The following is a 72,089-nucleotide window of genomic DNA, read 5'->3' as shown; positions in this document are numbered from 1 at the left end:
GCTATAAGGAAGATCAAGTTTCCTTATGAAATAATTAGGGTTGTGAACATTAGTAACATAAAGTAGACAGAAACCAAGATAGGTCTCTGGTATTTCAGACTGTCTTCATTAAATGGCCAGGCCTATGACAAATGCCATGTAAGGGCATGGATAAAGAGTGAGTGACACCCTTCAGTATGGGACAGAGGCCAGTCTTCAGTATGGGACAGAGGCCAGATGGTGCGTTGTTCACTCAGTAGAACCTGTGAACATGCTTTCTCTTTAGTTCAAAATTCAGTGGAATTTTACTTCCTTCTCTCATCTTTAGGATAGTAAAAGTCTACTGGTAATGAACTACATGAACATTCTAGTATCATATTATGGGGACTTACATATTAGATCTGGGATGATTAGTCTTCATATAAAACCTAGTAGATTAGGATTCAGTGTAGAGAACTATTCTCAAGATCTGAGCACCTGGGTATCTCTAATACTATACCCAAGACCTGAGTACTTGTGTATCTGTCTGTATTCAAGATCTGTGTACCTGTGTCTCTGTTCTCAAGGTCTGTGTACTTGTATATCTGTACTTGTGTGTCTGTAGCACTGTGCAGGAGGCAAGAACACCTATTACTAGTGTCCCAACTTAGGGCAGGAAATCAGGAAGAGTTTCTTGGTGGAAATTTTCTTCTCAAACCAGAAAGAAAGCTCCCAAAAGGACCAGATCTCTCTAACCCAGAGGGAGGCTCTAACCCCCTGAGCAGGAAGAAGACCCATAGGTGCCTATCCTTATCCAGAAGGCTCTCTATCTGACTTGTCCTCCTCAGCCAGAACCAGAACTGCATTCACTGTACAGATTCGCATCTGAGAGCATCAGGACTTTATTTTTGTATTTGGAAAAATAGCTGTCATTCCTGGCCTCCCTGAACTCAATGAGAGGAGCAGAGGAATGTTTGTCTGGAGGTACCCCCCACTTACAATTACTCCCTAGCCTGGAAGGCTGAGAGTGAAACTGAGCCCCATTGAGCATGATGGGACCTCCAATGTCATGATCCACTGGAGACAGTTTTTGACAACCATGCTGACTAAACCAATTGAAAGTTTTAAGTCCTTTTTGTTGTTGGCCGGACCAAAAGCAGACTTGAGCCTCTTAGTGACCTTGTTCAAGGATACAGCATTTGTAAAGGCAAAACTCACAAAGATACACCAGAGACAGATGAGGGTCAGAGTAACCTTCAAATGTTCATTCCTGGCAGCACAGAGTGCTTACATTAGCCATAACTTGTCGATTGTTTTGGTTACTCATGGAAAGGATGGTCAAGACCATGGAAATTTCTTCTGTGTTGCCAAGGCAGAGGTGACTATTGGAGGAAGGGTGTAGAGGGCTGAGAACTATCGAAGCAAACACAAAATGGAATCCGAGCAGGACAGAATTACCTTAGTCATTTCACTCTGGCTGAACTCCCATACCTTGCCTTCATTTCACAGTGTCCAAGGGGGAGTTTCTAATATTTAGACTCAATTACACAGGTGCCCAACAATTACATAGACTGGGATTGTTATAGATATACCACTTGCCCCATTGAAAGCAGTGGTCATTACCAAATGAGACAATTTTGAGCTCCTTAATGGCTTTCAGTGTATCCATGAGTTTATCACAATGCTGAGGAACTCCCCAGCCATGGGAATGTATTAGTTGTCATAGCCTCTCCCCGACAATGAGGGATGGAGTACAACTCCAGGATTAAGTGTTTCACCCTGGCAGTGTGGTGCAGCTGGTCCTATAAGATAGATTTGGAAATTTGGTTCCCATGGGAATTGAACATGGCAAGTCAGGATCAGCATCTCAGAGTAGGTAGGGATGGCAATGAGTTGAGTATGCCCATAGTGACAGTTCTCCAAGTCCAGGGTCATCATGGGAGGTCTAAAGTCGGCTAACATAATTGGGAGGCACTCAGGACTTCAAGTGGGTCAGTCTCACCCATCTCAAATCCTGGAGTCTTAGCTGACTGGTGCATGGGAACTGATGTAGATGGCTCCACTCTGATTCCAGAGGTTACAGTGAGTCACTGACAGGGCTCTCAAGGGTGTCTTTAGATACCTAATGAGTAAGCAAGCATAAAGTTCTTTGAAGAGATGATTTGTGTTAGAGGATGGCTGGAGATGAAGTAGGAGTCAACCCTGTGGCCCAACATCTTTCCAATCATGTGATGAAGGTAAGTGCCCAGAATAACATGTGAGAAAAAGACCGCACACTCAAGTCCCCCATTGTGTACTGAAGCCTGTCACCTTCCCTTTAGTACATGACTGCAGAGCCTTTCTTCATTGTAAAGCAAGAGAACCAATGATGGCAGACCAGGTCAGCAAGAAGGACACAGAAAGGAGGAACCCAGACAAAATTTGACAACATCCCCAAGGGTTCACTGATTCCTGCCACCTCACCACAGACTCCTTTCTGTCCACAGAGCCCTGTCAGTGACTCAGTGAAACCTCTGGAACCAGAGTGGAGCCTTTGACCCTGACCCACAACTCCAATGCCATGTGTTTCCTCACTATTCAGCCCATATTGTGTTGAAAACAGACAACACTGGGAATGGTGGTACACACATGTAATGCCACCACCATGGAGTTGAGACAGGAAGAACAAGGAAAGTCAAAGCCCATACTGGGCTATGCAGGATGACCTCATGTCAAGAAGCAGCCTGAACTTCACTGAGAATTGGAAGCAAGCTGAGCACAGAGCTCTCACTCCTGGGAACTGTAAATACATTCATACTTTCTATCCAACACATTTTCTCTTTCCTTTTTCCATCAATTTCCCTTAGTCTACATACTTGCTGAGAAAGAGCTCTCACTAGCTCTCAGTCCCCAGTTGGCTTCCTACCGTGGCACCCCTTTCTAGACTACCAGCCACATCTTAGCTTTAGATTAGTGGTTATCTGAGTCCTCTCTCCACGCTGAACATACAAACAAAAAAATCCCTTATATTCTCATGTGTCCAGAACTGCTAATTCATCAGTGACCGCAGACAATGGGTGCCTGCCAACGTCTAAAGGAACAAGGCTTTCTCTGCAGAGAAAAGTGACCATCCTTCTGTACCACGGGGCCCATATGACCCTTGAGGAAATAAACAGTATCAAGATGCAGCTTCTGGAATCATATAACATTAAGTAACTTCAAGGTGAACTGAATGATGACCTGTTGCTTCTTTTCTGGGGAGATAAAGATGCCTCCCTTGTGCTGGAGAGAAGGACCACAGGTGTCACATGCAGCTGAGGTAGGGGAGGGGTTAAGCAGGGAGGTAGGATTGTAGGTAGAATGTTCACCCAGGTCCTGCGCACATTCCAGGTGCAACATTTCTAAGACTTTCCTGTAGTTGAGAAGGGACAGAGCCCAGACTTGAAGCTTGATAAAGCACAGCCTCACCAACGCCTCCATGACACCCCCTACTGAGAGACACAGGAGACCAGCCCATCCAGGAGGGTTGTTTCACTCTCATCCCGTACTGGCCCACCACTGCTTGATTCTTCTGTGGTAACTAGCCACCAGCCATAACTCCACAAGTCCTGACCCATAGTTCATGTACCAGCACTTCCACTCTCAACCTCTTGTGGGTAATACAGCCAGTGGTCTGTCATCCAGGTAAGGAGCCAGCATGGAGCCTGTACCTGTATTCCAGCCCAGAAGTCAGTCAGTCACTCTGTATCTCTGTGTAGCTGAACCCAGGTACTCTGCAAGAGCCGTAAGTGCTCCTAACTGCTAAGCTGTCTCTCCAGCCCCTCCTCCCATGATTTCTAAAAATATATTCTACAAAATAGTATGTGCATTACAGGACATTTGGAAAATAAAGTACGAAATAGAAAAACCTAACCTCCTCCCACTACCCCACTGCCAAATGGCTATCTTGAGTCGAATGGTGATTAGAAAAATAAGAAAGTACATATTATGTAAAGTAGTGCACAATATGAAATTCTGATTTTTTAAATTTAATACTATGCAACACCTTGCAAACCATCATCTTACTGGCTTTAAAAGATTCAGATTATAACTGTTTTTAAATTTTTATTTACTTCTATCTTTTCTATGATACAGGCTACTTGAGAGACCAAGGCAGGGGGATTATAAACTCAAGACATATCTGAGCTATAGAGAGAGTTTAGTCTGGGCAATTTAGAGAGACCCTGTATCAAAATGAAAAGTTAGATTAGTGCTTGACTGTAAGTCAAAGGTGGAGTGCTTGCCCTATGTACAGGGCTCCTGGATTTAAGCCACCTGGCCCTGGTTCCTTTGTCAGGAAGTCTTTGGTTACTGATTCACCATTCCTAGTCTGTTCAGAGTGTTTTATATGTCTGGTTCTCTTCCCGTCTTCATGGATGCTAAATTCCCCCTTTGTATCTGTCCATGGGAAACTGAAAGACAAGCAAATGAGCATTCAGGAAAGGAAGGGTGGAAGACACAAGGAAAGAGTGAGAGATGGAGCACGCGTTTTCTAATAATGGCCCCCTCTATCTGCAGAGCAATGTTGTTTTGCAGTGCAGGTGCAGCATAAGTGACTGGGCTGTTGGGAGCCTATGATCAAAAACTTATGTATTTTGAAGTTTTAGTGCTCATTTCCTGCTGGCCTTATTGAATGATGTCTGTGGTGTTTCATACCCAACTTCTCAAGCATATAAGTATTGCAGAGCTGGCAAATGTTGAGTTGCAAGAACTTGTAACTTCATATAAAAGAAGGAATCCCATCAGTGCCCCAGCTCTCATCACCCTGCTTCCAAGTCTGAAATGTTTTGTGCATCCAGCTCAGTGTGGTTTGAGACTCCCGTGGGACTTTAGGACTTCATTATCTCTTGATATGTCCACCTGCAGAATACATTAAAACAAAGATAAACCAGCCCCTTTCCATTGCTTGACATCTACATTTACGGTTAATGAAAACTGTGAGCCTGTTGGAACACTTTCATATTCAGAGCTGCTGCCACTCCTACCAAGCTAGAGACCTTAGCAGTCTCAGTAGAAGACACACTGATCGTCACGGGGATTTCTCACAACTCCCTCCCATAAAACTTCAATGAAGCCAAAATATACGAATGAGCAAAGTGTTTTTTAAGTATGGGTGCTGGGGCGGAGTGAAGTAGACAGCAGGGTTGCCCTGGCCTGCTGAGCAAGCTGCCCGCCTCCTCATTCATTCTTTCCCCTCTCACTGGACACTGGCATTATTCCTTTTCAAGTATGTTTCAGGCATTGTGTCTGAAAGCAAGGAAACAGGACTACTTAGTATTGGGGTCATATCAGAAGCCTGGATAAACATCCAAGAGGTGTCAATGTGGCTCTGTCATTACTCCCTTATTCTTTTAAAGTTGTTGGTTATTTGTTTTGATTTTATCCTTGGAAAACACAGCCATGGTCAAGTAAAATATATACAAGAGTATCTGGGTTCTGAAATACCAAAACCTAATTGATCTTTGGTTGAAGATGAGCTGTCTTCCCATGTGTAGATTTTATTCCAGGGCTTCCAGATGTTTTCCTTGGAATGTGACTCATAATTGTAAAAACTAAGGGTGATAGAGTGCTTGCCTAGCTTGGCTGGTCCTGTGTTTAAGCCCTAGCACCATAAAAACTAAATTTCAGTTCTTTACTATAGCAATAACATATCTATTTTATGGCATAGTATTTACCTTTCCTACATGAGATAGTGTCTGGAATAGAGTCTATTCTAGCCTCTAACTTGAAAGATGAGCATTTTTCAAATAAAAATTCTGCCGCCTTGAAAAGGAACAGAAATTATCATCAGGCCGGTGACAAGTGACAATAAGTACATCAAGGGCCAAGTCTACTCTCCAACCACTATTCCCACTAAATAGAATGAAGACTTTTTTGAAGATATAGTTCATGTCAAGAGCAAAAAGTACAAAAAGTGACCAAAATATTTTGTTCTACAGGAAAGGAAGGAAAGTCTCACACAGTGCCAGAGTCATGTCACTGTGACCTAAGAGCCCACATTAAGATGATCTCACTCATGGAAGACCAGATGGTTTAAGTGGCAATAAAAATAATAAGTGTAACATATTATTTATTATTATAAATACATTTATTATTATAAATACATATTATTATAAATACGTAAGTGTAACAAAATACATGAGTTTCATAAGAGCAAACACATTGATTTCTTCTCTAGACCAGACAGAGTGAGTTTCCATACCCTCTGCCTCCAGAGACTGCTAGATCTATCACCTCCAGTCCTTGAGAATCAGACCCCAGAGCTGAGCTGGTGCTGCTGTGTCCCTGCTAAACACTGTTGAGGCCAGAGACAATTCCTTGGAAAATGCAATCAGACATCTCTCAAGCCTTCCAGGAAGAACTCATGTGCTTCACTGCTTGAGCTACTTCACAGACCCAGTCACCATAAGCTGTGGCCACAGCTTCTGTCACAGCTGTGGCCTGCCTTCACCTTTCCTGGGAAGACATCCAACTTCCTGTCCATTGCCTTATGTGTAGGGAACCATCCCAGCAGAAGGAGTTTAGAACCAACATTGTCCTGAAGAACCTGGTATCCATTGTCAGACAAGCCAGCCTCATGAAGTCCCTGAGCTCTGAGGAGCATAAGTGTGTGACCCACAAGGAGACAAAAGAATCTTCTGTGTGGAGAAACAGGATCTACCTCTGTCAACTCTGCTCTGACTCCTCTGAGCACAGTGCTCACACACACTGTCCCATTGAAGCAGCTGCGGAGGACCAAATGGAGAGACTTCTAAAACAAATAGCATCTTTATGGGAGAAGATCCAAGAAAATCAGGAGAATCTAGAGGCAGAGAATAGTATGATAACTCAGTGGATGGAATATTTGATTCAACCAGAAGAAAAAATCAGGACAGAGTATAGGATAGGACGTGGTTTCTAGTCCCCCGTGAAGAGGAAGAGCAACATATTGAGAGTATGAAAAATGAAGGCCAATGCGTTTTCGAGAAACTTAGAGAAAGGAGAGCCATGATGTCCCTAAAGAGCAAGGAACTAAGAGAAATGTATGAGGAGCCAGTGACAGTGTCCCAGAAACCATACTTGGTACTTCTCCAGGGTTTGGATGACATGTTCAAAAGGAGTGAGTCAATGCAGCTGTGCATGCCCCAGGCTATGAAACCAGAACTCAGTGCCCTACCCATCACTGGACTGACTGAAAGTTCCAGTCCTTCCAAGGACAAGTTTTCTTTCGTGGGGTGGGGGTGGGGGTGGGGAAACCTCCACCCCTTGCAAGACGAACTTATTTAATGTCATGAGAAGAGTCATCTTTAGACCTCACCATCAGGATCCATCTGTGGATCCTCTTGGATGTTTTATGGACTTCTGGGGATCACAGAGGTGGATCTCAGGGAAATATTACTGGAAGGTGGTAGTGAGGGAATCTTTGGACTAGGCTATAGGAGTCTGTATAGATTCCTCACTTAGGAAGAGAATCCCATGTGTTGGATGAACGGTTGCACTTCTCGTGTGTGTGAAGGAGGGTAATCATTGTAATTTCCTCATCACATTTATCCAGATGGCCATTTATCCATCTCTGTATAGAGAAGCTAGTGGGCCATATTGGTGTGCTCCTTGATTGTGATGATGGATGTTTAAGTTTCCTAGATGTTGCCAAGAGTTCCCTCATATACAAGTTTCCTCCTGAAACCATCGGTTCCCCTGTCCAGCCTTTCTTCTGCACTGACAAGCCACTATAATAGGAAAGTGCAGTACAGCATTTTAGTATATTTTTAAGTATTTCCTGCTGTAATGTTACATCCTTTATTGCTATTAAATATTAAAATACCATTAAATAAAGAGGAAAAAAGAGAGCCAACACATCCTAATTCAGTTGTCCATGGAAGATAACTCAGAACCAATTCCCTAGGAATTTGTAAAAATAAAGGAAATAATCAAGTATTTATCTATTCATTCCTGTATGGACCATTTTTCCAGAGCTAATGAGGGAGAAAGTTCTCTTGAGGTACACAAAGATGTCAGAATAAGAATATACTCATTTTTTTCTTAGTGGGTATTAAAATCAATGACCTGAAATAAATGACAAGTGGTAACCATCAATGATGGCAGGTGTCATTAGGTCAAAGGTGATTGCCTAAAGCAGGTGGACAGCAGTATAACCACTAATAATTGACTTCAGGAAAACCAGGCATTGTGACATGGGGTAAAAGTTTACATCTCGAAACGAAGGTCGCTTGCCTCAGATGACTCTGAGCAGCGATGACGCCCTACTAAATACGGATGACACATTGGTGGAGAAAGAAATCAGAGAAGCATCATCCTTTACAATTGCCACAAACAACATAAAATACCTTGGAGTAACACTAACCAAAAAAGTGAAAGACCTGTACCATAAGAATTTTGAGTCTCTAAAGAAAGAAATTAAAGAAGATACCAGAAAATGGAAAGATCTCCCATGCTCTTGGATAGGTAGGATCAACATAGTAAAAATGGCAATCTTGCCAAAAGCAATCTACAGATTCAATGCAATCCCCATCAAAATCCCAACACAATTCTTCACTGAACTTGAAAGAACAATTCTTAACTTTATATGGAGAAACAAAAGACCCAGGATAACCAAAACAACCCTGTACAATAGAGGAACTTCTGGAGGCATCACCATCCCTAACTTTAAGCTCTATTACAGAAATATAGTCCTGAAAACAGCTTGGTATTGGCACAAAAATAGATGGGTAGACCAATGGAATAGAGTTGAAAACCCTGATATTAACCCACACACCTACGAACACCTGATTTTTGACAAACAATCCAAATATACACACTGGAACAAAGAGAACATCTTCAGCAAATGGTGCTGGCATAACTGGATACAAACAAGTAGAAGCCTTTCACCCTGCACAAAACTTAAGTCAAAATGGATCAAAGACCTCAACATAAACCCAGCCACATTGAACCTACTAGAAGATAAAGTAGGAAATACCCTTGAATTATCGGTACAGGAGACCGCCTCCTGAACATAACACCAGTAGCACAGACATTGAGATCAACCATTAATAAATGGGACCTCCTGAAACTGAGAAGCTTCTGTAAGGCAAAGGACACAGTCAACAAGACAAAACGACAGCCCACAGACTGGAAAAAGACATTCACCAACCCCACATCTGACAGAGGGCTAATCTCCAAAATATACAAAGAACTCAAGAAGCTATTCTCCAAAACACCAAACAATCCAATTAAAAAATGGGGTACAGAACTAAATAGACAATTCTCAATAGAGGAATCTAAAATGGCTGAAAGACACATAAGAATGTGTTCAACATCCTTAGCCATCAAGGAAATGCAAATCAAAACAACTCTGAGATACCATCTTACTCCTGTCAGAATGGCTAAAATCAAAAACACCAATGACAGTTTATGCTGGAGAGGATGCGGAGAAAGAGGAACACTCCTCCACTGCTGATGGGAGTGCCAACTTGTACAGCCACTTTGGAAATCAGTATGGCGACTCCTCAAGAAAATGGGAATGAGTCTACCACAAGATCCAGCAATTCCACTCCTAGGCATATACCCAAAAGAAGCACATTCATATAACAAAGACATCTGTTCAACCATGTTCATAGCAGCATTATTTGTAATAGCCAGGAACGGGAAGCAGCCTAGATACCCCTCAACCGAAGAATGGATAGAGAAAATGTGGTACATTTAAACAATGGAGTACTACTCAGCAGAAAAAAACAATGGAATCTTGAAATTTGCAGGAAAATGGATGGAACGCAAAGAAACCATTCTGAGCAAGGTAACCCAATCACAAAAAGACAAACATGATATGTACTCACTCATATGTGGACCTGCTTTATGATACATAGTAGTGACCGTGCTTTATCAGAGCTGTTTTTAATGATGTTGCTCAGAATGGTTTCCTTCCAGAGGATGATTGAGAAGCTAATTTAAAAAAATTGTGCCAGGTACCACAAGAGTATCAGACCTGTCCTGTTTTCTGGGATTTTGTTTTTTATTTTTTTTTAAATGGAGTGTGCTGGATGTCTCTACAATTTTGTTCAAATGACTGCAGAACCTGGAAAAGCTGTTGCTGCTATTGATGCATAAAATACTGCATATATATATATATATATATATATATATATATATATATATATATATTGAATTTTTGGAAACTTTAGTTGTGCTGTCAACTTTGGAAAAAAGAATCCCAGTTTACCATGTTGAGTTGGCATTGTACAAAAATTAACAGCCATATTGGTCTAGAAATGTTGAACTTAATTTTTTTCCATTTGTACAGGGGTAACACACTGTATTAAATATGTAAGGTCTTAAAAAAAAAGAAGGGATTTTGAGAGCCCATCCTATGTGAAGGGATGCTCTCTTGGCCTGGACACATGGGGAAGGGCCTAGACCTGGCCAAGAATGATGTGGTAGACCTTGGGGAGCCCCTTTTGAGGGCCTTACCCTGCCTGGGGAGTGGAGGAGGGATGACTAGGGGCAGGTGGGATGTTGAGGGGGAGGGGACAGAGACGGAGAAGGGATTGACATGTGAAGCAAGCTTGTTCCTAATTTGAACTAATAAAAGAATAAAAAAAAGAATTATGAAAACTACAAAAAATGTTTACATCTCCAGAAAGTATAGATGGAGACATGGAAACGCATTGTGATTACCATATATAATACTGTTATTATTTTATTAGAAATGCAGAAAACAGAAGTACATAATATTGGTAAAAAGTATTAAATATTGGTAAAAGTACCAGTGAAATGGGCAAAACTAACAGTAATCCTAGTCTCAGAGTCTATAGAACAAATAAATCTGTTGCTTTAAGACATAAATCTAAGGAAACATGAAAACAGGGCAGGGTGTCCTTGCACACTAGGGGCCTTTGACCCTGACTAACAAACTCTTGAAAAAAAGAATGATGAGAAAGAGAGGTTTCAATACTACTTGATGGTATTAAGAAGTTATTGTTAGCTTTGTTGAGTGCTTATGTACTTTCTTAGGTCTTTTGAATCAGGTTGGTAAAATTTTAGACACACTGAAGAACTTCATGACGATTGTGTCTGTTTGGGAATTATCGAGCGTCTGCAGCAAACAGCATCAGGGCGCATATGTGCAGAAAGGAGACATGACTGGCCTGGGGTGAAGAGCATCAAGCTGAGTAATTGCTTTATGGGTTACTACAGGCTTGTGGTAGTAATCTCGTGGTCTTTGTATGTTTCAAAGATTCCATTATAGACACAGGAGCAGCTGGTATCATTTGGACAAACATTGATCAATAACCTTGAGAGCTTGGGGGTGCATCTGTACTGGAGAAAACCCTCCCAGAACAGCTGCTGCCCAGGGGAAGCTGGGGAAGGCACAGATGAAGACAAAGACCAGGCTGTTGTTGGAGCCAAATATGGCATGCCTTTTGAACAAATCCAGGCCACTAAGAGATAGCAGTCACATTAGCATGGATCCTGACGTAGTAGGGACAGGGCGACAGAAAGGAGAGATGACCTGCAGCTGATGACAAGCCGAGGGGAACTGTAAATGGTCAGTTGGAGGTGAAGGTGGGGAGTTCCAAGAGGGAAACCCCCAAAGAGCCCAGAAATTCAGTTCAAGGAAAGAGCGAAGATCTCAGTGCACTGGGCTGCAGGAAACTCGGCTTTAAACTTCTGCCAGGGCAGGAGGTAATCAACACCAGATTATACAGATACCAATCATGCATAGCTCTCCTGTCCCTGACATTTCAATCTCCTCTGCTTCAATCCTAGTGACCCCAGAACATCCTAGTAGGGAGAAGGTGGGCAGACAGTTAGCTCAGTGTCATCAGTCTGATCTAAACAGATAGGTGGGGGCGGGGGAGAGGAATCCTCACCCTAAAGGAAATGCAGCATTCTTATTAAATATTGCCAGACAGTTTAACCACAGTAGTTTAGACCCCCACCTCTCCCTTTGCCTCTTTCCCCTACTCTTTTTATTTCTTGAGGCCAGAAGCTTCAGGCCCATAGTGGGGACAGGATCTGACTACAGTCAGCTGTAGGGCTGCTCTCAACCTTATTCAGAGAAGCTTCTCTTTGCCATGGCCAGCGAGCAGTCAATGAAGAAAAGCACACTTCATCCAAATGCTGAGAGCGAGAGACCAAGTTCTCAGTCCTAAACGAGACATCTGTATTGGTTGTTACCACCATCTAACTCTTAGAACAATGAAGAAGAGGAGCGATCATGGATGCAAGAGCTGGAGGATGCAGAGGAGAGATGCAAAGCGCTGTCTTTGTGACATGGCATGGCTGATGCATTCATGAACTCCCAGCAACCTGCAGAAAATCCAGTCACCAGCCAGCTAAAATTCCAACACAGACAAGGCCAATGGTCTCCCGTCTCCACCACTTGCTGAGCAGGTACTGGTGGTTGTTAGTTACTATGAGAAGGAGGACCATTCTTATTTGCAGATGTGGCCACTGATAGGCCTCTCATGCTCCAGGGGATTACCCCCACAACCATGCATATATGAACCACACTGAATGAGCTTCGTGGGTTATTTAAAAAATAGATACAAAGTTGGGGGGCTGTTGAGAGGGTATAGGAGAATTACAGGAGGGAAATGAGGAGAGGTAAATATGGTCATATTGCATTGTATGCATGTATGAAATTTTCAAGGTAAAGAAAAAGATTCCCCCCAAAAGCAGTACATCACGAGTCCCAAGTAAAGCAGATGCACAAAACAAGTTTGACTAGTGAGTGAGAGGAAGGGAATAACTGAGCTGTTTTCTGCTCTTAAATTCATAATTTCTTGATACCTCTACAGCCAATAATGATAAACAATGTGGTACATTCAAAGACCAAAATTTAACAAAGAGGCAAGGTTTTCTCTTGGTCACCCTCACTGCATCAAGAGAGAGAAACATTATCTGCCACTTTCACTGGAAGGAGAACTTTGCAATAAATTGGGAGAAGGTGCTTTAATAACTCAAAGTGAGGGGTATTAAGACAGCAAAGTTGATGCTCAGCTCCTGGACCAAGAAAGGAGGTGGGGACAAAGATGATAGCAAGGCAGGTGCAGGGGGCAGGAGAGATGTGTATTGTGTTAAATCTCCTCCTACCTGCACTCATAGCTTTAGTTTGCTAAAAACCCATTTTGTCTGGTGTAAGTGGATAATCCTTCAACCTCACAGTGAAGGGCTGAGATTTGACCCTCTGCTAGTCCATTTGACACTTTTGTGCAAATTAGAAAAGACAAACCCTCAGGTGAAACAAATTACAAGTTGGGGTGAACACTCTTGGTTTAGGGGTGACTAAAATCTCCTTCCTTTAGGCTTCCTGAGAAGATAAACCAAGGTGGACTTAATTGCAACTCTTCCCAGAGTCTAATCTGGCCCTGTGGCCAGGGGGACAGCTACTGTGGTCTTTGGACCAGCTTCATGGTAGGAAAGGAAAAAATAAAAAGACAAAGAGTTAAAGGCAAAGAAGGCTAACCTTTCAAATGTAAGACCCCAAGAATTTGCAGGGGAAATGGAGGGTGTTGATTTTCTAGACTGTGACCTGGAATTTGCAGAAATCTTGTACAAATCTTCTAAGTCAATCCAGTTATATGCTTGTCATCTGTGGGCTATTTTCTCTATCATTTCCCCAGAATAGGCAGAGTGTAGGTAACTTAGGGAATTCAAATATCAGGGCTGTCCTCATCTATCCCTGCTCACCCTTCTCAGTAAATGCATAAGAGCAGTTCATCAACTATTGACACCACTAACGAGTTGTGTGGCCAGCCCTGGACATTTCCCGGCATCCCCTTCCTCCCTCTACAGCTAGATCTACGCTCTCTCTGTCAAGCAACATTTAGATCTCCAAGGGCCCATGTGGAGACAGGCACATCCAGCATTCCACACCATGGTTGGTTGAAAGGAGAGCCAGATGGCAGATCTGAGTGAGGGACCCCAGAAAGAAAGTCAGGTTGTGCAGGCAAAGAAAATAAATATGCTGGAGAAAGAGAGCAGAATGGTGTGTTTTAAAAGGCCTATGGGTTGATAATTGCTGCAGAATGAGGTAGGCAATGGAAATGGAGGTTTCTCTCCCAGTGGCCAGTTCCCAAATAAACACTCATAGGATAGGACAGCTATTGGAATAATCTCTGTAATTTGCCAATTACCCATGGCCTGGTCATTTAGTATGTGTTTCTTGCTCGATGTTGTTCTTGTTGGTTGTAGTCTCATTTTTATTTATGTTATTACATCTTTCTTCTGCACAATACTTGATAGTTGTTCTTATTGTAAATAGTTTTATGTTAGGATTAGAACCCTCTTATTTAGAAGAAAAAAAGGGAAATGTTGTGGGATTTCAATCCAATTAGACAATGACTTTTGGGGCAGCAAGCCCTAAGGCATGGTCTTGTCTGGCTACACGACAACTTAAAAGCTTAGGGAGAAGGTCTCCCTCTCTCTCGCTTGCACGCTCTCTAGGGTGGCTTGCTGTTGGTGCTGTTGATCTCTGGACAGAACAACTGGACGAAGGCAGCTGAATCAGCAACAGTGTCTAACCTGTTCTGTATTAGTGAGTGTTTACCCCTATTTTATACCTAAATAGATCCTTGAGAACCTTTACCAGACTCTCATGGATTCAAACTACAAGGCAGCTATTGGATTGCTATCTGAGAGGCAAATGGGAAGATACCCATAAACTCCCTCACAGAGACGCACAGAGATTCATCCTCAAGTTGACTCCACATCCTATCAAGATGAAAAGCAATAAAGACCAGGGGTTCTCAATCTGTGAACTCCATATAGGAGGGGGGATGTTAAAAATCCTTTCACAGGTGTCCCCTAAGACCATCAGAAGACACAGGTATTTACATTACAATTCATAACAGTGGCAAAATTTACAGTTATGAAGTAGCAATGAAGTTAATCTTATGGTTGGGGCTCACCACAACATGAGGAACTGTACCAGAGTGTTGCAGCATTAGGAAGGTTGAGAACCACTGATAATGACCATCATAGCCTCATTATCTAGATACTCAAAACCGAGGCAACACCTCCATCCCCATGTCACCTATGCAAGGTGTATGCCTGTGGTTCCCTGCCAAATGGATAAACCTTAGTTGCTTCAAGGTTAACCATCTATGTGGGGAAAGAGGTCTTTACTCCTAAGAAGAGAAGTAACAGGGGAGAAAAATGCTAAGGACAGAAAGCTAAGCTTATTTGGTAAGCAGCTTGAGTCTTCCAAGTGGAGACTAATGGTGGTAAGTCGGTGTGTTTAAAGAAAATTTGAAAGTGACCTTAAGGATGAACATCACTGAAAAGGTTGCTCTCCTACAGCTGGAGAATCATCTAGACAGAGAGCAAAATGCAGAAATATGTGAAGCAGACTCAGAGTTGGTCACCCTGATTGATTCAGTGGCTTATTAGTCAAGGGACAGTGGAAACCACATGACTCCATTGAGGCTGACGGGCGGGATCTTTTGAGAAGTATTTGATGTGTTATGAATGTCCAGATCCTGAAGAAGCTCCCTTCATGTGTCTGGAACATGTAGAGAAATTCCAGGCTGCCCTTATGCATGCTAGTGAGCATAGGCACAACCTCCTTGGAAGGATGCTAGAGAAGAAGGTTTTTTACACCCTCCCAGGCTGCCCTATTGATTCTTAAGTCACAATGTACAGGCTCAGCCAGGATGCCCAGGAAAGCACCAGCTCTCTGGACTGCCCGTGGGACACTTTGAAAGATGAGGTGGGGAAACTGTGGGCCTCTGGTAATCATCAACACCTGTTCCTTAAACTTACTCCCGCCCCCTGCCAGAGCAGCTCATTGCCCCAGAGCAAAGAGGCAGGGGTGGGGTGGGGGGGCAGAACTGCTTAGGATGGTGGCCTGGTGAATGTCACTTCTAGAGACCCCTCTGTGAGGTCACAGATCTTGTTCTGGGAACAGGACTGGCCCTCAGCAAGGCTGGGAAATGGCTGACCTTTGTCTCTGAGGACCTCCAAGCTCCTTGTGTGCTTTTGTCTAAACCATCGCTCTCTGCTCTCTCACTCACTCAGACTCTAGGAGGCCCCACAGTGTAATTTTGCTGCCAGGACTCCATCCCCGAATCCTAAATGAAACACCTCACGGTGCAAATTGTCTGCACGGTGCCAGCAGCCCCTGTATAGCCCTGCAGCAACCCTATGAGTGAGTCCTCAGACACTGGGGACTCTGAGCTCTCCAAAATATCAGTCTGATCCCATGACCCACTCAGACCCAAATTCACACCCTTGGTATGCTGCAGTGCAGTGGTCCTCCATATATCTCACTAGGAATGCTGGGGTAAATGTAAGTGCTAGGCACTGCCCCAGGTCTATTGACTCAGACAGTGGTCCTTCATATATCTCACTAGGAATGCTGGGGTAAATGTAAGTGCTAGGCACTGCCCCAGGTCTATTGACTCAGACAGTGGTCCTCCATATATCTCACTAGGAATGCTGGGGTAAATGTAAGTGCTAGGCACTGCCCCAGGTCTATTGACTCAGACATTCTTGAGACAGGGGCAACCCGTCTTTTAACAGACCCTCTGGATGAATCTGAAACCAAGTTACGTTTGAGAAACTCTGATATTGGTAATCCCAGCCCATTAGCCAGACTCAGGTGTGATCCTGCCCACCATGTATGCTGAGGTTTAGCCCAAATATGGCAGAGATTTTACCAAACTTGTTCACCCTTTCCAGGATTCCATGGTTCTTTTACAAAAGCATAATGAAACTCAGGTCTTAGTTATGGAGATGACTGACTGGTAGTTTTAAAAGGTGGTGTCATGTTGTGGGTACTTTTCATTCTAATTGCAGCCACGTGTGTCAATCCCGTTTTGGTCCTCAAGGCTTTGTGTTAAACTGACTTGATGCAGATCCTGGTCACTGTAGCAGAAGGATGAATTTCCAAAGATCACAGCCTGAAGAAAGTTTCTTTACCTTTAAGAACCAATCCTTAATAAGAATCCAGGGAGACGAGGCTGTCAGAGAAGGAGTTTGGGGGGGGGCAGTTATGTTCAGTGCACTGTGCCTGCCTTTGTATGCACAGTTGTAATGGATTAGCATGGGCAAAGAGGGAAGAGCTCAGCTTTGGGGCAGAAAGGCTACATCCCATGAGGCAGGGCAGTCCTGTCCACTGTTGCAGGAGAGACAGACACTGTTCTGAAGCTGCTCCTCAGACCCCCAAGACCTAAGAGGGGATTTAAGTATGATGTATATGTTTTCCTCCCAGGGAGGGGGAGGGCAAGGAGGCCAGACGGGGTGGAGCTAAGGGAACCTCAGGAGCCAGCACAGCTGCAAGTGATTAGGTGCTGCCTTCCAGGCAGCTGACAGGTAATAGAGCTTGGTAGAATTACAGTTGGTAGAGCTTCAGAGACCTTTGCCCCGGAGGTGTTTGGCAAGCCCCTTCTGTTGTATTTTGACTCGCTGTCTGACAAGGCTGTGGAGGTTTCCACAGTGCATGCAAAATGCTTACTTATTTAATACGTTCATCATCACACCTCTGCAGGAGGCAACCGTTTCTATGGGCTTCACGTTGCAAACTGAAGAAACATGACTATGCAGTCTGTCCTGTTCTCAGCTCAAGAAAATGCAACAAAGAAGAAAGCTCTGTGCCCTCCTTTGTTACGGCAGAGTGTCCCAGGATTTATGTATCACAATCCCCAAAGAGTCTGGAGGAATGCCAGCAACACAGAGTTTGTGTGTCCTCTTAGTTGTTTCGTGAGTGTGACCCCAGGTAGGAGAATGGTGAAAACGCAGAGGAGTTTCGTAGGAACTCTCCTCCATGCGGAGGCCCTTGGTAGGAACGCTCCTCCGTGCATTGCTTCCTTCAGCCGAGCACACTTTGCAGAAATGCAATCTTCATGCTGTTAGCCCTCATTTTCCACGTCCTTGTATGTTACATTGGGCCAGCCACCCTTGCTGTTAAATGTCAGCTAGAACCTAATGAATTTAACAGCTCTGACAAGTTTAAATTAGCTCCCACAGAGACTATAATTTGCTTCGAGTTCTTACCTGCTACGGATCACTAATTCCCAAATGAGAGTACAATAGGCACATTTTTCAAAAACGAATTTTTATTAACATAAAAAATGTAACCAATTAGCACATGTTCATTGTAGAGAATCAGAAGATAAAGAAAATCAAAAGAAGGAAAATGTAGCATAACTTGTCAACCACATCTGCCTAGTTACACTCCTGTTATGAAACTGCAGAAGAAACTCAGAAAAAAAAAATGGCTCTCTGTGGTGCCTGTTAGCATATCCAAGCACATGTTGGCCTCCAGGCTCACTCAGTATTGGTGGCTTCTCTCAGCTCTTCTCACCCTGCCTCCTACCCAAAATTTCTCCAGCCCATGGGCTCCGCCCCCCCCCCCCCGCCCCCTGCCCATCACCGCTTCTCATTCCTATATAACCTTGCCATTTTGGCCATGCCCCCTCTTGGTCCCTACCCCCTCTCTCTCATCCTCCTCTCCTGGTTCTCTTCTATCACCCTCTCCATGGCCTGGTCCAATCTCCTTGCCATGTCCAGTCTACTACTTTCTTTCCCCACTCTGGACCCTTCCCGATGCCCCTGGCTGAACTTTCCCTCATATCTACAATAAAAACCTTCTCCCCAACCATACCTTGGAGCAGTCATGTTCTCACTTTAAACAGAAATAACTGGAGAAAAGATTCTGATTGCCTATCAGCAATCTCTTCCACAGTGTGTGTTATTTAGAGTCTTGAAAGGCAAGAATAGGTTTGTTCTCAGAGACAACGAGGAAGGGTGGCATGACTTTCACAGCAAAAGCAAAAGTTAGGTAACTCCTTTGATTCCCATGCATTTGAACACTTGACTACCACCTGGTGGAAAGTTGTAGAACCGTTAGGAGTTGGAACTTCATCAGAGGAAGTCGGTCCCTGGAGCTGGGTCTTGAGGCTTCTAACCCAACCCACTTCCTGTCTGCAACCAGCTGCCTCCAACTCCTGCGGCCATGCCTTCTCAGCCATGATAAACTCTATTCCATCTCAAACCACGAGCCAAATAAATCTGTCCTCCCCTCTTCTCATCTGGTGTTCGATTATAGCAATGAGAATTGTAACTAAAACAACAAACTGAGTGAAATTCTTTCTGTAGTCCTGACCTCTGATTTTTCTCTAATAGTTTGCAGATCCTTCCTCAGCTATCTGCCACTGTTACAAAATACCCAAGAAAGCCAGTTAGTAGACCAAAGGTTCTGATCACCATTTCAGAGTTTTCAGTCCACTGTGGGTGGACTCATGGCTTTGGACCAGTGGCAGCACAGTACATAATGGTGGGAGCACATGACAGAGGAGATCTGTTGATGTGTGGCAGCCAGGACACACAGGGGAAACAGGTGCTGGTCTCAATACCCCCTTCAAGAGCACCTCTCAATGTCTTAACTTCCTTACACTGGGCCCCACCTCTCCAGGGCTCCGCAATCTTTTACTAATGCTGTAGGTACAGGACACCAGAGCTAAGTGACTTTAATCCAAACAGTAGCAATGCTCACAGAGTTCATTATTAATATTTTTTTCTGTTTTTGGGGGGAACAGGGTTTCTCTGTGTAGTTTTGTAGACCAGGCTGGCCTGGAACTCACAGAGATCCACCTGCCTCTGCCTCCCAAGTGCTGGGATTAAAGACATGCACCACCACCACCCCGGCCATTATTAATAATTTTATATGATTGTTTTTAGTGATGACTTTCTAGGTAAATAAAAAAATCTAGGCACCTTTTCTGCCTTCAGTTTACGTGGAAGACAAGATGTCATTAATCACTTCCATTTTATGTGTTATCCCGACCATATGAGCAGAGGGAGATTAGGGTTGGTTACTCACAATGCTAAATACAGGTTGGATGTGCACATTCAAGATAGAAATTAGGGGAAAGGATGTTAAGACTGTCAGCCAAATGCATCCATTCTCCTGCACAACTCATTATAATCCTTGGTATATTTAACCCACTTATTGTCATCCTCATAAACAGTAAAAAGTAATGTTACCACTACTATTTTTATTTAATTGTGGTAAAAAAAAAGTTGTAGTGGATTCTCCTTTGCTTAGTTGAGTGAATTAAAAATCGTAGAGAGCTGAAGTGACTTGGCCCAGGTTACATGCACAGTAAGCAGCTAAGCAAGTCTGGTTCAGTTCTTGCCAGCAGTGCCTCCTACCTGGCCCTACCCACTAGGCTCACCTGCAGCCAGCCCTGGTCTTTGCTCCATCCTCCTAGGCATCTTTCTAACCTTCAGCTTTGTTCATGAAGCTTTTTCTTACAGACTCCCCAAGGTTCCCCACTGCCTTCTACTATCCAACTTCCCCAGTTTTGTGTACAATACATCTACAACCAGCCTTTTCCAATCTTCCTATTGCCTTCTCCGAGCTACAAAGAGATACTTATCATTTCTGTTTGCTTGGACACTCTCCTTGCTTGCACAAATTTCCCCTTCTTCCCCAAAGTCTTCCTACTGCCACTTTCAGCAGATCAGTAGCCAAAATACATTCTGTACATATGTGAAGTAATTAAAGAACTAATGCAATAAAGGTTATAAAAATGTTAAGCTAAATTTATGGACTTAAAATGTTATATTAAAGACAATTATAAATATTTGAAATTAATCATCTTTATCAAAAACCTATAGCTTTCCCTTTGTGATGTGAAAGTCATGTGCATTCATGTTTTTTTAAGTTTTTGGAAACTGTAAAAAGACATTGAAGAAGAGTAATGACATCAGCGGTTGGCACAGAAGCAATGACCGTCTTAACATTCCCTCAACAGTCCTTCTAACTGCCATAACATACTGGACACCTTCATCTGCCTCATCAAATCTTTATCTTCTCATTAGCAGTTCAGAGATCACTTATAGTCTCAAGATTCCTTCCAAAAGTAGATCAGTGTTGTTTGTATAACTTACTTTTGAAAGTCTTACTCTATAAAAGCATCACTATATCAGTTGCTAATGTCTCTTCTTAGTGGAATAACTTAATAACTGCACTGGACTCCTTTAAAGTATGGCTGTTAAATACCCTGATGGACAGGGACACCATGATTCTTAAAGCATTCCTTTGTTACTGAAACACTTACATGTACAAGAACTGTCACTGCCACACAGTTTCTGTTTACTTGTGATAGTTTCTGCGGTAGCCATTCCTCGGGGTAGAATTTCTGGGGCCAGGGCTCTTCCTATCTCTCTTGTGGCCATATCTGCACCTATTCTCCAGAAGGACTGTCACATACTCCCCAGCCATGCAGCCGGTGCTTTTGCCCACAGCTAAGCATCTTTGAAGTATTGTAGATGTGACCTCAGTATAAAATGTGATATTAGCAAGATGCCTTTATCACCTTGCATTTTATGCTTCAACTGTGCATAAACTGATTGCCGTAGGTAGATTAGGCAGATGCATTTTTTCTTACAAGGAGACTGCTTGCTGTCCATGTGTCTTCCTGTCACTTAAATAAGAAGTCCCAAGCCCTGATTTATGGATGGTGTGTGTTCTTTTGAAAGTTCACAGACTCCCTTCAGTCTGCCTCCTGCTCACCTTAGGCAATTGCTGGATGCTAGTTCCTCTTACAGGAGTCTGAGCTCCTATAGGACCTCAGTGGACCACTAGAGGAACACAGATAGAACATGGGATACAGATGTAGTCAGTTGAGGCCAGTACTGGACTTGCATTAGTTGTAGTTCTCCAGAAACACTATAAACAGGATATAGACAGACAGACAGATAGGTGGGATTCATTATAGGAATTGATTCATGACTATGGAGACCATAAATCCCACGATCTTCAAACTGGGAAACTGGGACAAATGATGATCCAATTTAGCCTAAGCCTAAGACCGAGAACTTGGAGACCCAGTGGTATATGAAGACCTGACAGCTGGCACTAGTCCAGAGCCTGGAGACTGAAGAACCAGGAGCTTTGATGTCTGAGGGCTTCTATGGGGAGAGAGAATCCTCCCGTTCTCATGGTTATCTCTCTCTGCCATTTCAGCAGATCCTGAATCCAGCCACTAACTCAAACACTAGTCTCTTCTAGAAGCACCCACACTCCTCAAGCAGCTTTCCTCCCATTATCCCTAACCCAACTGCCTTCCTGTCCACCTGTCCTTCCATCTGGTAAGTCCAAAGGTACTTCCTAAATGCACACCCTGTATACTTGACCCACCATTTAAAAGAGGAGAAGGAATGGCTGTACCTTTCTTTGTCCCTCCTACCCAGACTCAGAAGAGGACAGTGACATCAGCTGCCCCTTCTAGTTAGTCGTATCAGCCTTGTTCACATCACTGCAGCTTTCAGAGCCCCACAGACCTGTGAATCCTAGATCCACACTTCGGAGCCTCTTTTCATTCTTCATGTTCCAGGGAAAGTTGCCTCTGGAATAAAATATAGGGTAAACACTTTTTTCTAGGCAAGTGTTGTGGGAACTCTGACTTTTAAAAGTCATCTAAAGGATTCCTGTAAGTATCTGTTTTTTTTTCCGTATACTAGGCAATAGAAAAAGTATCTAATTGAACATGTTTAAAACCAATATTTTATCACTATGTTTTTAGATTCCATTTCTATTTTTAATTTAAATTATATTACTGTGTTATAATGAGTCAAATGTTAATGGCCATAAACCATAGTTTCATATTCATACATACCTGGCACTGGTAGCTATTGAAAAACCTAGCTTTCCAGCTAATATTTTACCCTATGTGCTCTCAAGCTGACCTTCATTATCCTCCTCTGTGGTCTCCATCCCATCTCTTTCATTTTCTTCCTCACTGAATGAATTCTGCTGAGGGACTGTTATGTTCAGAGTTTGGGGAAAATTTATTTTTTTGAAAGACACAGGAAATTGGGGTGGAGGGCAGAGAATGAACCAGGAGAAACTCAAAGCTCAGATCATGAATGGAACCTTAAACCCTAGAAACTGTCTGCAGGGTGCTCTAACTCCATGACTATTGGGTTACCTTGACACAATGTGCTCCACACACACACACAGACCAACTTAAACATGAGAAGAATCCCTGCCCTTGGAGCACAGTGTGGAGCCTTGAGGAAAGCATGGGCCACCTGGCCTGGAGGCCTGGAGGCTAGCCTTTGAAAAGAGTGAGGTCCCTCTTGGAAAGCAAGCTCCTGGCACCTTAAGAACTGGCCAGGCTAGCACAACTTGGTAGTATGTTTTTCCTCCAGAAAGGGAGGGGGCCCTTCTCTTGATATTGTGCAGCTGCATAGCTCATAAAGCCATCACATGACTTCATCTCTGGCTGGAGAACAGAACATGATACAGAACAGGACACACCAACCAGCCAGGGCTAAGTCAGAGAGGGAGGAATGGGATGCCTGGGGAAGCCTGGGGCTGTCTTCAGAACTCCACCCTACTAAGAGTGGAATCATTTCCCACGAGTTAGGAGTGTCTTGAACAAACACTGGAGAAACTGGTGCACAAGCAAGCACCCCATGCTGGTGCCAAAGATGTCAGAAATCCTTCATCTGGATCATAAAAAATTGTGGGGCCTCCAAGGGCAGGGATTCTTCTCATGTTTAAGTTGGTCTGTGTGTGTGTGTGTGTGTGTGTGTGTGTGTGTGTGTGTGTGTGTGTGTGTGTGTTTAATAACACCTTTTTGAGTAGAAAGCTGGAGATGTTCCTTTTCAGAACTTTTGCACAACATACAGGGTGTGAAATAGCCTGGGATAGGGTTTGGTCCTGCAAGCGCTGTAGGTGGAGGGGTTTAGGCACTGAACAGCTTTGTAAGGTCAAGTTTTTTCATGTGATGATATGGGTTGCCAGAGAACATGTGCTTTGCCTACTTACTTGTCTTACCTAGGATGGTTCAATTAGTCAATCATTCACTTTTGGACATTACAATAGGTACATATATATTTGAATTTTAATGTTTTCATATTAAGCTGCATTTTAAAAAACTAGGATAGTGGTTCTCAATCTTCCTAATGCTATGACCCTTTAGTACAGTTCCTCATGTTGTGGCGACCCCCAATTATAAAATTATTTTTGTTGCTACTTCATAACTGTAATTTGCTACAATGTAATTATCTGTGCTTTCTGATAGTCTTGGGAGACCCTGTGAAAGGGTCATTCCATCCCTTCTATAGGTTGAGAACTGCTGCACTAGGACAATCTGTTATTTAAAGGATACTTTGTGATTCCTTCTGCTGGGTGGACTCCCTAGAATAAGCATTTACTTTTCTTGGTGAAAAGAAATAGCCTACTGTAATAACAGACAATATTATTCATAAAATGCAGAAGTCAACAATGTCCTTAATAAATCCCTTTAATTGTTTTCCATATAACAATGGGGGTTTTGTTACAGTTTAATATTTTTCAAAGGACATTTTTAAAGAACAAAGATTTCACAGAGCAGCCTTTAAAGAATCTGTGCAATAATTAGTGGCATATTTTCCATTGTTCCCGAGGCCTGGGCATAGATTCTGGAGACCCAGCATCCATCCTGAGCTCTGCTCCAACTGAAGGGCTGAAAATATAGGTCCCATCCCAGGTCAGCTCTTCCCTTCTCAGACGTATAATCTGCTATCACATGGGTGACCCTCAGTACTCAATTCCTTCTCTGGTGGAGGATTTGGTGGCACGCTGAGATTCCCTCTGAGTTCAGGTCAGGGTCCCTGATGGAGCAGACTGCAAAACTCCGACAGAATGGTGAAGAAGGAGGTCATTCATCTCAGAATGTTCCCATAGAAGGTCTTAACCCATAACAAGGTTAGACTGAATATATAGGAATCTCTGTCACATACAGCATATTTTCAAAGACAAACTGAGGCCCAGAGAAGTGACATGGTTGATACCAATATCCACGGCTGTTTAAACACTTGGAATTCTGCTGTGTAGCATGCACTTGTTCCACAGATACTTGCTGAGGATCTCCCATGAGTCAGGTGCTTGTCTGGTACCGTTGAGAAGGGAGCTGAGGCCTGGCTTTGGGGGCTTTTACATGTGGCATGGTGGCCTCTCTGGAACCACAGGCCAGAGCTCTTGAGTTAGGCTGCTGCTGTTTTCCCTCTTCTCTGGTCCAAATTCAAATTGATACTTGTGTTTGTGTCACAACCACTTCCCATCTTGTTCTGGTTACCGGGGACCATATATCACCCCTGGTCGTGCCACCCTTTATTTCACAGCAGTGTCGGCCCGGGAAGACATGCGCGAGCCTTGTCTTTTCAGGGGTACAGATCAGTTTGCTTGAGGAGGCAGATGTTGATCCCATCCATTGCATAGCTAAGGAGGCTTTTCAAATACAAACTTCTGAGCGGGGACCTGCCTGAGTGTCATATCGATCATGAAAGGGGAAGGACTCAAAATAGCAATGTGGACAGAGAAGAAAGGGGAGAAGGGGGTTGTGCAGTTGTTTACAAGCATTTAGCTCCTTTTGTTTACTCTGGTTGTCTAAACTGGATGAAGCCAAAGCTGTATACGTATTTAGCTGCATTTCTGACTCAGTCTGAGACCATGGTCCTTGCTTTCCTCCTCCTTTCATCTTTGTTACTTCATGTTTTCCTGCTGTGTATTCGAGTCCATCTAAGACTTCTTAAATCCCTCTTGGAACAAGTCAAAATGTAAATTAGTCAACAGATGAGCCTACAGCTGTGGTCATTTCACCATCTTCTCTCTCAGCTGGCTGACTTTTCTGTCCTCCTGTAATGGGTCTGTCATAGGCTTTCATCGGAATGGCTTTTCTAGTCCCTGCTCCTTGCTGGCACGCTGTAGCAGCGACCTCATCTTGAGTGCTCTGTTCCCCCATCACAGACAGTGCCTGTTGTTCTCTTAGCCCTTTAACTATTTTGGGCCTCTTGGCTGTAATAGCATCTCCCTGGCCCAAGCTGCTAATTACAGTATGACTCTGAGATTCCCTCTTGACATTTCCTGTTTTTCTGTTTCAGAGAGGTCTCACTTACTGTCAGAAATGACACATCCCTGAAGGATAAGGATGATCTGTTGTTTAATGTCACAAAGGGCTTTACACATAATTGAAGCTAAGTGACACTGGCTGGGCATGAGAACAGAAGGTATCTGATAGTGATGATTTATATTGTCCTCCTAGAAGGTTTTAAAGAAAACATTTTAAGAAATCAACTGTTTTGGGGTTTTTTTGACATATATATATATATATATATATTATATATATATATATATAATATAGTTTGCCTCCATGTATGTCTATACACCTCATGCATGGCTGTTCTTAGAGGAGGTCAGAAGAAGGGGTCATATCCTCTGGGACTGTAGTTGTAGATGATTATAAGCTGTCATGTGATGCTGGAATCATACCTCTGTCCTCTGGAAGATAAGTCAGTGCTCTTAACTGATGAGCCATCTCTCCAGCCACCAAAACCTACAGGTTTTTGGGAAATATGCAATTATTCTGAGCAATGAAGTCTACATATATATATATATATATATATATATATATATATATTATGAGAAGAGAAATGTATTTTCAATAAAAATGAAAGAATTGAAAAGTGTTTAGGAAAAGCAAGCAAGCAAAAACAAAATCAACTAAACCAACAAACAGAAAACCCCATGGGATAAAGCTGCCATATGGAGTAGAGTAACTATTTCTGATTAACAAACCAAAAATGTTTTACTACATTTCCAAACACATCTATTTCTAAAAACTTCAAGAGAAAAAAACTTCATTATTATGGCAAAATATGCTACATATTTTCTAAGTGTTCCAAACATTTTTATAATATATATTCTCTAGAAATTTAGGAGACATATATTTTTGTCATAATTTTACAGATAAGGTTGATAAACCCATTATGCTGGTGAGATGAGTGACACACAGAGAGGTTAGATGGGATGTTCAAGACCCCAATCCTCACAGCTGTTCAGCAGGAATCTAAACTCAAGCCACCAAAGAAAAATAAAGTAACCTATGTTGCCTGGTTATTATGTATACCTTTTCAAACTATGTTTCTTTATGTATTCCTGCAATAGCAGCCTTAGGTGAGAAGAATTAATTTTAAATTAACTAAGACCATTTTATGTGGTTTTAAGAGCATATAAACATAATTGTGTCCCGATCTCCTCAGGTCACATTGACAAGTGTTATCCAGTCACCCTTTGAGACATTAGTAGGTAGTGAAGCAGGGGCATGCGTGGGTCTTGTGGGTCTTATCACTGTGGAAAATGTAAGTTTACCAATTGCAGGAGGGAGAGGGTATTTGTCATTTTTAAAAAATAATTCTTTAATAGATTTTAAAATTTGAAAAGAGAAAACGCTGCGGATCTAGATAGATCATTCTCCCACTCCAGAATCCTCCATGGTTTTCTATTGCTCACTCCATGAATTCTACCCTGTTCTGTTACCCGCAGGGCTCTGAATGACCTCATCAGTCTTTCTCCTAGCTTAGGGTGCTCAATACATTAGTAACTTCTTGTGCTCTGTCTTCCCCGCGTGGGCTATCTAACTTCACTCTTACAGTGTGGCTTCCTTGGAGGCCTTCCTTGATTCCTCAGCAGTTCAGGAATGCCAACTGTTTACTGTCACTCCTTACTGTTCTTTTCCTTCCTACAATTTATGACAAGTGCAATGAAATAATCACTTGCTATTTATCTGTGCCGTGTCTGTTCTCCCTCATTTTATGGCAAGCACTCTATGACTGGGATTAAAGCCCTACTCAGCATTTCATCCCTATGAACTGGCCTGGGACACAGTAGATGCCCCATATATGATCACTGAATATATGAACCAATGTAAATCATAAGATAATTGGCCCACGCTTGTCCAAATGCAGTTCCTTGTGTTTAGAAAGATGTTTCTCAAGCCAGGAGTTTAAGACACAACTGAGTTGGAAGCAATGTGTTGAGGGAATATGTAAAACATGTCCCCCTTCCCTGAGGAGCTGACTGGAATGTGGCTGAATGAGGATTTGGGTACAAAATCTGGGCCAGGGACGCCTTTTCTTCTGACTGGGGAAAACAACGATTTTATCCTGTAGTTCCCCACCTGCTGAAACTGCAAAACAAATACTGTGGCTGTGTCCCGGTGTGCACATGGTGGGTTAATCTGCCCTGTTCTTCCAGGGAGTCTACCTAGTTGAAGCCAGCATGCTAAATGAGCCACAGATGTTGATCCCTTTTTAAATTATTGCATGTCGAATTTTACTTTGCCTCCTGCTTATCTTTAAAATTCTGGTGTCTTTCTTAGCATTTCAAATTCAATGAGGGGCTTTAGGACATGATGTCCAACATCTACAGCCTGAGACATCTAAAAAATAAACCTCAAGAAACAAATCATTCCTAAAATTCTCATCTTCAACTGGAGTTAGCAGGAATGCATGATGTACTTGAGGACGTTGGTTTTCTTATTTTTTGCCTCTAGGAGCCATGGAGAACAGCCATGAAAGTTTCTAGACCTGAAGATCGTGTCTTTACAAAGCAGCACTCTTAATTTCGAGACAGATTTTGTTGGATCCTTTCTGAAACACAGATGTGTCCAAATATGAGCATGGGTAGTTACCTGCCATGAGCATGGGCTTCCATGCTGTATGAAATGCTCTAAAAGGCCAAAAAAGACTCCAACAGTCTCTGTTCTCAAAGAATGTGCAGTCTGTTGTGGGATGCAGGGGGCGTCAACATTTTCAAAATTCTAACTCAAGGAAGAAAGTAGTAAGCCTTGTTAAAGAGATGGGGTTGCAGTTGTATGCATCCCAGATGTATTTTATGTGTCTCCTACAGCCCTAGATAAGATAATGACCCTTTCAGTTTGGTTTTGTTAGACTATTCCTTTTAGTTATTATAAAGAAATAAATGTAGGTAGACAGTACAGATAAGTGGAAAGGATTCATCAAAGCCCTGAGAGCACCTCATAGAGATAACCACTAGAGACAGCTCTCCTCTGTGTGGCTGTCTTCCAAAATGGCATCAGCCACCGGATCCCTTGTTCTTCTCATCTAACAATTTCCCATGTGCATCTCTCTATGTCCACTTATCAGTCAAGGCTTGTTTGTTGTTCCTAGGTAATGACTGGGAGGAAAAAAGCCCGAATCTAAGCTGTGGAATTTGTGAGAAAAAAAAAGACATGGAGAAAACATAGGCTATGCAGGGGAGCCTCCTCAAAGAGATTCACTCTTACTGTGTGCACAAATCTAGTTTTGTGATTTCTCTACTGGCATCTGATGGTGTGTGCTTTACTTCAAGAACAGAGCAGAACTTGGAGTCTTTCTATGGATGACCTGCCCAATGAAGTCCACCCAAAGACCCCTCAGATACTTGGGGAGTAGAGGTTTATCAAGAAATAGCATGTTTCTGCCTGAGGGAGCATGGCTGTGGTTCTTGTTGGGAGTGGCCCTGCTTTCTGATTTGCTGCCAGCTAGAGGAAACATGGCATGCGGGCTGTACATTTTTATTTGGAACAGCACTGCCAATTAGATGGCAAAAGCCTATAATTTTCTGGATGCTTGTAATTTAAGTGGGTGTGTTGCGAATGGAGACCACTGGGAAGCTGACATTGAGTTTGGACATGAATAGGCCCAGGGCAAGGCCTAGCTGTCTTTCTCTGAAACCAGAAACAAGTTTTCAAGAGCCCAATGCACATATCCTATTTCATGAATATGAAAGACAATTCAAAAAATGTCTGATCTTTAAGACAAAAAGTTTGTGTTTGTGACTGATTCTAAGAATTGTTGGAGGACTCAAGGTCATGGTACAAAGAAATAAATACACTCAGACAATGTAGATGACTGAAAAAGGTCCAAAGAAACCCACTCATATCCCACAGCGGAGGTTATTAGTAACCTAAAAGTACAGGTGTTATGGCCAGATTGGGGAACACTGAGCTCTACACATGGTTCAATTATTCATTATTCACAATACACAAATGCTCGCGGGCGCGCGCACGCACGCACACACACACATTTACACACATAAAGATTTATTAAGGGCATAGAATATGTACATGAGAAAATGCAAAATTCCACAAGACAACTGTCAGACCCATTCCAATCTGCTTTATTCATGGGAAATATGGGAGAATGGGTACCAGATCACACCCAATCCAGGCACAGGAAGAATATGACACAAAGAAAGAGGGAGGATTGACTCCAGCAGAGCAGGCGATACGGCATAGGCAATATAAGCAACACCTTTGGGTCAACCCTCCCACCATTGGGAGAGAGGATGGTTTACCTTATGTGTCTCAAAAGGGGTCCAATGGGTGATAGCTCATACACATGGTGTCCTCTGTTCTATGCTCCTGTCACAATCTGCTTATCAAATTGCCTGCCATGGCTTAGAGCAGTGGTTCTCAACCTTCCTAGTACTGCGACCCTTTTATATGTCCCCCCTGTTGTGATGACACCCCAACCATAAAATTATTTTTGTTGCTACTTCATAACTATAATTTTGCTTCTGTCATAAATCAACACAAATGAATCTGATATGCAGGATATCTGAGATGAGACCTCCCAAAGGGGTCAGGACACACAGGTTGAGAACTGTTGAGGCTTAGAGCCTCTGGACCCACTTAGCAAAGGATAATGTTCTTCTTTCTGACATAGGATGGCAGGGATGAAGACAGACACATTTCCTTTCACTGTCCAGTGTTCCCTCTACACTCCACAAACATAATAAAGCTTTAGGGTCATGTTCCAAGAAAGCAAAAGAAAATTATACTATAACAAAAAGTTGGGCTTTTTGTTTTTGTTTTTGGAGACAGAGTTTCTCTGTATAACAGCTCTGGCTGTTCTGGAACTCACTTTGTAAACCAGGCTGGCTTCCTCCTCCTCCTCTTCCTCTTCTTTTTTTTTCCGAGACAGGATTTCTCTGTATAGCAGCCCTAGCTGCCCTGGAACTCGTTCTGTAGACCAGGCTGGCCTCAGACTCACAGAGATCCGCCTTACTCTGCCTCCCAAGTGCTGGGATTAAAGGTGTGCACCACCACTGCCTAGCTGAAAGTTAGGTTTTATGTAAATATAACTCTCCCTATTCAAGACAGTGACCATGGGATAACTGGGTTCTAAACTTACTCCTTTGTCCTCTGGCCAGTACCTATTACGATTAAAGTCTCTTTATTCAAGAAGACACCAGGGCAAAACACAGGCCAGAGCTAGGTTATAGAACCCAGCAAGCACGGCCAGAACAAAAGGGGCCCGGGTCCCCACGTGCAGCCCATTAAGAAGCTCCCTTACGTCACCCCGGCTTTCCTTCACCACGCCCTTATGGGCGAGTCCCGGGTCCACCTGGTACCTGTCCCAGGACTATTGGGCAGGGCTAGGGTGTCTCCCTACAAGTACCTCTTTCAGAAACCCATGCAGCTTCTCATCTCTGCTAGAAACTGTCCCATCCCATAGTGCTGAGCCCTATTCCATCAGCTATGCAGGCCTGGGCTACTCAGTTCATACATGAACAGTTCAGGGCTCAGTAAGACAGTGAGTGAAGCTTTAGCAAAGGATGGGTAGCAAGAGAATTCACATATTTAATTTTAGTAGATATTGTCACAGAGATTTTCAGTAGGGTTACAGCATTCATGCTCTTTAGTAGTATGTGTACTATATACATTTAAAGACAGCACATTCCTTATCATTATATAAAAGCTATTATCATTAATGTTGGTTATTTTCCATCTTCTACTGATATAACCAATTAATAAACACTTTGAATCTAAAAAACATATTTAGCAAAGGAGAGCCCAAGACACCAGTTACATTTGAAAACCAGACAAACTGCAAATAATATTCAATGTAAGTACAGCCTATACAATGTTTAGGACATAATTATACTTTAAAAGTATTTATAATTGACCCCAAGTTCAAAGGTTTCTGGATGGACTGAATTTTCCCTTGCCAGAAAGTGGATTTTGGCAATCCAGACACCACAGAAGAGCATCGGTTAAATGGAGGATTTGATCTCAGATCCCTTCAGGATCTCTCAACAGGCAGCTAAGATTGTTCCACCAGTCACGAGGGTAATTTCTCTTCCTTTCTCTCCTTTCTACGGTGGTGTGATACAATTTTTCCCACAGAGAATGGAAATTAACTATGAAGCAGCCCCAAATGTGCCCCTTCTGTGTCCTCTGAAGGAGTGACCTGACCATCAAAGTTCTTCAGTTCTCTGAAAACTGGCTACTCTGCCCCTATCACCTGCTTCCCACTTACTGATTTCCAGTTGAGCCCTTCAGTCTACATGGACCTAATATCTATGCCTTTCCTAGCTCTCTGAGATGATATTCTAACCCTCCAGGTGATGGTGTTGGGAGGCCATGTTTAGAAAAGTGATTGGGTTAGGAGGATGGAGTTCTCGTAAACAGGATTATCGCCTTATAGAACTGGCCCCAGATGACTTTCTTTCCTCCACATGAAGGTACAACAAAGAGTCATCAGTTTGTGTCCTCAAAGAAGATGCAAACAGGATCCCAATTGTGTGGAAACCTCACACTTGAACTCTCAGCCTCCAGACCTTTGAGAAATCAAGGCCTGGTGCTTATAATCCAGCTGTCGATGGAACTTCATTACGGCAGACTGAGGAGACTAAGATGAGGCTTGATGAGTGTGTCCTGTTCTCTGACCTCACTTTCCAGTGGGCAAGGGGCAGGTGTGTGATGTGGTTCAAACCATACATGTGTGTGAGTGCATATCACAGTCATCAGAAACATAGATTCTGAAGGAAAATTGTGTAGATCAGTGTGGGTATGAATTGTGGCTTCAATATGAACTAACCACGTGACCTTGAATAAGTTGTTTACATTAGTTTCTCCACCTGAAAAGGGGGGCAGGTGGTAACATCCACCTCCTGAGGTGAATGCAAAGGCACAACACGCAACATTCAGAGCTGTTCATAGCATTTAATGGTAAAATGCTCATAACCTTTTGTAATTTCAAAAATTGTAATTATTACGAAATTGGAGGACACTTAAATAATGAGACTGATTTTTAAAAAAATATATAGGTCACTGAGGTCTTAATTGCCTTCAGAATGTATCCTCCCATAAAGAAATGTCTCCAAGCTCTTTCTCGAGTTCAGTGGTTCTCAACCTTCCTAATGCTGTGACCCTTCAATAGAGTTCCTCATGTTGTGGTGACCTCCAACCATAAAATGATTCTCATTGCTACTTCATAGCTGTAATTTTGCTACTGTTGTGAATAGTAATGTAAATACCTGAGATGCAGGGTACCTAATATTTGACCCCTGTGGAAGGGTCGTTTGACCTCAAAGGGGTCCCCATCCACTCACAGGCTGAAAACTGCTGCTGTGGTTGCTTTCTCCCACCGTTCATCGGTTGACAGTAGAAACCACAGATGAAGTCCCTACACTGGGTCTAAAGGCAGATTAATTCCCTCTTCAGTCTTGCCAAATGCTGAGGCTGCACAGACAAGCAGCCATTGCAGGATGCCTGAGTGGCAATTATGGGGAGGGAGTACGGTGGAAATGAGCCCCACAGAAAGAGTCGGTGAGACCAGGAGCAGGACCCCTGAGCTTCCTGGACCTCTGAAGATCGCATCGCCATCTCCTCAAAGCTTGTCGGAAAAAGCTGGTGTCCAGGAGTTTCCATTGCCCTCTCTCTTTGTTAGAATTTGAGCTGTTATTTAAACACTGGCTGCAACATCTATTCTGGTTTTGCCAAATGACATAAACCATCAAATCTGCCACCTTCATTTTTATGATTGACTCCACTAAATATTTTTCCCCTGCCTCATGTCTGGATACACCTATCTTTCAAGTCAATAATATGATCTCTTTACTATGACTAAGAGGCTCCAACATACTATATTAAAACTCAATCAGAGTATCACATATCATTGCACAGGCCAGAATGGACTCCAGTGGCTTTTCAAGAGGGGACGATTGCATCCCTGAGGACCTTGGGAGAATCTGCATTTGGTATGCAGCTCCAGGCCTAAACAGTTTTTTAATGCTCACCAGATTCTGCAAAAACACTTACTGGTTCATAAAAGTCCTACTGAAGGATTTCAATATGAGCCAGAGTGGAAAACATTGAAAATGATTATTTTGGATTTTTCATATAGTCTGATACAGTAGTTACAAGCGTTGCCTCTGAAAATGACTTCCTGGGTTTAAATCGACTCTGCAACTTGCTGTCTGTGTGATGCAGGACAATTTGCTTTCTGGAGTTCCTTTGTTAAGTAGGCACAATAGTCTTACATTTTAGGGCCAAAAAAAGTATAAAGCAAATTATTGTTACAACGCCTTTAGGTCAACACTTGGCTCACAGTAACTCCTGAGTTGATGTGAGATATGAATATAATTTTAAAAGCCTGGTCAAATACCTATTGGAAGTCACATGCATAATTATATTAAAATGTTCACAAAACTGTATTTTTCAAACATCTTTTTAAATCCAAGATTAGTTTATGATCAGTAAAAATTATAACAGTGCTTCTAATTTTTCACATATGTAGGCATACCATAAAGGTTGGTTTTAAAATATTGACTCCACAAAAGTACATTATTAAGTAAAAAAACAGCATAACATCTTCTCTTCTGTCTTGGTACAAGGAGGGAGGGGAGTTGGATTCTCAGTTCTGCTCAAATCCAGATTTATGAGATTCTCTGGGTGGCCCATGGAGCAGTCCACCAACTCAGTGGCTCATTTGATGCTGTGCAGCTGTGTGCATGCAGGGTTCAGGTCTGCTAGCTTACATTGGGCCTTCGTCTGTGTATATTCTACATTGCTAGGTTTTATCTTGATCCAGATATTTTTACATGGAACTGCATGTCTCTCCTCTTCTTACTCTAGTTTATAGCAAGCATAATTTTAGTTGCCATCTCTGAAACACTTGTGTATTTATAACTCAACCCAGCAATGTTAAGCTTCCAACCATCTTCTACTTATCATGTCTTCTTGGATGTCCCCAAAGAAACTTATCGAACTTGATCTAAAGGGAACTCTCTGTCTTTCTAAAACTGAACTCATGAGCTTGCCTCTCAAGCTGGATGTTCTTCTTCAGTGGCTCTGGTTTTGAGTGGATGGCTGACTGATTGCCCAAGTCATGACATCTAGCTCAACTTTGATACTGGCCTTTGCTTCACCTTGCATCCAACCCTTCACCAAGTCTTACTGGTTTATTCTTTAAGCCACCATGTAGAATCATTCACTTATATGTTTCACTCCAGACCTTGGCATCAGCACTTAACTTCCATTTGCCCACATCTGGACCACTGCCATCTCACCAGATGTTCTGAATCAGTCTGGACCTCCCTCCGATCTATACTCCATATTGAAATCACTGAATCACCCTGGGCCCCCCTCCCGTCTATACTCTGTGTTGAAATCAGAGCAATCTTTTCAGCTTGAATTAAATCACTCTTCCCCATGCTTAAAATATTCAATTGAATTTTTATTGTTCTTAGAACAGGTAACTTCTTAACCGATATCCACCCGCGTGTGTGTGTGTGTGTGTGTGTGTGTGTGTGTGTTGAGAAAAAGTCGTTTCACTATGTAACTCAACAGAATTTCTCTTTATAGCCTGGCTGGCACAGAACTCAACATGTAGAACAAGTCACCTTCTGATTCATGGAGATCTTTCTTCTGAGTGCTGGGATTAAAAGTAAGCACCACCGCATTGTGCTCCTTCTTGCCACTGGGTCTTTGCCTTAAATATTCTTTCCCCCTTCACAATCTAGTCAATACTAGTCAACCTAGTCATTCTTTCACTTAAAGCTTCTGCAGGGAAGACTTTCTTAGCCTTCTAACATGTTTTCTTCCAGGGGACCTGGGTTCAGCTACTAGCACCCACATGATCCCTTACCAATGGCTCCAGTTCCAGAGGATCTGACACCCTCTTCTGGCTTCCAGGGGCACCAAACATGTACATGGTACACCGATGTGCAAGCAAACAAAACACCCAGGCACATTAAAGAATAAAATGATAAATAATAACAAATTAAACCCAAACATTTATTGGGTACCTGCCAATGTCAGATTCTAGTCCAACGTGGTAAGACAGGAAACAAACAATAAAACAAAATATAGGCATGAAGCAACTGCAAGTACTGTAACAAAAACAGAGCACAGAAGCAAGACAGACATGAAGGAAGGACATTGGAGCAGTCTCCATTGTCTGTGGCATTAATTGACTAATATTCATTTACCTGCCAGATCTGGAGCTCCGTGGGCTGGGCTGTCTTCAGAATCTAACTCATCATCTATTTCATAATAGATGTCCAATAAAAAACAATTGCATGCTTCTCACGCCTCTATCAGAAATTTTCACAGAGTAGACTATAAAAACCATGGGGCAACCTCCTGTGAGAAGAGGATAGGACTTGTTTTCAAGCAGCATTCAGAAATAGAAAGTGTGTTTAGTCTTTACACCGAGGTGTACATTTGTGATCTCCGTGTTTACCTGTAAAAAAGTCATCTCAGGTGATTTCAGAGACCAATGTCCTCCGTACCCTTAATTCTTGGAAGAAAAGCCAACCCTGAACACATCTTCCACTTTGTCAGAATGCAAGGCAATGATTGTGCCGAGAGTCCAAGTAAAAGCAATGGAGGAATTCTTCCAGGATGGAGGAGGCTAAAACATGGTCCTGCTTCACTGAGGAGACGGAACCTTTGGTAAAGACATAGCTTCCCCCCTCCCCAAAAAGCCCATGCCTTTCTCTCAAACCATTGGGCTAGTTCCCAGAGGCAAGATCACTGTGGTCCTCAGACATTTCTTCTTCTCTGGATGAGTGTTTCTGGAAAAAACAAAGCCATCTCTTGAATTTCTGCTCCCATATCTCTTTGCCATGAGAGATGAACCCTGAAACGTGGCTGAGACAACTGGATGGTGAGGAAGGAAGGAACCCAAACAGAGGCTTTTAAAGCAATGCTTAATTTTAACAGCATCGACTTTGCCTGCACCAAATATCCCGTGTGATGGTGCCCTGCACAAAGAAAAAAAAAGATTTTTTCCCCTTTTGGCTTTCATGCTTTCAAAACAAACTCTTGGAGAATAAGAATTCTGGAGGAATTGTTCCAGAAAATATGAGTGGGAATTTTCAACATAGTGGCAAGTTGTGCAGACAGGGGATTGTAGCCAGATGGGTGGGGGTGGTGCAGGCCAGAGAGACACGTAAAATCACTACTGGGAAGAGATGCAAAATCAGCAAAATACAAAGTTCATTTGCAGAGTTTTTCCAAGAATAGACCATCCCCAGTGCAGGGCAGATTGAACTGTAGAGCTCTCCTGACATCTAGTGTACACACAAAGAACTTCATTGAAGTGAAATGTCCCAGGTTTATATATCACACTGCAAGGAAGGGAAACCAAAGCATTGAAAGTTCTATGTAATATCTCCTTTCTTTTTGCACAGTAAGCCTAAGAAGAAACAAGAGAAACTCATCCATTGCATTTCATACATGGAAAAATTGAGGCTTAGAGAAAGAGAAGTTTTGTGATTCTCAAAATGATGTATGTAGTACATTAGCTACTTTTCAAATACTGGAAAAGCCACTTGAATGAAGAAGGATTTCTTTTTGCTCACGTGACAGAAAAGTCATGACAGTGTCACAGCATCATCATCATCATCATAACAATAATAATGATGATGATGATGATAGTAATACTTATATCCCACACAGCTATTGTGATTGGATCAGTGTGCACATGTAAAGACCTCAGGATACCTGCTGCCAACAACTGTGTAGTCAGGACTAAAACCATTCTCTTGTGATCTTAAGATGAATAAATATGTAACCATCATGTCTTTCAGTAATGTCACATTTTCTGATGGAAAAACATAGGATTTAAAGTTTGTATAGGTCATATACATTATATACATGGTATATATAATACAGGGTATGCTATGTTTTATACACATACATATATATACATAATATACATATATGTATATATATATATATGTATATATATATATATATATATATTTACCCCCAGAGATTATTCAGATACAGCATTCATCTAAGATGAAAAGAAACCTCAATAACAAACCTAACTTAAATGGTGTGTGTGTGTGTGTGCACATCTGTGTGTGTGTGTGTGTGTGTGTGTGTGTGTGTGTGTGTGTGTGTGTGAGTGTATGCGTGCATGTGTGTAGATGATGAAACTGCTAGAGCATGTGGGACACCCAGACCCCTTAGCCATCCTAAGGAAACACTGCAGTTGATTCAGCTGCAGTCCGTCTGTCAAGTGCACAGGCCACAGTAAGCTTGGCTCTCACGGTCCATTTGTTTGTTCCATGCTGACACGGCCAAAGCTTCCCGTCTCTCCTGCAGAAATGTGCATCTCCTTCCACATTGTCAACAGCACCCTCATCTTGCTAATCCCTCGAGGTCACACACTTAGATTAAAATCATTTATTCCCAACATCGTTTCCCCAAACCAATCTATCACATTTTTGTCTACTGTTTTTTCACAAGCTCTGCCAGATCTTCTCTCTACAGCTGCCACTGTCATCTACCCTCCCCCCCCCAGGTCCTTCCCATTTAGAGACTCCCATTGCCGACTTACTCTGCCAGATCTTCTCTCTACAGCTGCCACTGTCATCTACCCTCCCCCCCCAGGTCCTTCCCATTTAGAGACTCCCATTGCCGACTTACTCTTGGACCGTCTTGCCTTTTCTGTCTTCAGGTCATTTGCTGGTGGAGTATTCTTCAACATATTTCAACGCCTTTCACTCTTTGCTGGCATGTGTTACTTACTTAGTTTACTTAACAAGCAAGTGCACAGTACTGGCCACATGTTAGGTATTGGCCTATGTGCTTTATAGACTTTTATGCTTGTTAACAGCAGGCACATTGATTGGCCCAGTTTTGCAGATGAAGAAACATAGATATATGAACGTGCCTAAGAAATGTCAGAGATGGACACCAAAGTCACAGCATTCTGGCTTCAGAGCCTGTGCACCAATTAACAACTCAGCATCGTGACTATCTCCTGATCCCCATGGCTGTCATTGTCATCCTTCACCTCTCCTCTTTTCTCAAACTCTTGGCTACAAGTGATTCCCATTTCTGAGTTTCTGTGAGCAATATTGAATGTTGAATAGACCAACAAATGTTCTCTGAACAGTAGGAGGAGAGTCTGCCTAGGAAAATGCTGGGATAACATTGGGATTCAGGTAAGCGACCTTGTTATGAATGAAAGGGCTCCAATTATAAATTTGTTGCCTAATCTCCCATAGACCTTCCGATGATGACTGCCTTATGATACAAGAATGACCACATAAGTGGGCATTGGTGGCACACACCTTTAATCCCAGCACTCGGGAGGCAGAGGCAGGTAGTTCTCTGTTAGTTCAAGGCCAGACTGGTCTACACAGCAAGTTCCAGGACAGCCAGAGCTTTTACACAGAGAACCCCTGTCTTGAAAAACAAACAAAAAATGACCACACTAAACCTGAATATACATTTTAATCTTAAATACTTTGAGAATTACAAGTAATTCTTCATATATATATATATATATATATATATATATATATATATATATTAGAGCATGAGTCCAAATTCTTATTGAACTTCAAATAAATTATAATTTTGTCACAGTTGCAGACTTTTATTCATTTCCCATAATTACATCCTAATTAATTAAAAGCATAGATTGAAGAAATCTTAACATATTCCTTAGATATGTATGGATAATGGCTGGAAACTTCAAACAAAACAGAATTGCCAGGAGTGGTTTCAGTAACAGTTACTGGTGAAGTGCCAAAATGAGATAAGAATTTAAGGTACTTGGAAAGTGTTTCACTATAGCTAGTAAACAGTAGAAAATAAATAAAAGACTTTTTAAAAAAGATGCTATTCACTTAGCAACCAGAATGGCTTAATAGAGTAAAATAAAAATATACCATAGAGTGCATTTTATTGAACTCCTCAAAATAATTCAATTATAGACCCATACAATGAGTGCAGACAGTGATTATTCAGTTGGGAGAATAGAGACTTTTAAATTTGTTTTCATTTTGAGTCCACATTTTTCCCCTTGGGAGAATGAAAGCAAAGAATTTAATTTCATTGTAACTGAAACTTAATATCAATATGGTTTCCCAGATTGGATCAATATGACCTACATCAGAGTTATGGACTACAGATGAGCTGGTGACAAGAGACTGAAGCATGACAGGGATAGAACAGCATAGTCAAACTCTCTTCATCAAAAATTGTGCAAGGTTTAAAAACGATGAAGTCTAACAAGACTATCTCAGGTTCTGAGCAAAGTGACAAGGAGTCTGCTATCTGGTTCATAGTTCTGCTCCTGACTAGAATCCTGGCTCTGTCAAATGTGGTCCACCCTAAATACCTCGTTCCTAGGCAGGATTGATAGTAAATAAGTGTGTTGTGTGTTAACTTCTGGATAAGTAATTATTAATTAAGTGTGAATTTATATCAAGTCACACTTCAAACAAGTATAATACAACATCATTAAAATGTAAATACAATGTGGGTCCTAGACATGCAAATACACAAAGCCATATTTGTGTTGTTGAACATAGAAGTGAAAACTTTGGGGGAACAAAGAGGACTGTGGGACAGAAAAGTGGGGAGAAAGGGGAAGGTGGTGTGGTGTGAGGTATGAGGATGGAATGTGTCCAAAGTACACGCATGAAAAAACCTCTATAATTAAGAAGTACAGCCAGGTGTAGTGGCGTACATCTTTGATCCCAGTTCTTGGGAGGCAGAGACAAGCCCATCTCTCTGAGTTCAGTTGAGGTCAGTCTGAAATACAAAGTGAGTTACAAGCTGGCCAAAATTACACAATGAACCCCTGTTTCAAACAAAACAGGGAATATATGTCCAGGGAGGACGTTAATAAGTAAATTAAAGTTAGGGAAATGCTCAAGCCAAGAGGAAAGTTTAATCCAGTTTGTTCAAACAGAGCACAGTTGCTGTGAATAAGAAAATTGTCTCTAAGCTCCCTAGCACCTACAGCAAAGAGAAAAGATCTTGCTATGTGAGACTCAGGTTCCTTACAGTCAGGACAGATCTGTTTTTCAGTAGAAATCTAGTCATTGTAGGTATTGGATCTGACAGGAAAGTTGGTAGCTCCTGGTAAAGGAAATCTACTCAAAATCAATTTTCCCCCTGTCAAAACTGCCTTAACATTGTAATAACACTGCTAGTTCCTTTCTCCAAATGCCTAGTAGCTTCCTTAAGATTTTTATTTAAAAAATATTCATGAGCACCTACACCTACTATGTATTGGAAGCTGTGTGAGCTCCTGGGTAATACAGCAGTAAAAAGAATTTATCTTGCTCTCTAGAGTCTTAGCGCCTGATGAGTCAGAGAAGACTCAGAGAATGGATCGCTTTGAATTCATATGTAGATATAGACATACACACACACACACACACACACACACACACACACACACACACACACACAGAGAGAGAGAGAGAGAGAGAGAGAGAGAGAGACATCAGTGTTGGTATATATGTGTGTACACACACACACATACACACATATTTTACATATATCCATGTAATAAATGAAACAAACGTGCTCATTGCTAAACAGAAAAACTACAAGGCACTATGAAAAATAGCTGCTTATTCTACCCAGAAAAATCAGAGAAGGCCTCCCTGGGGAAATGAAGTTTGCACTTAGAACAGAAGGCAGGCTAAGCACCATGTCATTTTATGCTACATTACATCGTATTGTTTTCTGACCTTGAGCTCTTAACTCGCCTGTGGATGCTGAGCTCCTACAGGCATTGATAATTCACCTCTGTACTTTTCCATCCTGTCTCTCCTACACCAGGGATGCTGTACTCAACCCTCCATGAGCCCTCAATTGAATCTAATGTATTTGGATGGAAGTAGACTATAACTTAACCTGACCCTCACCAAGAGTTCATCGAGGAAACACAGCTCCCTTTACCTCCCGACTCTTCATTCCTTGAGCTAGGGAGTGCTGTAATTGACAGGAAATTCAAATATATCTTCTAAGCACTTTCTTTTGGGGACATGTTTTAGGAGGAGATCAGAGTTCCCCCTGGAGAGAAATTAAAATGGGAGTCCTGGAAAAGCACAGCCTTTGGGGCTGGGAGTTTCTCTCTGCATGCTGCTTTCCTCTGGCTTGCTGGCATCTGATCCCCCTCCTCTGTGCTGACAGGCCGTGCAGCACCTGCAAACTGCACTCTGCTTCCTTCCATAATGAACGGCTCATGATTCACAGATACATTCAAATTGCTTTAACATTCAACTGCAGTCTCTGAGCCAGGCCCAGTCTCTCTCCCTTCCTTCTCTTTCCCTGCCTCTGTCTTCCTACTTCATATATATATTCTCCTTTTTCTGCCCCTACCAGCTTTCTTCACAGGATGTAACAACAATAAAATCTGATACTCAAGATGCTGTGTGACCTAAAGCCTCCTGGAGATGGTTATTATGTGCTCAGTGATTTAACCCTAGCCTCTCTGCTATGCAGACTGGAGATTTTTCTGCCTGGAGCTACAAAAGATGGGGTTGGTCCCTCAGAGGGTATCTGCATATTTGGGGGAGCACCACACATAGTTAGTGCAAGGAGAGGAAAGAAAGGCTGACTGAACAAAAGAGAGCTGTTGTCTTAGTTAGGGTTACAATTGTTGTGATGAAATACCATGACCAAAAGCAAGTTGGGGGGAAAGGATTTATTTGGTTTATAATCCAGCATCACTGGTTCAATGTCAAAGGAATTCAGGACAGGAACTTAAATAGGACAGGAACCTAAAGGCAGGTGCTGATGCAGAGGCCATGGAGGAGTGCTGCTTACTGTCTTTCTCCTCATGGCTTGCTCAGCCTACATTTTTTATAGAACCCAGGACCACCAACCCAAGGATGGCACCACCCACAATGGGCTTGGCCCTCATCAATCACGAATTAAGAAAATGCCCTATAGGCTTGCCTACAGCCTAATCTTATGGAGAGGAGGCATTTTCTCAATCGGGGTTCCCTCCTCTTTGATAACTCTAGCCTGTGTCAAGTTGGCATAAAATTATCCAGCACAGCTAGCATCTCTATATGACTTGGTGGGATAAATAGCAAGGGGAGATGTAAGCAAGGAAGCCTGTGGGTGTGATCAAGCAGGGCTGGAATTGAAGAAGCACCTTGGTGAGGACTGACAAATTGGAAGCAAGGAGGTCAGAAAATGAAGGTGTTTATGGAAATGAGAGGCAACAGCATAAGGGAGAGAGCTTGGGTTGCAGTTGAGGGTCGGTGTCTGTCTAGACATTTTGTTGCTAGCCAAGCAATAACAGTGCACAAGGATACTCTATGGAATCCCACTTTCAAATTCTTGAGCTGTATGACCTTGGGCAGGTGATGAGCCTTTTGTAAGGCTCATTTTAGCCTGTAAGATGGAGAGAATAATCCAGAATTTGAAGCCATCCATCATGACAGCTGTTGTAATCTCTTCCATTAGAGCAGTATGAGAGACCTGGCAGGCACAGACAACCGTTGCGATGACTGTTGAGGAGGCAGATGTATGTGCTGGCTATGAAAGTCTGCCTACAAGACAAAGTACAATCCATCAGCAAAGATTGCTAACAAGGTTCTTTGCCACAACTACAAACATTGGCTGGACATGAAAGAGCCCCCTTTAGCATCGACAGTCCGAATGTGGCCAGAGCATATGTCCTGTGCTTATTTTCCTGGATGTCCACTTATCGCAAAATCGGTTGGCTTCATTCTTTGGGAGGTACAACCTGCCAATGGAAACATAAGCTTCCTCTTCCCTCAGGCCAAGCTAGCTATGCTATGGAAAGAAAAACAGGCCCATCCTGTCAGTGAGCTGGACTTTCATGCAGCCATGATTTCAGGCAGGCAGAAGCTCCAAGGCTGGGCCCATGTGTTGATGGTCTCTGGGTGAAGAGTACACTCTTGATGATGTAGATTTCTATTTACAACATGGCAAGAGAAACGGCTGCATGGGGTCTGCACTCCCTGTGACCCTGACAACGTTATTGTTAGGACCATTCAATGCCAAGTTGGATGACTAACACAGACGAGAAAGGCCTCAAATAAACTAAACAGAGATGTCAAATAGCCAGTTGTTCAGATCCCATCTGGAATACTGTGTTGAGTTGAGGACACCATGTTTTAAAAAGAATACCCTAAATTCATGTCCCTACAGATAACAAGATGAAAGAGATAATGACAATTTATAGATAGTGGAGCATGGATGTCCTGAGGACAGACAAAGAACTAAAATGTACTTCATGAGTTCTGTTCCCTAGAATGCTCATCACAGTCCCATTAGACACCTAATGTGGTCCCTATATTCTGGCTGAAATCAATGGAGCTTTCTGAAGCCACAGGCAACCAGCTGTGAAGATGGCTCATAAGCTCAATGTGTATCCCTCTGCAACTCACAGGCATGAGATTTGGTCTCTGATTTTTCAGAAGGATCTGGAAACGCATAACAGTGGTTGAGAAGGAGATATCATGACCAAACAGACACATTAGCTTCACCATAAAGGAAATATTTTAGTTGACTTTTTAAATTGTTTTATTACAAACATTACTTCCAGGGTAGAAGGATTTGAGGAGCAGATTTGACAATGTAAGTAGAAATTCATTAACAGCCTGAGTCTACTCACACACAGAGAAATTCACAGACTTGAGAAGTTCTGACTATCCCAGCACATTCAAGTGTGGACCTTATGCTCTTATGACAGGGACATGGATGTTTTCCCCACTGTCAGTGATAGTTCACCATTTACTAAGGTGTCCACAGAGCCCAGATTCTGAACATTAAATTGGAATGTGTGGTGAGGCTTATCAGGCTCTGATACATGTCCAGCAGGCCAGCATTCACACAGAGCTGTGTCTAAACAAAGCCTTCTTTGATCTCATGTGATAAAGCTCAACTCAGAGGAGCTTACACAAACATAAATACAGAAACAGATAAACATGTGGAATGAATTGGCTCAAGCTACTAAAGAATCCAGAGGCAGATGGGGCTGGAAACAGCACTGTTAAGTGTTAGTTGATCTGGGGAAACAAATCAAGGCCTATCTAAGTTCTTCTCATCTCTTCTGCCCTATCTTGGCTGGTGGGATCTCAGTTAGACCCTCTTCTTAGAATGGCTGGTTATATAAGATGGCAACTAGGACTTCTGAGGCATCCAGGAGTGTTACCAGCAGGAGAAATACTAGCAAAAAACTTACATGAACATGTTTGACTTGGCATCCTCAGCAAGTCCTGTAACCTACCTTTATAAAATGGATGTGTGTTGTGTACAGGCCTGGAACAAGCTATAATGTTCAGAGAAATGGGATAATAAAAATGGATTCAGGCCAGCATGCTTGTAAATTCCTTTAGAGCCACCTGGACCCCATGGACAGAGGAAACCAGTGAATCATTTTACTCATTCAACTATTATCACTGGATGCATAAAGTGTGACCAGAGTGTTTTGTTGAGTACCACAGAGCATGTTAAGATTTCTAACAATTCAAAACTGTCACATGTGACTAGTAATGGGAAGACAGGTTCATTTCCCATGAGTGGCATTTAGGAGCTGGCTGATAAACAGCATTCTGTCCTAATGTAGAAACTCCTGTATTATAAACGTAGAGACCCTATCACTTGTGATTTTAACCTCTAGTCTCCATCCTCATTCTTGACTCATGGATGTTCCACACAATCTAGAGACATTTTTGCTTACCACAACCAGAAGAAGGCTACTAGCACATGGTAGGTCTAGACCAGAGTATTGAACTACACATTATAGGGTCAATAAAAACAGCCCCTGACATAAAAAGAGTTACCCAGCCCAACTTGTTAGCGATGCCATGGTCAAGAAGAAATTCCACTCTAAAGAAAACACATAAATATGCTTCTGTGATGTCCCGAAGCCTCCCAGGTCGGAAACTCTCTGGTTATTAATAACCATGGCAAAGCTCTCAAAAGTTCACCAAATATGGAGGCAAGAAGCAGAGTACCTGGCCTGGCTCTATTTCCATGGAACCCTCATATTCCATCCCTTAGATATTCATTGTTACTAAGTACCCCATCTTCAACTCAGGCTACCTTCTAGCTTCTAGGCTGATCACCCCGCAATCAGTAACCTGGAGTCATTGGAGATGCCCACCTGCTGCAAACGGCATGGCTAACTAATGAAGTGCACAAGGCTCCTGTCAAACTCACATCTTTAATTGGCAGAGAGGCCTCACTTGATTTCAGAACTATTCGCTCGAATTTCAGATGGGTGTTCCAGATGTCAGGGACAGCATCCTGCTGCTGATTCAGGAACTGTGCCAAAAACAATTTGCTGGATGTGCTCCAAAAAATTGACTTCACACTCGGTGGTGGGCTAGGCGGTCAGGGTAGTGTCAGGATCATGGCTGAATTTGTGCTGGGCTGACTTCCTTAGCCTGTTGAGGGCCAGATTGTATCATGTTAGTAGCTTTGATACAGACAGGTGGAAAGACAGACAGACAGACAGACAGACAGACAGACAGACAGACAGACAGACAGACCTTGAAGAATGTCGGCAAAACTAGTTTATTCCACACCAGTAGGGCTTCTGTCTGCCTATCTGCCTCATTCTGAATTTTTGAAAATCTGCAACATGACCATTTTATTTATTCAATTTGTCAACAGTGAAACAAATCAAGCCAATTACTTGACCAAATCAGCATTGTTTTTTTTTTTTTTTTTTACTTAACCTGGTAGTTTTCAACCTTGACCTTGGTGTAGAACTACTTATGGAATTTTATAATTCAGATAACCAGACCACCTAAGGAAGACTTCCTGTGGTGGAATCCAGGAATCGCTACTGCCAAAAGCTCTCTTAGGGATTTTGAAGTCTTTCACCCTGACCACATGTCCATACCTCACATTGTGTTCCCGCAATAGAAATACTACAGGGTGCTTGATCTATAAGCGTGACCTGAGCCTTACCATCCAGAAGGAGGGAGGAAGAGAAAGGAAGAGAACAGAGAAGAGGGAAAGGGTGGAGAGAAGGGGAGAGTATTTACTCCTGAGCAACATCATACTCAGAATGGGTTTGTCTTTACTCTCCTTTCTATTAACAATGAAGAAGCAGCCATTCAGTTCTTTTGTGCAGCAGCTGCTACAAGAAAAAGCCATTTCTTGAGTTTTGTGCATCTAAAAAGGAAATGAACATTTCACATGAGTGACTGCCACCAGTGCTGGGTTGTGTGGCTTTCTAGTATTAGCACTTGCCCATATAATAAAAACACACCGTGAGAGCCACTCTTGGTGCCATGGAGCAGCAGAGAGTCTCTCAATTTCATGCCATTCATAACTTCTATACATGCATACATCTTAAAGAATGGGCCCTGGCCCTGTGAAGTATTCTTGGACTCTCTTGGGGTCTAAAGAGCCAATAGACACCACTCAGTCCCCAAGCTCAGCTTTTCCCAAAGCAATGAGCCATGCAAGAGTCACAGTTCCTTCCTCTCTGGCAAAAGAAGCTCTTCTCCAGCCCTTAGCTCCTTAACAGAAACTAAAACTATACTCGAAGCTTTGTAAATTCCACCTAGAATTGTGTTTTTATAAGCTTAGGTCCCCAGGACAAACTATTTCCTGGAATTAATGAGCACTGGAGAGAAGTGTGTCTGGACTCCACACACAGGCAGACCACTGGTCCAGCTGGGGTCCAGGTCCCCTTTTCCAAGGGTGGCTGCCTCTTACAGGTGCTGAGTCTCATTGGAAAAGGTCACTGTCAATGACTCACTGTCATCCTGTGTCAATGCAGGAACGCTGGATATTTTTCAAACCATGAGGAAAGGTGAGGATGGAGTGGAGCAGGAAGCCCGCTAGATGGAGACCTCCCATCCCCAGCAAGCTTCATTTTTTCACACTCTCTCGACTCTGTCTCCAAGTCGCACACTTATTCATGGAGTTTCGAAGATGAATGAGAGGATTCAAAGATTCTGGGAGCCACTTTAATCTTGCTCATAAGCCTTCAGAAAGCCTCTAGTGCTCGACAGAGTTAGCATTTTATTTTATAAATCTCGAGTCTCTTGTCAACTGCATCATTTCACTGCATTTGTTTTGCATAGAATGAATATATCAATGTGTTTAATATAATTATTTAAAACATACTACAATTTTTAAACTGAGAGTTTGGATACGCCTGTCATTTTAAGTTCTACTTGGCACATGAGATTTGTCTCCATTAGTGGGACAGTCTGACATTTCAAGGCATGTGTGTAGGTTGCAAAGAGCCAAGCTGGGTAATAATTAGTATTTTCATCTCCTTAAGCAGTTTTCTTTCAAGGTTATGAGCCTTTGTTTGGATGCCTCTAGCTGTTGTGAAAACTCTGGAAGTGGTCAACATCTCTCTCAAACTATGTAAGGCCAAGGTGAAAGGGCAGGGGTGTATATTTCCCAGTTTCTCTGCTTTAGGGGCGATGCATATCAGCCCTTTGGTCTCTTGCTATCTGTCAGTAATGTTTGGTCTCCTTGGAGCTGGCACAGAGGCAACGCCATATCCCTTTGGAGAGATTCCTGCCCAAAAGAATGCTGACAGATGGGGCTGCTGGCACCAATTCTATCCTTCACACCTCTCATGGCTTAACAGAGGCTCATTTCAAAGGCTGCTTATGAATAGCCCCATACCCCACTGGTTAAGATCCAAACTGCCACATCCTGAGAAGGAACCTTAAACCTCAAGGTGAAGATTTGAAGCATAAGTTTCAGATCATAAGGCCACAACAGAAAGTTCTTTATGATGCCCTGGTACCCTATGAGAGCACTGTTGATAGGAGTGGTGTTGTCAGGCTAAAGGATGAAGAGACCCAGTTCTACAAAGGTTGGATGAAATATCAGTTTCCCAGTCCCAACATGACCACAAACTTGGTGGCTTGAGACAGCACAAATCTATTAGCACAGCACTCTGGGGGCAGAATTCTATTTTCGTGTCTCCTGAAGCTCCAGGGAACCCCTTGTTTCTGTTCCATCCCAACATCTAGAGTCCATCCACATTCCCTGGCTTCCCTGGCTTGTGGCCCCCAACCTTCCTTCTTCTTCAAAGTCAGCTCCTCTCACCCTGCTGACTGGGATTCCCTTCCTGGACTGTGGAACTTGGGTGATTCCACAAAGGCAAATCCAGATAGGTCAGGATTATCTGATTAGCAGTCCCAGCTCACTCTCACCATGTAACCTAGTGAATTCACAGACTTGGCGAATTAGGATGCAGACATCCTTGGGCACCACTGAGGCACATATAAAACATCACTGAGGATCAAGCCATCCTTTATCAATAGATATTTGTTGGACATTAATTTCTCCAGAAATAGAAAAAGAAGACACACAAGAAAGGAAGGCTGTGTGATAAGACACATGATGGAGATCTGTACAAAGGGTAACAAGGGCTTGGGACAAGGAGGCCCTCGTGCTAAAAAGGTGGGGATAAAGGTGTTGATTCTTATTTAAGAATCTCACTTGTTTCACCACTTCCTGCATAGGCATGCCAGAGTCCCAATAAAGAATGGATAAATGGATTAATGTGTTATCCTCTTCATAGCTACAGTGTGCTGAACACCTACTGTGAGCTGAACACCTACTGTGATCACATAGTGGTCTAAGAGGCTTTACCCACATCAATCATTCATTCGTCCCTGCCCTCCAATGAGGAGCACCAGGAGTAGGTCCATTTGGTATAGCTGGTATTGGCCCAGAGTCTGCGCAATTAAGCCAGATTCATAACTCTAAAATGTTTTCACTCACCCTCCTTCTAGTGGCTAGATTTAACATTTGTGTGACAAAGGGGACACAAAGGGAGACCATTATGGTATGATGTGATAATTGAGCATTTTCTCTTTGCTATGTTCTAAGCAAAGTAGTCACATTCATTAACTCATCTAGCCTCAGTAACAGGTAGTAGTGGTGACAGTGGCAGTGGTGGTGGTGGTGGCAGTGGTGGTGGTGGTGATGATGATGGTGGTGGTGGCGATGGCCTATCTTATGAAATGACATAGGAGCTCAAAGATATCTAAGGAAGTTGGCACTTACAATGTATCTAGCTTCAAAGCCTGTGTTTAGGAAGGGAAGGACAAGAGGAAGTATTGCCTAGTGGTTAGCTCTTCAACATTACAGTGGTCAGAGTCGCCAGAGGACTTGTCAAAAGCCATCCTGCTGGAATCCAGTGGCAGCTCCATCCCCATAGGTCCAAGTAGGACTAGTGAAAGCACATTTCTACCTAGCTCCAGGTGATACTGACTCTGCTCCCAGATTCACTAGTATAAGACAACTGACCTGAACTCAGGCATCAGTCATGGCTTTGACTCTGAACTCTGCCATTTACCAGTTGTGTGGTCCTCAACAAAAATCTTAATCTCTCTAAATTGAATTTCACCACTCAAAGACAACACTTTCATCACCATGAGGAGTTTTGGTGGAATAACACACACAAAGTAACAAGCAACAAGCATCCCATAGTGAGCCCTGCTTTCCTTTCTCCTACACTCTGGAGAAAGGCTAACGCTCAGGATGACCCTTCTGGAGGGTTGCACCAGGCTATGAGCTGTCCTGGCTGGTCAGATGTAGATCCTTAAGCAGAGGCAATGGACAAGATGAGAGCTGCCTTGCTCTTCCAGAGGACCCATGATTTTCAACTCTGATATCTGCCTTCAACATCCATGCCATCAAGACAGCAGTTAACCACAACTTATCTCAGGCCTATCTTGCCACATGAGCATGGTCTTGGGCCTTCATGCAGTTTAGTGATTGGCTTTATTTTTGGAGGCTCACACTATTTTCCATTAACTTCTCCCAGGAAGACTGGTGGGCAGGTAGGTTTAAAACTTCTTCAGCTGTAAGCCATGGATGGCTGGTAAGACCCAAAGAAAGAGGTTGGTTAAGTGAGCATGTAAATGATTGTGTTTGTGTGACATGTGTGTTTGTGTGTATACATATGTACCTGCCTCAGCAAGTACATATGTGTCTGTCGGGGGTGGAGGCCAGAGGATGATCTGATATAGGGACACACACACACACACACACACACACACACACACACACACACACAGTAACCATCTTTTAGGTCTCAGGGAAGGAATGAGTAGTGGCACCCAGTCTCTGCCACAAGCCCAGGACAATCTAACAAGGGCGATTATGGATGAGCACCCATGTGTCCAACTCACTAGTTCACAAAAGAAAAACTGAGAAGAAGCTCCTTTGCTGAAGTCCAGCCCAGGAATTGTCACCACACAGAGCTTGCCTCTTAAGCTCATCAGCCATTGCTGAACTTAGCAGCCATTCAACCCCAGGGGGAAATGGACCACTCTTAGAAGAACCCAGAATTTTCTATGCATCATCTTGAGGTTCATCAGAGGCTAGTGCAAGAGAGCCTGGTTGTCAGCAATAGTGCACACGAGGCCCATGCCAGCTTCCTCCAGGGGCTGCCAGACTGCACTGCCCAATGTCTCAGGCAGGGCTCACAGCTGGCTTTGAACTTCTATTGCATATTCCATCCCACTCCCCAGGACTCAAGCCACCAATCTATTCCATAAGGCCCTAATAACACAGTTACAAAGGAGACCCCAGAGCAAACAAGAATGCTTTGCTCCCCGAGTCAAAGAGCCCTTGGAAGCAGGCCCTAGAATCAGCCTCTCTAAATTTATGAGCACAGTGAATTTATATGGTTTCACATACCAAATCAGAGTGGAGAGTGTGTGACGTTCACAGACCCTACCTGACTATGTTATTCCTTCCTTAGTGTACAGTCACATGCACACAGTGCTGTTAGGTTTGACTTCTTATTTAGGAAATGGGTCAAGAATGCAAGAGGGAAGGAAAACTGCTTGTCTGTGGCTGTAAGATGGAAGAAGACACAGGTCCTTCATGGATGCGTCCATACCCTGTGCATGCATTCAGATGGTCTCTAATAGATCCTCCACACCTCATGAGCCCTTTTTGTCTGTCTGTCCTCTTTTGCTTCCCCAAGACTTTGTAAGTACAGTACCTTTCTACACCTTTTAGTCTGATGAACTCCTATTTGTCCTTCCAACCCTTTGTATATACCCTAACTAAGTCATTGCTTTTCTCCTATCCTGCTCAAACACTTGGTTTTAGCAGGCTCACGCTAATAAATTATGACTTGATTGCTTCTGTGCGTGCCTCCTTGACTATATTATGAGCTCAGCATCAGAAGCAATGCTCGCTTTATTTCTGTATGCAATGGGATGTAGGGGAAAGTGCTAGTGAGTGTGACTGAATCTCAAAATTAATTGAAATTAATGTTAGCTTCATATTTTACTGATTTCTTGAGTTTCTGGCCCTATGTCATGGTTTCTATTCCCTTCATATTTGTCTTCAAGGAACCGCATTGAATCTTTTTATATAAATTGTTATTTAAATAAAAACCAATATTAATTTACATACCAATCCCAGTTCCCTCTCCCTCCCATCCTCCCATACCCCTATCCCACCCCCCATTCACTCCCCAGAGAGGGTGAGACCTTCCATGGGGGATCATCAAAGTCTGTCACAAAATTTGGGGCAGGACCTAGGCCCTCCCCGGTGTATCTTGACTGAGAGACTATACCTCAATAGGGAATGGGCTCCCAAAGTCCATTCATGCACTGGGGATAAATACTGGTTCCTCTGCCAGAGGCCCCATAGACAGCCCAGCTCCCCCCCCCCGCAACTGACACCCACATTCAGGAGGCCTGGTTTGGTCCTATGCTGCTTTCCCAGCTGTCAGACTGGGGTCTGTGAGTGCCCACTTACTCAGGTCAACTGTTTCTGTGGGTTTCCCCAGCGTGGTCTTGACTCCTTTACTCATCACTCCTCCCTCTCTGCAACTGGATTCCAGGAGTTAGGCTCAGTATTTAGCTGTCGGTGTCTGCTTCTGCTTCCATCAGCTACTGGATGAAGGCTCTAGGATGGCACTTAAGGTAGTCATCAATCTCATTATAGGGGAAGGGCATTTAAGGTAGTCTCTCCACTATTGCTTAGACTCTTAGTTGGGGTCATCCTTGTGGATCCCTGGAGATTTCCCTAGTCAAGATTTCTCTTTAAACCTATAATGGCTCCTTCCATTAAGGTATCTCTTTTCTTGCTCTCCTTCTCTATTCTTCCCTGGACTTGATCTTCCTGATCCCTTGTGTTCTCCTCCCCCTTCCCTTTTTCCCCTCCTCTTTCTCCTACCTCCCTCCCCACTCTCCAAGACAAGGTTGTCTACTCTCTCCATATCTCTTCAATATTGTACTTTAAGTTCTAGCTAGAGCAATAAAACCACATTGAATTTTACAATGCTTAAGCTGACCCTGAACAACTAGATCCATGATTCTGGAAGCCTCACGTAGTAGTTCTAGGAGTCACCCTCCTCTTAGCGGTGGCTGATTTCTATCAGCTCAGCTGATCCTTCCAAAGTATCTAACTTGGAGATACAGAAACTGAATCTTCTACCTAAGCAGGGCTAGATAAGAATATTAGCTAAAACTCACCGTCAGTCTTGGGGAAGCAAGGCTATTACTGGATCAGAAAAGTCATACCGGAAACCCTATATAAGCCACACAAGAGCCTGACCCAAGTCACAACAGCAAATTCTGGGCTCTGCTAGACCCACCAGGCTGTGTTTGCTGAGCTCTTTGGGGTAGAATATTTTGGCAAAGAATATTGATAGAGTCTGGTTGGGGTGTCTAGGTTGCCTGGGGTTCATCTACAAGGTGCCTGAACTTGGTCTTTGGGTGGAGGCCCACTCTGGTAGTCAGATGGGCAAAGGTTTGAGTGACAGCTGGACCAGTTATTCAGATTATGAACTGCAAAGCATTCCTTACTAGATCCCAGTTTTCTTCTCTATAGATGAAAAGAATGAGGTTTATATGACCTTGTGTTCTTTTATAGTATCCAGTGGTGCACAGCTGGATCATAGTAAGCTGGGGCCAGTCTCCTCATCTGAAAGGCTACGCCAAGTGAAGCAGGAGTGCCTGGATGTGGCACACTCTGTAATCCAAGTGGCTGTTTTGTCTGTGTCTAGGGATGGGGATCCCCAGGGCTTGATAGTGGGCTTCAGGTTCAGTGAGAATCTCAAATACAAAAGGAGAGAGTGCTTGAGGAAGAAACTTGATGTCTATGACCTTTCTCTCTCTCTCTCTCTCTCTCTCTCTCTCTCTCTCTCTCTGTCTCTCTCTCTTCACTCTCTCTCTCTCGACACACACACACACACACACACACACACACACACACACACACACACACACGTCTTTGCCTTGTCTGCGTTAAGTCACAAAGCAGGTCCCAAAATGGCAATATTGCAGTGCTGTTGACAATGTCCTGAGATGATCATGGCCCAGGCCCAACTCAGGCTAGATTATATTGAATAAACAGAAGGCTTCTCATCAGGAAACAGAAAGCTATACTCCAGTTCCTCAGAAACCCTGTGACAGTGGTTTTTGTTTGTCAGGAAAGTCACTATTTCCCTTCTCCACCCATGATGCTCAACTACCTCAGGCAAAGTGCATCTAGTTCCCGATTAACTGGACCAGGCGTCCTCAGCTGAAGGACCCCACCCTGCTGACTAGCATGAAAAATCCACTTGCTTTCCCACCCAACTGCAGTTTTCTACTCTCATGGGGCAGCCTGCAGGTTTGTTCCCAATAAATTCTTTTTCTAGTTCAATGGTTTCACTGTGCTCGCTTACAGTTTGCCCCTACACCTCACCCTCTACACCACTCTGGGAAAAAGAGTCCATTCTCCTCTAAAACTAGGACAGGCTCTTGGCTCATTCAACACGTGTTCAGTGGTTATAGATTGAATTGTATTCTTTTCTCTCAATGATCCCACTCTCCAGAGAGTTATGCGATTAAGGAGATGTTTCACCTAAGGACAGTGGAGAACCATTGGAGAGAATCACAAAAGGTGAATACTGGCTGTGGAATAGCTCTGTGGCAACACAGAGGGCAGACCTCTGAGTCTTCCTGGAAAGGAACAGTGGAGAGGGAATTGTGAAGGAAGAGCAGTTAAATGTCAGGCACTGATGTAGGACACTGTGAAGTGGTGCACAGTGCCATGAAGTGTAAACTGAGGCAGCAGCTTCAATTCCTGGCCACCCAGTGAAGTGGTGCAGGATGCTATAAAGTAGTGCAGGATGCTGTGAAGTGATACAGGATGCTGGATGCTGTGAAGTGATGCAGGATGCTGGATGCTGTGAAGTGATACAGGATGCTGGATGCTGTGAAGTGATGCAGGATGCTGTGAGGTGATGCAGAATGCTGTGAAGTGATGCAGGATGCTGGATGCTCTGAAGTGGTAGAGAATGCTGGATTCTGTGATGTGGTGCAGGATGCTGTGAAGTGATGCAGGATGCTGGATGCTGTGGAGTGATGCAGGATGCTGTGAGGTGATGCAGGATGCTGTGAGGTGATGCAGGATGCTGTGTGGTGGAAGAGCTGATAAAATGTGAGGAACTGAGTGTAAAGTGTGAGAGTGAGTGCTGGCTGCCACAGACAGACACTGAGGTGGATGTCAGAAGAGCCAGTCCTCTAACAGCCCTGGCCACCACAGTTCTGAATCTCAATCAAAGGGAGAGCTTATGTAACAGAGGGAAGTCATTACTTCTGTAGGTTTCTGGAAGAAGTGGGTGTCTTGAATAATATATGGCTTTTACTATGAGAAATTTGTGATGTAGAGGCACTTAGGTAGTAGCCAATGCCATAACTCAGTGTACCCACTTTGAGATGGACAATGAGGCTATACTTGCCCATAGTCATGGGAGGGAGGGGAACTTGTTAGCACATTGCTACTATACATACATATGAAAAGATAGGGCCCAGGGCTGTGGAGGGCTAGATCCTTCCCTGGTTGCCACATCTCTCTGGCTGCATCTTGAAGCATTGAAGTCCATGGTCTAATACAAAGTACATGAGGACAAAGAGTGAACAATTTTCTCCTGACTTGGTGTATCAGTCAGTGTTCTCCAAACAGACAGAACTGGTAGAATGAATATGTATTACAAGTAGAATTACAAAATAGATGGTTGCAGGATTCCATCTTCACAATGGAGAACTGATAACCCAGTAGCTTCTTAATCCATGAAGCCCCAATCAAGCAGTCTCTTCAGCAGTCCCAATCTGGTGCAGAAAGCCTGGGAGATGCCTATGTATTCACTGGCCTTCAGTTCATGCTTGAAGACTGAGGAAGCTGTGTTCTGTGACAGTGAAGGATGGCAACAGCAGAGGTGGCAGTGAGGTAGATGCATTTACCAGCAAGCAGTAAAGGAGGACAGGCAAAATCAACACAGATTTCCCCTCAATTGGAAAGCGTTGCCCACTCTTGGGAGTGTGTTCCCTAGTCCATTAATCCTTTGAGGCACTATATGAGCATTTGTACAAATACCTACATATCTATTAGATGCAAATCTTAACATGCACGACTTACTCAATTAGTTTTCCAGTAAAGCTAATGTTGGCAAGCCTGTTGACCAAGGTGTCTCACATCTAATAAGAAGAAACTAAGCATACAGCCTCTGTTGTAGGATGGCATCCTCCAGGAATGACAGAGTCATGGCCATTGTCCCCTTCGAGTATCAAAAGCTGTGGTTACCAGAAGGAAACCTACACAAGTTTGAGCACACTATCTTCTCATCACAGAGGGGATTTATAGACAGTTAACAGTTACTAGGGGAGCAGACTCAGAGGACCTCACCCTTTCCTGAGATCTGTAATCAGTTAACAGTTATGCAGAAGAGGATTCACACTTAGAGATAATAATAATAATAATAATAATAATAATAATAATAATAATAATAATAATAATAATCTTACCTTCCCTGTTTGGTTATTGTGATTAAGTACATGTGAGGTTTCCCAGTGCCTAGAACATGGTAAATGGTCAATAAATGTTAGGAAACATTGTTTCTATGACCATTTTTGGTCCCCTTTCTAGAGGGAAGCTAGTGTGCTGATCTCAGAGTCACCAAGAAGACAGCAAGCAACATGAGTGTGCACTTAATTAAGAAATGCTGATGCTGCAGTTGGAAGGCTAGCTGTACACCGTCTGCTCAGTGGTGATTTGTGGAAGCTAAGATCATCCCTGGGTTACAAAAAGGCCCAGCACACTACACAGAAGGCAGATAGCTCCAACCAACCGTGTTCCAGTGACCTGGGCTCAAATGAGTCAAAAACACATGGACTAGATTTCCTTTTGAATACACATGGGTTTAACAATTAAAAGGAAGGGGTGTTTGCCAAGATGCATTTTGTAATAAGCCCTGAAATAATAAATGGTTCACTGGGACGGAAACATCAATGGACCATCCTGGATGCTCATTAGCCTACTGAGACAGAGGTTGAAATCCTCAGGAAATACTTAGGAAGGAATCTGACCTGATATTCATCACAAGCCAAAACATAAGTACATGTGGGAAGGAAGAAGGAATTTCTTAACTTTAGTGAAAGATACCCTAAAAAAAGAACAGATGGGTGAGAAAGTAACATTGCTGCTTCTGGGGACCAAATGAAGCAGTGCATCCTGGGAGACTGGGCTCCACTTCCAATATTTCCCTAGTTAACTGCTGGATTTCAGGTGCATGCTTCACTTCCCAGACAAGGTTCTCAATATGCAAATCGAGGGATCTCCATGATTCGTCTTCAAAACCCCTTGAGGTCTAAACATTCACCGGCATCCATCACGAGAAAATAAGGACTCATATCCACCTACTATTTAGTGAGCAAAAACTAGAATAAGTGAGTTTGCTCCCAGGAGCTTTGCTAGAAATCTATCAATAAGACTTCTACTATAGCAAGAGGTTTCTGCCACTCTGTAAACATAGACAAACTCACTCTTGGGCTGGACTGCTTTAGGAAGGGAATTTTGGTCCAACCTCCCACTACATCTATCAACAGCATCTGTTAATAATTGGTCTGACAGCATCAAAAAAATTAAACTGAGCGCCAGGAAATGGCTCAATCAGTAAAGGGTTCGCCTGCCTCCCAAACACAATGACTGAGTACAAGCCCTAAGATCCACAAAGAAAGCCAGGTGTGGTGGCACAGGCTTGTGATCCCAGGGGTGAAGAGGCTTCCTGGGATATCTGGGGCTCTCTGGCCAGCCTGGACTGCTTGGAGAGCTTCAGGCCAGTGATAGACCGTTTGGAGAAAAAAAAGAAATAAAAAGATGAAGGGTGCCTGAGGAACATTGCTAAAAGTTAACATTATTATAATGATATTAGACCTTTTTATTTGCTAATTTTACCGACTTTCTCAGTGTCCACCTGACTGAATATTGGCTTTGCTAAATAGTCATGCACTTTAAAGTAATGATAGGCATAAAGGGGGATTCCTTTAGTTTATTTTTCTCTGGCAGTTTCTTATTTCTTCATTTTTTTTTAATTCAAAGAGAACAATTTTATTAGAGTTTAAGAGAAAAACTCCAGGGTACGCATGGTGCAGATCTCAGCTGCTGCCCAGAAAAGAAGACAGAAGAGAAGAAAAGAAAACATACCCTTTGAGTTAAGAAGGTCAGCTTCATGGCACACAAACAGCCACATGGGGCCAGGGCCTTTGGAGGAAGAGCAAGCAAGCCCAAAGTACCAGAAAAGACATCCTTAGATCCTGGCTGGCATCTGAAAGGAAGAGACAGAAAATAAAAGGAGGAGAGGCTATACTTTTCACACAGAGAAGCAGAAAGACTCAGCCAGACCCCCTAAAAGCCTGTAGTGACTGTAGGAGGGGTGGGGATTCTGGGAAGGAAAAGCACAGTGTCTCATTATAAGGTTAATTATTCTACCTGTATCTTCAGCATGGCTTAGGATGAACCTACCTTCCTAGGGGCGATTCCACCTTCCTGAGGAGTGGCCATGGCCAGATGACTGACCAGCCCAACTGGATTAACTCTTTTGTGTTTGGGATAGCTTGGGATATTTTATGTTCTTTCTCATATCTGTATCCAAGATTAACCATAGGTAAAGCAATACATGATCATAACGGTTTATTGCTCATAAAATCTTGAGACAATAGAGTTGCTTTTCTAAAAAGATTTACTGTTTTTATTTTGTGTCTGAGTGTTTGGCCTGCGTGCATGTTGCATGCAGTGCCCTTGGAGGTTAGAAAAGGGTATCAGATTCTATGGAACTAGAATCGCAGATGGCTGTGAACCACTGTGTAGGTGCTGGAAACTGAACCTGGGTCCTCCGAAAGAGTAGCCTGTGCTCTTGACCACTAAGCTGTCCCTTCTCCCCAGCATTCTGCTTTTAATTCACTCCCAGAAACCTAAAGTTCTTTTTCTTGAAAGAATTGTAACTCCACTGAGATGAAACCATTCAAAATTAAATGACTTACTAATAATTAATTTGTTTCAAGTTGGAGATGCCAGTGCTCAAAAAGGTTCCACAAAGATCCAAACTCTGTGTGTGTGTGTGTGTGTGTGTGTGTGTGTGTGTGTGTGTGTGTGTGTGTGTGTTTGTGTGTGTGTGCATTTAATGGTCTCTATTATTCTGCATTATATTATTATTATATTTTAATAACCATATTTTGGTTAGAAAAAGACAACATATTCTTCTGTCTAGTTAATGCATGCTCACAATGTTCATACAAACAGTAAATTGATTTCTCTATTTAGAAGTTCGAAATTTTTATTGTACATAATGACAGTTAAAATGCTTTTTGTATATTTATGCTAACAGCTTCTACAATGGTCAGTAATTATGGCAATATTATATCCTTGTAATGAATCGGTGTACATAGACTTCAAATAAATAATAGAATTCCTGCATGTAAAACACATAATGAGATTTTTACTCTGAATTAAAAGAATGTATTCCCCCACTTCAAAGCCAGTACTCAAACATTAATACATTTGACTGGCAATGCTTTGTTCTGAATGTTGTTTTATGATAATTAGATGTGGTAGATAAATGATTGTAGCATACCCCATCACAAATCATTGGGCTTAAGGAGGCCAGGCTCGATGCAGGAGACACTGGACTTTGAAGCTTCCAAAGATGGAAAAGGATTCAGCAGCCCCATGGCAACTTTGGCCTAACCTAACACATAGCACCTCTGTTCTCTGGTTCAGGTGCTTTCTCTCCAGATCTCCTACGGAAGTTTTCTGAACCATTCATGTCTGAGTCCTCTGTTCATGGGTCAGGCACGAGAGGGATGCAACGCTGTCTGTTGATAGGGAGAGTTGTACATTTCCTACCTCCTCAAAGCGGTTTCTCTTTTGAGACGTCTATGTGAAGTTTCCTTTCCTTTGACTCTAATTGCTCTCATCACCTTATTTTTGAGAGTGTGAAAGCTGAGTCTCATCTAGAAAGTTAAAAAAGCTGATGCTTCACTCTTTGCAAAGGCAGTTATGTCTAAACACATCCAAAGAGCTCTTACTACAAATGACAGGTGGAAATATGTTTCAAACATGTTATAAATACTCATGTTACCTCAGCAATCCCATAGCTAGTGACCTGGGCTTGGTAGAAACACTGGCAGAAATCTATGCACATGGGCCTTTATGTCATTATTATTTATAGGAACAACAACAACAACAAAAAGAAAACATAAGAAATCTCCAAAAGGGACATAGCTTCATAAATCATGTATAGCCACTGGAGAAAATATTATGTAGCTATTAAAATGATGTATATATACAACAGCCATTTATGTCTCGGAAACATCTTGTGTATAAGAGCTTTAACAGTATAAAATTTTATGAATGCATGATATATTTTTACGTATAAAATATATGTCTGACAGTGTTTGCTTTATGTCTTCCTAAAGGTTTCCAAGATCAAACTTGTTCAGCCAAGTGAATGCAGCAAGACTCAGGGCCCCACTCACTTATATGTCTGTGCTCAGCAGGCCCTGGATTTGCTGGGAACACAAGGGCTTCTTTAGCTCACTTAAAACAGAGACCCATGGTGTTCTAAAAAAGTAAGTTTGGTTAGGGCAATTAGGTTTTTAATAGGTTATTTTTATTTTTAGTTGTGTGTATCTGTGTGGAAGAGGGGATGTGCACATGAGTGCATGTACCTGAGGAGGCCAGAAGAGGGCATCTGACCCACTGGAGCTGGAGTTCCAGGTGATGTGAAGACTGGGAAACAAACCCAGACTGCAAGGGCAGTCTGAGCTCTCTTACTCACTGAGCCATCTCTATAGCCCAAAGTATGTTCAGGAGTTTTGGGTTTTGTGGTTTTGTTTTTGCTTGAGGGTGTATTGTTTATTTGGTTTTTTGTTTGTTTGTTTGTTTACTACTGGTTGCTTGGTTTTCTGAGACAGGGTCTCATTATGGAGATCAGGCTGGCCTTGAACTCACAGAGATCCTGCTGCCTCTGCCTCCTGAGTGCTTTAACTAAAGGCATGCACATCATCCCCAGCTCAGCTATTCAGTTTTAAAGCATATTTTTTATCTTTATCCTTGGTATTCTGCCTCACTCCCTTGACCTTAGTAACTCATAATCACTGGAGATGGTCTCTTAGTGTTCATGGGTGAGTATCAGTCACCCATATCTACCCCAAGCCATCCACTAGGGCCAAGGTTATGTATGAGAATAAATGCAAATTCTCAGGTCCCACTCAAACCCCCACAAGGACCTGTGTGCAGGTCAGTGACAGGAGTCCCTTAAGGAACTCAAGTTTTAACAGTGTTTGTCTAGGTTCAAGTGGTATTTTTAAAGTTTTACTTTCTTTTTTCACCAAAATAGTAACTTACGTATTCTCAAGGTACAATCGATGTCCTTATATATGATAGCATTTTACAATAAATAAATCAGAACAATTAGCTTCTACTACATCGGGTTTTTGGTTTGCTTGCTTGTTTGTTTTATTATTTGGTTTTTGGTTTTTCAAAACAGGGTTTCTCTGTATAGCCTTGGCTGACCTGGAATTTGCTGTATAGACCAGGCTGGCGTCCAACTCAGAGATATACCTGCCTCTGCCTCCTGAGTGTTGGAATTAAAGGCATGCACCACTACCTCCCAACTACCTCATGTTTTGAGGTGAGAATTTTTCAAAATGCTTTCTTCCATTATTTTTAAATATAAGATGAATCACCGGGTGTGTGCATCCTGCTATAACACAGAACATCTGAACATATGCTGCAGACCCATTGGCCCACCCATAACCTCCCCATTCCCCTCCCATCTCTGCCCCAGCCTCTGGTCACCACCATCCCACTCTCTAGCACTATGTACCCCATCACTCCAGACTCCACTGTGCTGTGATCCTGTGGTTTTTGTCCTCACCAGCATCCTCCTAGGCCATCCACATTGCTCATTGGTTGATCATCAATGATGATCCCAATTGACCTCACGTCGAATGCTTGCCATCACGTAGATGACTTTAAAGCACTTTAAAAAGAAGTTCATAAGTAATTAAAGGATGTGAAGTCCATCTAATTCCCTTAGATCTAGAATCTCCCCTCTGTGATTGACAGAGGGCTGTTCAAGTCCTCCTAAAATGATCTTTTCTGAATTCTCCTTGGTTGACCAGACATTTGTTCTTTACTGAAGGACACTGTAAGACACAGCCCGTGGAAGCCCAAGGGCAATGCTGCTGAGGCTGACTCCCTTCTCCACATGAACATCCCTCATCCTCAACCCCAATCTGAAATGATACATGAAAGTCTATGTAATTTCTTATTACCCACCATTCCTACTACACTGTAAGATCCCAAACACAAAAGAAAATCAACCATAGGGTGTATTGCCAGCACCTGTAACAGAGCCTAGGCCCTAGTATGCATGTTACAATAAAATAGAACTGAAGGAGCCAATGGTATGGTAAGGTATTTCATGGTGGCCACGTATGTGTAAGATGACTCTGAGCAGCCACAGCAGCGACAACAGCAGCTTTCCTGTTGATCCTCCAATCTGTTTTTAATCTTACAAACAGGGGGCATTTTGTAACTAACCAAGTTTCTCCTGAAAGGGCTGACTTACAAATTTAGAATAAACTTTGAAGATAAAGATTTTTGTGGTTTAGAATTTTTAGTCTGTTCCTGAATGCATCCTACAGTGCCTGTTGTTTCTTCAGCTGTTCTTGATCTTAGCTAAGGTCCAGTCGCTGTTTGGGGACTTGGAAGGTCAACATGGCAGCATCAGCATTCATGTTCTGTGCCTGTCATTTATGCCCTGTGACCTTGGCCAAATTTTAATGTAACTTGCCTCAAGTGCACCTGTAAATGAAGATCTTGGGAAGGTCTGCTCTATGCAGTAAGGCTGAGAACACAACCAAGTCCTTTTAAGTACCCAGTGCCGGCTGACATACTGATGATGGTGACTGCCAAAGAAACTGACATGTAGCTGTAAAGAAATAAATAGATTAGCATGCCCAAGTGTCTACAGTGGCTCTCTCTAGAGGTAGAGGTTGAATAACCATGCCCCTCTTCTTATACTTCCTAGTTTCAAAATCTCAAACCAAGAGCTCATAAAACCAACATTAACAAAACATGACATATGGAGGCCAGGACATTCAAAGCTGAATTTAAAGCATGTGGCAGGAGGATTTACTCCAGCCAGGTCCCTAAAGAGCAATATCCAGGTCTGTCAGAACGCCTCGCCCCTAGTTTATCCTAGGCTGTGAAGAGGGGGCATCTGAAGGGAAAGCTGACTCAGCGACAGGTGCGATGTTGGATGTCTCCCTCAAGAATCCCTTACATCTGCATGTGGACATGAAGGCAGTCAGTGATGGTCTTGTATTTCTCCTGTGTGTTTTCTACCATGGCCAATGCTGCTATTTTAGAGTTTTAGGCTATTTCCAAACTTTTACCCGTTTATTTCTTTAGACTCCACCTAATCTTGTTTTGATTTTATTATTTATTTTTGTGTGGAGCAGTGTTTTGCCTGAATGTATGTCTGTGTACCACATGCACACTGTGCCCATGGAGGCCAGAAGAGGGTTCAGGTCCTCAGATTGGTTAACAGACAGTTGTGAGCTGCTAATATGGGTGCTGAGAATTTAATCGAGGCCCTCTGAAAGAACAGCCAGTGCTCATAAATGCTAGGCCACTTCTCAAGACCCTACTCGGCCTGATTTAAAAGAATAATGTATAGGGAAAGGGTTGGGGATAGACCTCGCTGTGAAACCACTTGCCCAGCATGCATGAGAAGCCAAAAAATCTGAAGAGATTCTAGTCAGTTGGTAAGCTCCAGGTTCAGTGAGAGACCCTGTCTTAAAAATAAGGTGGAAAGCAATACAGGAAGGCACTGAACCTCAACTTTCAGCCTTCCCATGGCACTCACATGAACACACACACACACACACACACACACACACACACACACACACACACACACAATTTTAAAAAGCAGCTGCCTTGAACACTTCACAAATTTATTGTATGTACATGTGGTGGTTTAAATGAGAATGGCCCCCACAGGCTCATATATTTTCATATTAGTCACCAATGGTGGAACTGTTTGAGAAGCATTAAAATGATTAGGAGGCATGGCTTTATTGAAAGAGGTGTGTTGGTGGGGGTGGGCTTTGAGGTCTCAAAACCTGACCCATACCAGGCCCAGTGTCTCTTGTCTTGCCTACTGCATTCAGATCAGGATATAAAGCTCCCAGCTACTGCTCCAGCACCCTGCCTGCCTACTTCCATCCATGATGAGCATGGATTAACCCTCCAAGGCTGTAAGGAAGCCCCCCACTAAATGCTTAAAAAAAATAAGACTTGCCTTGGTCCTGGGTGTCTCTTCACAAGCAGTAGAATAGTAACTAAGACAGAACTTAATAAAATTATGTTGGCAACTTCTAACACACACCTCAGATATCACCAATACTATCAACATGTACACAAGATGAACATAACAACATATTAACACTTAAATATGAACACATGACCCTGTTCCCTGTTGATTACTCTCATTCAACTCAAATTATAAGGTCACAACAAAAGTCTTGGATATTGAAGACTCCTGGGAAATTTCTAGTTCATAGATTACCTACTACCCATTCAGTTAAAGACAATATATAACATTCAGCAGGAGACTAAGAGCTTAAAATGTGAAGGAAAAAAAGGCTTTTTCTCCAACCTGATAAACTTGTTTTGTTTTGTTCCTGCACCTACGTCACCCCTGGTGATTGTCACCTGCCCTTTTCTGCTCTCACAACCTTTCCCTCCCCAAACCCCAGCAGACATCTGTAAGAACTTGGTCTAAAGGAAAGGTCCGTGCTCCATATTTTGCACATATAACCCTCCTGTACATCATATGAACGATCTTGAAATTTCTTTGGACTCTCCCCAATCGAAATACTCAGTGATGTGTGTAACGAAACTGCAATCCTCTATTCAGATTGAAAAAATCTGTTTCCCTTCCAATGTGTTTAATTCTCAGAGGCATTTAACATCTATATGATTTTCCAGAATGGGGTGTAGGAGAGTCAAATCTATATGGTGCTTCAAACTAAACTATTTTTGAGGTTCCTTTAATTATCACTACACTGCCATTTCCTAGAGGGGGAGAAATCTCCTTTGTAATTCTGTAAGCTTTGTCAATCAAGTTTGAAGCCCTTAGGAAAATTATTTCTGGTTCAAATATGATGTCTATATTATTTTATCATCATCATCATCATCATCATCATCATCATCATCATCATCATCATTACTCCTCATCAAATCCAGGGCCTTCTATATTCTAGGCAAATTCTCTTACTGCAGAGTTTCATCCTCAGCCCAGATGCCGGAACTTTAATTAGTGTCACTGCTGTTGGCATCTCTTCAAAGATGCCAATACTTCAAAAATGACACTCTACTCACATGCCAGCGTGTAGACTCCTTCATGTAGATACCAATGATCGGCACTGTGGAAACTTCTCCTTAGAAGTTTCAAGCCTGTGGGATTGAGGAGAAAGGGGGAAGGTAGAGAAGATCACCCTACTTGAAGAATTCACACAGTAAAATGGAACTGAAAGTTATTTAGACAAGTGACCCAGCAGAATCCTCACACTTCAAAAACATAAGCAAAATTTGGGGGGAAGTCAGAAAAACATCTATTTCTAGAAAAAACACTTGATACTCTGACCTTCTGTTAATATCTCATTGGATGCTCCAGAGCATTTACTTGCTCAATTGGGCAGCTCAGTAGTTGTATGCAAATTAAGATGACCAAGTCAAGAAAAGCAAGTGTATCGTATATTGAAGTCTAAGACATTTATGCAGAAAATGGGTTTTTTGTTGTTGTACTGTTTTGTTTTAAGACAGAGTCTTGTGATTGTAGCTCAGGCTAATCTGAAACTTGAGATTTCCCTGCCTCAACCTCCTGAATGCTCAAAATACATACTTGGCTCATCAAATATGCTCTTTTAGGAGTTTTCTTCCTAACCCAGGGTGAAACTCCTGAACCTGAGATCAGAAGTGCATGTCAAGATGGAAGTGAATCCCCTGAAACAAGAGCACCTGCTGGCGCTAAAAGTGATGCGATTGACTAAGCCTACTTTATTCACCAATATTCCTGTAACATGTGAAGAGAAAGACTAGCCTGGTGATCTCTTTAACCAGTTAATGAGAGATGATCCTTCAACTGTAAATGGTGCAGAGATTTTAATGCTGGGAGAAATGTTGACTTTACCCCAGATTTTCGGGAATATATTTTTGGGGGAGACCTTTCCCAGTTACATCAGTGTTCATAATGACAGCAATCAAGTTGTAAAAGATATATTGGTGAAGGCGGATCTTCAGACAAGTTCTCAGCGTTTAAACCTTTCAGCCTCCAATGCTGCTGTGGCTGAACTTAAACCTGACTGCTGTATTGACGATGTTATACACCATGAAGTCAAGGAAATTGGGACACACAAGTAAGGATTAAGTTTACTATTTCTCAAAAGCTTTTATTTTGTCCTGCCTTGACAATCAAATAGAGAACCAAAGAAGACAAGGTATGAAAAAGTCTCGAGTTTTGCGTTCCTGGCCTGTGAATGTATTTGAATCCGAATACTGTTTTTCAATCATTTCAGCCCTCTGAAATTATTTAGGCTTCTCAAGCTCCCATGGCAACCCCATGCCAGTCACTGCACAGAAGCCAACTATCTCTTCAAAGGACTTCTCATTCTGCTTCTCTCTGCCTCCACCATCCCTTTTTTCATTGTATCCATTAAAGAATATAATACAGCCAAAAGAATTCTCTTTTAGTTTTATTTTACATTATTTATTTGGTGAGGGTGAGCCATGCCATGGCTCATTTGCCGAGGTGAGAGGGCAGCTTACTGAAGTCAGTTTCCTCCTGCCATCACGCAGGTTCTAAGATCGAATGCAGACTGCTAAACTTGGCAGCAAGTGTTAGTCCTGCTGAGCCATCTTGCCGGCTCCAAGTATTTGAACTACCATCAACTGAAAGGTAGAAACAGAAGGGTCAGTGGGGCCCACTGACCAGTCAGTCTAGCCTACTGAGGAAGTTCCAGCCCAGTGAGAGAGAGTTCCTCATAAAACAGTATGGAAAACTCTGAGGAAACATACCTGAGGCACACACACACACACACACACACACACACACACACACACACACACACACACACACACACACACGCATGCATGTATGCACACTTGCACACACACCTAAATTCATACACACACAAATATACACATTGACTCACATACATACTGTCACTGACTGAGCCTTTTTAAAAACTTTATTGAGGTGTAATTTCCTTAACTCATGTTTCAGTGTATCCACCATTTGTATCTGTTATCCCTGTATAATTGAAGTAACATTTTCATAACCCCTGCAAAGAAACTGAGGCCATTAGCAGTCACTCTTTCTGCCACACCACAACCCTAGCACTGCAATGGACAGCTCCATGCATCTGCCTGACTGTGGCATTCCATGGGAAAGGAATCAGAACAAATAAAATTTAAAAAAAAAAAATGAAAACCACCGTGGTCTTTTGTTTCTGGCTCCTCCCAGTTAGTGTGTTTTCAAGTTGGCCCATGATGTGTGGCTTTTACACTTTTACTACAGTCCATTTTGAGTTCCTGTTTGTCCATGTTAAGAGGTAAGAGAACACATCATCATTTTGTATATGAATCTGCAGTTTCTTTCTCCCCTTCTGAAGTCCTGACACAGACCACTTACTGTGTTTCCTGAGTTTATGCTGAGCGTAATTATACACAAGGTAGGATCCACATCTGTAATTTTGCTGATGCTTTCTACATATGCCTTCTTTGTTTCCCTAGTCCTCCATTGCAGCCGTCTTTGTGAGTAAATGGATATTTTAATTCTCTTTCTTGTCTTACTATACAGTCTTTAGCTTCTTATTGGTTGCTATGACAACTAAAATTGGCATCTGCAAACAAACTTACTTTTATTTGTATATGAAAACTTAACTCCACTCTCCCTTCTCCTCTGTGATTTTACTGTGATGAAATTTACATCTTTATACATTGTTAATCCCCAACACATTTTATAGAAATGACTTTTAAGTCAGACAGAACAACTTACACATTACATAGCATTACACCGTCCTTTGTTCTGCCTACCCATGTGAGCCTCGACACTCTCTTTATTTCAGCCCATGTGGAACGGGGCAACTGTCCAGTGTCCTTTCATTCCAGTCTGACAATTATGACTCAACAGCTGCTTATTTGAAAAAGTCTTAATTTCTCATTTAAAAGAAATGGCCTTCATTTATCAACTAATTTCACCTTTACAGAAAAATTAGGAAGCCATGCCATCCTGCTTGTCTCGTGTAGAGTAATGTGCTAGTAATTAATCTGTGTGTGCTGGCACACGCCTGAAGAGCCCACCAGTAGAGTCTGATGCTCAATTGCTGCCCAGCTGAGCATCTCATCAAGACCTTATCTTAAAAACAACAACAATAAAATTAAGTCTGTTATGAAAATCTAACCCAGGATTTACAAATGCCAAATCCCCAGATGAAATGATAACAGAATGGTGGGCACAATGGCAGACGGAACACCACACCTAGCTACTGTTCAGCTGCAGGCAGTGCCCACATGGAAGCTGCAGTGAGTTGAATGGAGGCTCACAGTTTGATATGGCCACAGCCTAATTCCTATAACACATTCATCTAATCTTATTTAGAAAATACACTTGGCATCTTGAGAGGACGTCATGTTAAACCACCTAAGTAGATGCTAAATCTAATAACAACAAGTGGTCTTGCAAGATCAAGCCAGAGGAGGAAAAAAATGACACAAGGAGGAGTCGATGTGAAGACAGAGTTGGAGACCAGAGTGATGTAATTAACCACAAGCCAAGGATTGGCCAAGTTAGGAGAAAGTAAAGAAGAGGGGGTCTTCTACAGTATAAATTCCTCTCCCAGACACACCTTGAGTTTGAACTCTGTCCCACTGAACTGTGACTGGGTACATACATTTCTGCTGTTTTCAGCTCCAGGCTTGTCATGATTTTGTCTAAGCAGTGGTAGGAAATTGACATGGAAGTACATCTAGTAACAGTAGAACTTCCACTCTCAAGGAAAAGACAGAAATCCAGAATTTCCTACACACAATATTTTATTATCTTTAATCTTGCATAATATATATATATATATACATACATACATACATACATACATACATACATACATATATATCAAAGCACTAAATTGGTCAAATAATCCAGCTCTCCTGGGCAGTTCTGGATCTGTGACACCAGTTTGCCACACAGAGCTAAGTATCCCTAAATCTGTGCCATGCTCAGCTGCTCAAAAGTCAGCTGCCATACATGTCCCAAATCGGCTCTTTTTTTTTTTTTTCTGTGACTCACTCTGGCACAATAGACTCAACAGGCTTAGTAGGCTCTGAATTCCCAGTGTAGGAAGCATAGCTACACTGGGTGTATCAAACCTTGACATTAAATGGGGTAAGCATTAGGTTACCTGTTTGGTAAACCTGGGGATACAAACACTCTGATTATTTTTCTGAAGTGACATCACTACTTGATCTGATTACACATATGCTCCATCCAGGCTTGACCAGTAAAATCAGCCTTAAAACCAATAGCTTTGTGGGAAAAATTCAGCCACAAATCCTTCCCAGTGGCCTCCTCAGAGCACCTGGAATAATTGTTGAGATTCCCACATCCCAGTGACTTCAATTTGCCATTACCTCATTAGCACTTTTGGATTACTTTTCCCTCAATTTCTAAGTATTTTTGTAAGAGAAAAGAAAAACTAAGCTTTGGTTCAGGACTGGCCAGCAGGAGCCCTGGGCTTCAGGCCCAGTTCACCCCTGGACAGCTGCATGGCCTTGGCCAACCCTAGTCACCTCTCTAGTCCTCAATTTCCTGCAGCTGATCTCCGAATTTCCTTTCAGCTTTAAAATTATTTTGACAGAGTAATTTAATTATGCAATAAAATCTCGAGTGTCTTTCAGCTTTCCCTGAGTTTGCACAAGGGTGAAGGAAGCAGTTCCTTCACACACACTTCCATTTATTCACTGATACCAGGTATGGGTTGTGCACCAGGCAGGCTGTCAAAAGCTGGAGGTACAGACTTAACCTAGAAGTCACACACCCTAGCAAAGAACTTGCAGTCACTTGGGTGTCTGTAACACAGTTCCAACAAAATCAAGGCCTTGTAACTCACACAGGAAGAGTTGGAGGAGGGTCTGGACAAGGAGGTGAGGCTTAAATTGAGTTTTGTAGGGCAAAGAAGATAAATAATATCTCGCCCAGAAAAAAATTAATTGCTGGAAAGTGTATGGAACTCAGAGAATGGTCAAAACTTATTAGCTAAATGATAAAAGTAACCTGGCCACCTATCGTTCTTTCACTCCTTATACTGCTTTCTCTCCGAGACTTCAGGCAGCAGTTGCTGCAGCTCTGCCGGCTCCCTCTGCCTCGCTCTGGGCTTTTCAGCTCCTTTGACCAGATGGTTCTCAGCTCCGTGTTGAAAGGTGCCTTGGAGAACACCACCTCATCAAGACTAGAGGTAAATACAACTGACCTGGGCTCTAGCTGGCCTGCAAACACTGCCACATGTCCCTGCTCTCTTCTACTGTGCATCCATCTCACTTCCCAGCTACTCTGAGCAGAGGACACAAAGATGTATCTGGTGCACACACAAATATGAGATATATATGGTATATAAAAATGTTAGAGGTGAGGGGACCATGCTCCTGAAAGCAAGGCGACTTAAACTCACTTGTTAAAAATAAAAAGGTATGAACGTGGAAATGGAACCAGTTGGGATGAGTAAGTGTATCAATGGGAGGGGACAAGAGAATGTGTTGAGAGGAGGGGAATAGGATTAAAATGCATTGTGTGTGTGTGTGTGTGTGTGTGTGTGTGTGTGTGTGTGTGTGTTTCACTTCTCTGATTGATCCAGATGGAGTCACTGTTCTAGGGGAGTTTGAGGCTTTCCCCAGTACATTCAGTTTTCAGGTCACCCTAATTTGTACCCAGATTATTATCAGCAAGCCATTTTACATGTTTCTCTGCCAGGAAAAAAAAAGGCTAGAGTCAGTCATTTCTAAGTAATTTCCCAAGGACTCCTAGCTGGCAACTTATATTAAACAATGTTGCACTGCATGTGCAAAAAAAAAAGTTATTTATTTATTCCCACTGTGGAGTGTCATTTTATAACACTCTCCTGCTATGGTAAAAAGCCCCTGATCAACTATTCCCTTCAGGGCTCTGTTTCTTCATCCATAAAATGGGGCTGTGGTGATAACGATGCAGCTACACCAAAGATGATGCAGGCAGGGGATTTGCACAATATTTAATACACAATCATTACTCACCTGAAAAAGACAAGAACAGAGTCATGACTTTTCATGAAAGAAGGAGAAACACAGCGTGTAGACAAGGATCTGGAATGTAAAAAGTCAAACACCGGTCCTTTTCCATATTCTGGTGTTTTGGCTAAATAAGCATTGTCGGGCCTTTATTTTAGGAAGAAATTGAAGAAACAGTGGGATTTCTCAGCTTCTTGACTGCTTGAGAGACAGGATCCTCTGCTTCCAGAAGCCCCAGTGAGAATCTAAGAATTTCAGATAATAAAAGAGACAGTACCAATCTGTCCTTTTAAAAATTAACTGCAGTTTTAAATGGTAACAATGAAGAATATTTCTGGCAAATTTTCAATATCTTAGCATACATGTGCTAAATACTGGATCAGAATGAAGAATTAATTTTCAATAATAAAATTCTCATTGGTGCAAGCGAACGGTCAAGGGCTGCAAGTTATAACACAAAAGTAACAATTTGATTATCACAAATTATCATAATGTGTACCATAACAACACAATACATATTATGTCACAATGAAAAGAAATAAAACACAGTGCTCTCTTACAGAAATAAAATTTCAAAACTAAAAACTGGACTTGCAAAGCACAGAGCTGGGGCCGTCTAGGCTCTGGGACAGCATGTTCTCA

Source organism: Cricetulus griseus (assembly GCF_003668045.3).
Source record: "Cricetulus griseus strain 17A/GY chromosome 1 unlocalized genomic scaffold, alternate assembly CriGri-PICRH-1.0 chr1_1, whole genome shotgun sequence".
NCBI lineage: Eukaryota > Metazoa > Chordata > Mammalia > Rodentia > Cricetidae > Cricetulus > Cricetulus griseus.
This window is presented reverse-complemented; position numbering follows the sequence as displayed.